Source organism: Dendropsophus ebraccatus, chromosome 11 (genome assembly GCF_027789765.1).
Source record: "Dendropsophus ebraccatus isolate aDenEbr1 chromosome 11, aDenEbr1.pat, whole genome shotgun sequence".
Classification (NCBI taxonomy): domain Eukaryota; kingdom Metazoa; phylum Chordata; class Amphibia; order Anura; family Hylidae; genus Dendropsophus; species Dendropsophus ebraccatus.
In genome coordinates, this window is record NC_091464.1 from 58460139 (window position 1) to 58532227 (window position 72089).

General features: G+C 44.4%; 2 protein-coding genes across 3 annotated transcripts in view; one reads left to right on the forward strand and one right to left on the reverse strand.

Annotated features, from left to right (window-relative positions):
- Positions 1-4574: 4574 nt before the first annotated feature.
- On the reverse strand, positions 4575-54706 carry UMODL1 (uromodulin like 1). Its single transcript, XM_069944914.1, has 20 exons — positions 54484-54706; positions 53976-54218; positions 52699-52860; positions 52448-52569; positions 44616-44802; positions 44275-44336; positions 41094-41223; positions 40559-40654; positions 32579-32833; positions 18535-18647; positions 18103-18301; positions 17670-17810; positions 16984-17025; positions 14882-15388; positions 14504-14769; positions 11816-11961; positions 8948-9184; positions 7962-8121; positions 7444-7528; positions 4575-4762 (listed from the first exon to the last, which is right to left on the reverse strand). The coding sequence occupies exons 1-20, from the start codon at positions 54704-54706 to the stop codon at positions 4575-4577; spliced, it is 3564 nt and encodes a 1187-aa protein (XP_069801015.1).
- An 11277-nt stretch (positions 54707-65983) lies between these two features.
- ZBTB21 (zinc finger and BTB domain containing 21) overlaps positions 65984-72089 on the forward strand; it is a 6841-nt gene continuing 735 nt past the window's right edge. The window contains exons 1-2 of one of the 2 annotated variants that reach the window (XM_069945713.1): positions 65984-66180; positions 68853-72089. The exon at positions 68853-72089 is cut by the window's right edge and continues 735 nt beyond it. In XM_069945713.1, the coding sequence (XP_069801814.1) occupies positions 68866-71946 (3081 nt within the window). In that variant the 5' untranslated portion in view covers positions 65984-66180; positions 68853-68865 and the 3' untranslated portion in view covers positions 71947-72089. Of the gene's footprint in view, positions 66181-66560; positions 66751-68852 lie in introns of those variants that run through there. The other variant, XM_069945714.1, reaches the window with a different exon arrangement.

A 72089-nucleotide genomic window follows, 5' to 3' on the forward strand; every position in this document is an offset into this window, starting at 1 on the left:
TGGAGCTGGCGGAAAGAGCCGAGTACAGCACCCTGTAGGGAACGAATAAAGTGATGGGTCACACCAATCTAGAGTTCCTCACTTGTTAGACTGAAAATTATTAACTAAAATATATTTATTTATTTATGTATTTATACTTTTTTTTTCAAAACAAATAAATTAGAGGCAAATGAAGACAATAGTGGGGAGTTTCTGTATCTAGTGTATTTATTCACAAAGAGTAACGGATTGTATACCATATGCAGCTTCCATAGACAGCACAGACACATTTCTTCTCCAACATGAACAGAATTACAACATTTAATAGTAAAAATAGAACATTATATTTTCCCTTTATTTATTTTTTTTATTACATATCAAGGAAATCTCCAGCCATCACCGCCAGACCACTTGATGCCTATTGCTTTATAGCTTTTCAGCAGTGGGAGGGGCTTAGCTGTCACATGACTGTGTGCACCTGACAGCTCCCACCAGGTTAGGCAACGGCCAATTCGGCCACAGATTCAGTACTGCAGGCATCATGATCAGGTACAGATGCTGACCCGAAAAAAGGCAGAATTTAAGGGATTATTCCAGGATTAAAAGGTCTCCTATTTCTACAGGATAGGCAGTAAGGATATGACCAGAAATCAGACTTCCATCCATCACAATAGGCATGCATTGCCTCTGACCAATGATCCAGTCATCCGGCCACTGAGTGATGGAGCATTATAAGAATGACAGGAGAGTCCAGCGCTCCGTCATTCTCTATGAGCGTTGGACTCATCTCTCAGCGCGCGCCGGGCTGCAGCGGCTGAGATCTTCATCACCCGACCACCTCCAGAAGTGGGACCCGGCGGGATTAGGTAAGTATATGGGGCTCTAACGGGGGGTCGGGAGCCTGTCACCCCAGCACGGGGGGTGACAGGTTCCCTTTAAAATTCTCTCCAAATTACCCAAAAGGTTTGGATTTCATTGGAAACTTTTGGGAATCACACTACCGCAGCTATCAGAAAGCCCAGGGGTTAAATTTATAGATCCTAACCCTGCTAACCCTAAGCCTGAGTTACCTTACATAGGAGTTACAGAGTTTGGGTACAGTTGGATACAGTCCTTAAAGACCTAGAACTTTTCTGGGCAGTTGGGTCACTTCCAAATCGAATCTTGTGGTCAATTCAATCAAATTCGACCCAAAACTAAATCAGTCATGACTTGTAGTACTATGCTGTAATAGTGAATACATACCAACCCTTCACTTATTGTTGTGTGGAGTTTTCCTTAAATCCCAATTTCAGAAACTGCTATACCCGAAAAACCAGTTCCCTTAGGCTTGGTTCACATTTAGTGTTAAACAAATCAATTTCATTGAAATAAAAGAGAATACAAAATACATCAAAGTGGCCTAAACACGGCCGGTAGAGATAAAGAGAATAGAACTCATCAGAGAGCAGTCTGATATGGAGAACAGGAATAGGCTTGGTTCAAATTTATGTTAGGGCGCTATTTGAGGGGGCTATATTGGAGATTCTTTTTATCAGAATTAAATGGACACCAGATGGAAGCCTGACGTCTTCGCTGGAGCCCAACTTTTTTTTTAAACTCAGGGCGGGAGGAGAACATGCTGCAGCTGCGCTCTACCTCTTGATCTATACTGGTCTAAACACCCAGACCTGGACCAATCAAAACTTTTGACGTGTTTCTATGATATCTCAAAATTTTGTTATATAACGACAGGTACACTTTAAAGTCAACAGGATCTTGGCCTCCACTTGCGGCTGATTAACCATGATGTGTGACCGTTAGCAGGCGTAAACCATGGCAGAAGCAGGTGTAGATTTCAGCGCCTGCCATACGGCAGCCACAGGTCTGTCCGGATTTGCTAAGAGTTAACTGTTAGTATAGCTGTTAGCGGGGGTTGGTACTTTATTGAAGTCCGGCATACAAGTATGCCGCTCTTCATGAATGTCCCCCCACATCTCTAATAAACAGTCTGTACAAGAGTTACACAACTGCATTGGAACCAGCCAGGTCACTAATGGTGATCATGCTAAATCTCCAAGGTTTTGTGGCTACCCTCACGGCATCCTCACTGTATCAGGAGTAAGAGGGCACTCAGGTAAATTTAAAGGGATTTTTCAGCAGCATACCTACACCCAAAATTAAGCCATTCATAAGGTTAGAGAATTTTTTTCCCCAGTCCCCATTGGATAGACAGCCATACATAACAGGTCACCGCTCTAATGAAATAAGTATCAGTCAGTGTTACTTCTCTAAAAGGCAGGAGACATCCAACCTGCGTCTCTTCATCTGCTGTGAAACTACATCTCCCATTGTGCCCGAAACACCTGATGCCATCTTAATTCCTTTTATACAAATCAAGTTATTGCACCAAGAGAAAGAAAAATAGATGCAATACTAGCTATGGCCACTAGTCCAATATTATACAACGTCATTGTTACTCAAATTTTTTTTAAATATATTTTGAAGTATACATATAGAGTGGTATGTATTATTCGTTTTGCACCATTATTCTTAATTTTTGCGTACAGCGTATATATATATTTTTTTATCATTAAGCAGTTTATACCAGCAGCACTATTTTTCAATTGTTTTGCTCGGAGGGGGCGTGGTGGGAGCGTGGTTTTATGTTATCTATCATGTGCAAGTTTTTTGTTTTGCACAAAAATAATTGTGCAGCAGTACACCAGTCCGACCCTGGCGTTTTGCACTATTTACCAAGGCCGGTGCTTCTAATGATAATTTTTGCGCATGGACCAGTGAATTTTGAGCAGCACGGAAAAAGTGTGTAAAAATAATTGTGCAAATCATAAATACCGTCCCTTAATCTTCTGACCTCCATACAACCTAACACAATTGAACAGTTAGCATTGACTACAGCAAGTTCTGCTAACAGCTGTAGTACCAGCATTGAACACTAGGCTAATCCGAGAGATTCTAGCAGCCCAGAGTATTTAAGAAGAAAAGTATGCTGATCTTGTGGAGAGCAGTGACCTGTCCACTTCTGATGATGTCAGCATGGTCATGACTGCACATGATAGGGTAGGTGGGGAAAGATAACTTTGGTAACAGCTGCAGTTCCAGCAATGACCACCAGACTGCTTGGAGGTCTTCCATACTGTATAATATTTATGTTTTGTCACATTATTAATGTATATCATATATTTATCTATCTTACAAGATCCCCCTCATAGAAGCCAAATGTTAACTAAAAGATGCTAAACCACTTAAAGCATAACTGTCATTTCAGGGCCATTTTTCTGAAAACATTAAATATCAACAGTACAAGCGATTTTAAGAAACTCTGTAATAGGTTTTATGTACTAAAAGAGTTTTCTTTCTGTACTGAAAAAGCAATCTCCCAGCCTCCCCCCTCACATCAAATGAAGCAGGATTTCTGTCTCCATTATGTGGCTATGGAGAGGGGAGGGGCTGTTAGGAGTGACTGAGCACGGAGCAGTCCTGCACAGCACAACACCCTGCAATCTTCTCTCAGTAAGTTCATAGATAAGCACTGACCTTTCTGACCCCAGAATTTAGCGTTTTAGGTGCCCAGAGAGTCTACAAACAGCTGACCTTCATGTCACCTCTTCCTGCTCCCTCATCTCCCTCAGCCCCTCCCCTCTTCATAGGCTTACAATGGAGAGAGCAGAGCCCGTCTTCACTGGCTTCTCTGTAATGAAGACGTGTTTGCCTGATAATGCACAGATAAGAAGTCAGGGGGGGGGGGAGGCTGGGAGATTGCTTCTTGAGGACAGAAGGAGGCTTTTTTGGCTGATGAAACCTATAACAGAGTTTCTTAAAATCGCTTATACTACTGATTGCTGCACTAAAAAAAAACATGACAGTTACGCTTTAAGACCACTATGCCTGCTACATGTACTGTTTATTTGGTACATACTGTGCCTTCTGTTATATAATTCAGTATGTATTTGTTTATACTCTGTCATATAGTCTATAAAAAATAAACATCTATATATATGAGCAACAGTATGAGTTTTTTTTAAACGATTGCATTACCAGCAATGACCACTAGGCTTGCCGGAGAGCTCTATATGTACAATGGAATCTGCACATATAATGCATTCTATTATATATGTTTTCTGCTAAACACATTTCTGTACATATGGGACGATAATGTGTGAAATGTTTCCAAAAATTTCAATACCTGCAATGACCACTAGGTTAGAGAGCTTCTATATGTACAATATACTATGTACATCCTATATCTTACAGTATGCTTCTGCTCAGTACTCATCACATGGTCTAAATGAAACAAATTTCTTTTTATATGGGCAACTTAGTGTAAAAGCTTCCTACAAAACTGCTATACCGGCATTGACCACTAGGCTAGATATATATCATACTGACCTTATGTCTGCACATTATACAAATCTTACTTCACTGCTCAGAACCCCTCATATGGTCTAAACTGAACAAATGATTGTAACTAAGAACTAATTATCAAATGGTAATACCAGCAATGACCACCAGGGCGGCAGTGAGATCGAATATTCAATGTTTTGAAGATATCGAAATCATGATCTCTTCTATTGCCCGTCCTGGTTGCTTTGCCGCTAGTTGGAGAATGCTCGGTAGCCGACATCTTGAGTTTTAATCTTAAAGTTGTAGTTCCCGGTTCTTCTTTCATGCCAACAAATCAAAATAGACACCACCATGGCAACCAACACCAGGACCCCGATGACGATGAGGGCGATGTATCCTGGTCCCAACTGGTTGCTGGATGATGGGTTCTTGTCATTTGCTGCAGAATCAATCAGAAATAAAGGGAAAGTGGCTATTTTATGTGACACACGAGGCTATTTGGGCACCACAGTATACAGCTTTATTATTAAGATAATACAGTATATAGCTTTATTATTAGGGCACTATAGTATATAGCTTTATTATTGGGCACTACAGTATATAGCTTTATTATTGGGACACCATGATATATTACTTTATTATTATGGCACTACAGTATATAGCTTTATTATTAAGGTAATACAGTATATAGCTTTATTATTAGGGCACTATAGTATATAGCTTTATTATTAGGGCACTATAGTATATAGCTTTATTATTGGGCACTACAGTATATAGCTTTATTATTGGGAAACCATGATATATTACTTTATTATTATGGCACTACAGTATATAGCTTTATTATTGGGCACTACAGTATATAGCTTAATTATTAGGCACTACAGTATATAGCTTTATTATAAAGGTAAATACAGTATATAGCTTTATTATTAGGGCACTATAGTATATAGCTTTATTATTAGGGAACTATAGTATATAGCTTTATTATTGGGCACTACAGTATATAGCTTTATTATTGGGAAACCATGATATATTACTTTATTATTATGGCACTACAGTATATAGCTTTATTATTGGGCACTACAGTATATAGCTTAATTAATGGGCACTACAGTATATAGCTTAATTATTAGGCACTACAGTATATAGCTTTATTATTGGGCACTACAGTATATAGCTTTATTATTGGGTACTATAGTATATAGCTTTATTATTGACTACTACAGTATATAGCTTTATTATTAGGGCACTACAGTATATAGCTGGGTTCACACTACGTATATTTCAGTCAGTATTGTGGTCCTAATATTGCAACCAAAACCAGGAGTGGATTAAAAACACAGAAAGGCTCTGTTCACACAATGTTGAAATTGAGTGGATGGCCACCATTTAATAGCAAATATTTGCTGTTATTTTAAAACAATGGCTTTTGTATTGAAATAATGGCAGTTATTTACTGTTATATGGCGGCCATCCACTCAATATTAACATTGTGTGAACAGATCCTTTCTGTGTTTTTAATCCACTCCTGGTTTTGGTTGCAATATGAGGACCACAATACTGCCTGAAATATATGTAGTGTGAACCCAGCCTTAAGCTTTATAATTAAGGTAATACAGTATATAGCTTTATTATTAGGGCACTACAGTATAAAGAGTTATTATTGGTAAACTACAGTATATAGCTTTATTATTAGGGCACCGCAGTATATAGTTTTATTATTAGGGCATTAGAGTATATAGCTTTATCATTGGGCACTACAGTATATAGCTTTATTATTGGGACACCATGATATATTACTTTATTATTATGGCACTACAGTATATAGCTTTATTATTGGGACACTACAGTATACAACTATATTATTAGGGCACTACAGTATATAGCATTATTATTGGACATCACAGTATATAGCTTTATTATTGAGACACCATCATATATTACTTTATTATTAGGGCACTACAGTATATAGCTTTATTATTGGGCACTACAGTATACAACTTTATTATTGGGCACTACAGTATACAACTTTATTATTGGGCACTATAGTATATAGCTTTATTATTAAGTACTACAGTATATAGCTTTATTATTGAGTACTACAGTATATAGCTTTATTATTAGGACACTACAGTATACAGCTTTATTATTGGGCACTACAGTATATAGTTATTATTAGGATGTTTATTATTTATTATGTGGACTTTATGGTACCGTTGATTAGAACTATATGGCAGCATTATGTGGACACTTTATGGTACTGTTGTTTTATATTATATGGCCATGAACACACAGCATCTTTTTCGGGAACTTGACAGTCTTTTTTTTGGATGGCCGTAAATTTAAATCCAAAGTGACAGCAAAAAATATCCGTCAAACGGCCACAAAAACACATTGGGGGACATTTATTAAGTCCGGCGTTTTTTACGCCGGACTTATAAATATCCCCGCATCTCCGGCGCTACGGAGATTTATGTAGAGGCAGACTGTCTCTACATAAATCCCGTGCGCGTCGGTGCGCACAGCCGAAAACCTACGCCACCTGAAAGGTGGAGTAGGTTTTCGGCGTATCTTTGTGCGGAAAAAATGATAAATCGTGCGGACTCTGAGTCCGCGCCCCTCGTAACGCCCCCTCCACACCCCCTCCCCGCCCCCCGGCGTACTCGGCGGAAAGTGCCGATATGCGAATATTTTATTCGTAAATCGGCCATTTGCGAATAAAAAAATACGCAAATTGGTACTTTCCGCTGAAAATCATCCGTACGCCGGATGATACATGTCGCCTATTGTGGGGTGATGGCCCATGGCAGTATAATGTGGACACTTTATGGTACTTTGTTAAGAACTATACTGCAATATAAAAGGGGGCAGCATACACTGATCTGGCTCTGATGATGGGGCTGAAGATCAGACTGGGGGATGAGTCCACTATGGAGGCACAATCACACTGTGGACACGGTAAAGGAGACAAATAGGAGGTGGCAGAATGAGTATCAGATTATAAAAGGACTATGACCCAACAGCAGCACAGAGGATATCATGGGTAGAGAGGATAGAGACAAGTGAGATATCACAGGCTGAGAAATAAGAGAATAGAGCAGTAAGCAGTGCAGCACTTACATGGGGCCTTTCGCAGGGGTCCCATCCGGGTGGAACCAGTATAGACATTTTCACCAGAATTTGCAGAACGTAAACCACTGCATGTCTACAACAATAAAAAAAGATGATGACATCATATCCATGTATCACAGATACGCTATAACCTAGGGAATTGTTGTCCTCATTGGATACATTACAAAATACTGGTAAAATGCCCAGACTGTTTGATATGGAAACAGTCAGCATGATGTCCTACATTGCACCAAATGAAGGGTTGTAGACAATCGTATGTGAAGGAGAAGGAACATAAACACAACTTTGGGAAACTTTGAATGGCCAGGAGCTTACTATATACTCACACTAAACTCAATAATAAAATAGTAGACAGTAAAGTCCATCTAGTGGCAGCTACCATCAGAGATGTATGACTGGGGTTACCCCTCCCCTCTCCATACAGGCCGTGCCATACATTAATGTGTGTAGGGAGGTCTGTGAAGATAACCGTGGTGGTGTCAGGATGCCTACTGTTATCTACATACCGGTTTGCAGGTTTTGTCTGGATCCTCCTCGCACACGTGAAGTTGGCAGTGCAGATAAACGACGGATTTGTCGACATAGGAAAAGATCTTGGTTTGGAAGGTGGCATTGTTGGAGATGCCATTGGTGTGGATGGTGGTGAAGGTGTTCGGCATGGCACAGCTACGATACAGAATGAAAAGGCGTTATGAAGAGAGGGGCAAAGAGAACTAGAAGAGAACTAGAAGAAGCTGGCAAGTAAAATAAAGTGTGAAAAAAGACAAGGAAAAAGAAGACAAAGAAGAATAGAAGGAAGAAGATTATGAAGAACAAGATGAAGAAAAAAACAAGACAAGGAAGAAGAAGACAAAGAAGGAGAAGAAGGTGCTAACCACTAAGCCACTATACTGCAACACAGGATCCTATATTTCCCTCACATTTTAAAAACCTGGCGACCCCTGTGATATGATGTCAACAGGAAAAGAGACCCTAAATAGACCAGCTATATTAAGCGTTGTAATTCTCATTAACTACCCTTTTACCTGGTTAAAAAAAACATCTGGCCAATAAGATCACTTTACTATTTGAAGGGAACCTGTCATGTTGAACATGCTGCCCAGTCTGTGGTTGGCATGGGACAGAACAGGAGGAGCTGTATTATTTTGTGAGAAACTAAAGGTGTCAAGTGGGAGGATTGGCAGAATAGGACCGCCCACTGGACTCATGAACCAAGAGTAATCAGGGATTTAAATTAAAAGATTGCAAGTTATGTTAAAACCTTTCCCAAACATCTATATATCAATCTGCTTAGCTCACCCTGCTCTATATAATGATGTCCTGAAATCGGATATGAGGGTAAACTGAAATATCACCTTTAAAATGTTACATTTGCATATCAATGGGATGAAGAAAAGGTTGTTCACTTTTTCTATGGCAAACCATCTGTACCCTCTTTATAAACAGATTTACAGTCTTTACCCCAGCAGGATATACAGTAGAAGGTACTCACCTGGACTTTATAAAGGGGTAAGTGACAGGGTCCCTTGCATTTTCGGTGGGTGTTGCCCAGCATTCATCAATGACCACCTTATATTGACTCTCCGCTGTTTTTATTCTGATCTGAACTGTTATTTCATCTGTGGGTGACAGTGTGATGTTCGGGGAGATTGGCTGGTCGCCGATAAAAAGCTGGAAATCCGTCTCAAATGAACCCATAACTTCAATTTTTTCTATGATGGTGTAAGGCCTGAAAAAGAGGTGTAAAATATTTTAGATGTAGATGAGAAGTAGCAGGAAAGTGTTTAAGTTGTTTCACTTCATAGCCACTTCGTAGTTCAATGTTGGTGAATGGCATCAGACTGGCCCACTGGAGGATCCTTCATTAGGCATCTCCAGGTGAGCCTTTAAGACACACATGCAACTGATAGGGTGATGGTGACAAGATGCTGGGGATTTCTGGAACAGGTAGTGTCTTAATAACACACCAAAAGTGGGAAGAGATGAGAACATGTGGCATGTTACATGTGTAGGGAGAAGAGCAACGATGGACCGGTTTGTGAGTGTTTATCTTTTCATTTTCATGGGCGCTGCACAGAAGGGGCCTTGTACAATATGGGTGCTGCACAGAAGGGCCTTGTACAATATGGGCGCTGCACAGAAGGGCCTTGTACAATATGGGCGCTGCACAGAAGGGCCTTGTACAATATGGGCGCTGCACAGAAGGGCCTTGTACAATATGGGCGCTGCACAGAAGGGGCCTTGTACAATATGGGCGCTGCACAGAAGGGCCTTGTACAATATGGGCGCTGCACAGAAGGGCCTTGTACAATATGGGCGCTGCACAGAAGGGCCTTGTACAATATGGGCGCTGCACAGAAGGGCCTTGTACAATATGGGCGCTGCACAGAAGGGGCCTTGTACAATATGGGCGCTGCACAGAAGGGCCTTGTACAATATGGGCGCTGCACAGAAGGGCCTTGTACAATATGGGCGCTGCACAGAAGGGCCTTGCACTACATGGGAGCTGAATGATATACTGTATGATATCTGCACAGAGGGCCTAGTACTGTATGAAAGCTGCACAGAGGGGTCTACTATTACATGGGGGCTGCATAGAGTGGCCTAATACTATATGGGGGTTGCATTAAGTGGCCTAATACTATATGGGGGCTGCACAGAGAAACAAAAAACTATTTGGAAGCTGCACAAAGGAGCCTAATAATAAAATGCATCAGACAACCGTTAAGGCTTGTGACCACTAGAGATGAGTGAGTATACTCGTTAAAGCTCACTATTCGCTCGAGTATCACGGTACTCCAAAGTATTTGATACTCGAACGAATACCATGTGGTGTTCAAATAATATTGATAGTCTTCTCCCAGCATGTTTGACGGCTTTATTCAGTCAATAAACATGTGGGAAAGGGATCGTGAGGTCCTGCTGCGCAGCAGCTATGTTAGCTGCTGTCATAGCATTGATTGGCCAGATGCACCAGGTGACCCGGGTCTATATACACCCAGGTCACCTGATGCTTGATTCACTTGCATTCTGTTAGCTGACAACAAGAGTTGCTGGAGCAGGGACAGGACAAGTGTAGGGTTTAAATTGGCTAGTTAGGTAGGCGATTAGCTTACATACATACCCAACAGTCGGACTAGTCTAGTAGTAATTAGTCAGTGAGACTAGAAGTCAGTTATCTACAATTTTTAACAGGGTCACAACAGGCTCTTACCCACAATTTTAGGGCTGTCACTACCAGGCTCTCTCCCCCAATTATAATGAGGGAGCATGAGGTCCTATTTTATGTGTAGTGAAGGATGTATGTGATTACCTCTTTCCTTTCAATTTTGGGCAGCCCTTGTACTCAGTGCATTGGCTTCATCAGTCTACGAGTCCATCCTTCAAAATTGAAACAGGATGGGTCTGACCATGCCACACACACACAATGACAGTTACTGGTGAGTGTCGTTTGACTTTTCCCTCGTCTACGGCATCTATGGTTGTCAGAGATGATGGGAACTAAGGTGAGAGATGGACCAGCTTTCAAGGGGGTGTTGGAGGATTTTTTTTTCTTTTCCTTTGGTTTTTCTACAGGTAACTGTACATGAAAGGGTGTCTCCTAAATTTTCCCCCAATTTAAACTGGACTTTATCTTGGGGTAGGGCATAATATTGTCAGACTGCATCCATGAATGATCCCCCTGCTGTGCCAATTCCATTTCTGTGATGCTCCCATCACTTTGTTTGGTTTTCAGGTGCACCAGACTCCCTCCCCTGTGCCCCTAAAAAATGCTTGAGTGTCCCATTGACTTTAATGGGGCTAATTACTCAAATTGAGAACTCGGGAATCGGAAAATACTCGCGTAACGAGCATTAGAGCATTTTAGTATTCACCCATTTCTAGTGACCACTACTCGTTTTAATGGTAATTGTATTGCAGTATTAGGCTGGGTTCACACTACGTATATTTCAGTCAGTATTGTGGTCCTCATATTGCAACCAAAGCAGTAAATAACTGCCATTATTTTAATACAACGGCTGTTGTTCTAAAATAACAGCAAATATTTGCCATTAAATGGCGGCCATCCACTCAATTTCATCATTGTGTGAACAGAGCCTTTCTGTGTTTTCAATCCACTCCTGGTTTTGGTTACAATATGAGGACCACAATACTGACTGAAATATACGTAGTGTGAACATAGCCCCCGATAGTATTAGATAAGTATTAGATAACTTTGCATAAGGAACTGTGTTCTAGAAATCACAAGGGGCCCTCCATGATCATACATCTATTCATTATTCTGTCTATAGGCAATAGGTGTCTATGGTCATAAAATCGCTTTTTTAAATAGATTTAAAAAAAAAAAGAGATACAGTACCCTCCTGCAGGATTATATCCACTTGACAACATAAACTGATTGTTGAACAAACATCGTATATAGCTGATGGCTTTCGGGGTCACATTTAGAAATGTTGATGAGAGGTCAACGTATAGGGTTGAGTTCACCATTATATGAGTATTGTTCTGAAATGGAAAACACAGTTAATATATTAGCTGCATTTTATAGCAAAAGATTTCTTTCCTGAATTGCATTATACTGACTTCAATGGCATACTTTACTGATCCTGAGTTACATCCTGTATTATACTCCAGAGCTGCACTCACTATTCCGCTGGTGGGGTCACTGTGTACATACATTACATTACTTATCCTGTACTGATCCTGAGTTACATCTTGTATTATATTCCAGAGCTGAACTCACTTTTCTGCTGGTGGGGTCTCTGTGTACATACATTACATTACTTATCCTGTACTGATCCTGAGTTACATCCTGTATTATACTCCAGAGCTGCAGTCACTATTCTGCTGGTGGGGTCACTGTGTACATACATTACGTTACTTATCTTGTACTGATCCTGAGTTACATCCTGTATTACAGCGTTTCCCAACCGGGGTGCCGCGGCACACTGGTGTGCCGTGAGAACCCGCCAGCTGTGCCGCGGGATCCCGGTCGGAAATTAGAAACTGTCCCTTTAATATCCCTAGAAGCTGCGGCCGCGCAGCTTCTAGGGATATGCCGATGGATTGATGTTCCGCCCGCTCACACAGTGAGCGGGCGAAACATTCAATCGCGCACAATGTCAGAGCAGGACCTGTCAGCGTCCTGCTCTGACATTGACTCCCATAGGCCGCGGCACTTCATGCCAGCAGCCTATGGGAGGCCGGGACGTGACCTCTCCGGCAGGCGTGATCATGTGACGTCATCACGCCTGCCGGAGGTTCAGTCGCCGCGGCTCACAGGACGGAGCCTGAAGAGGAGGGAGAACACACAGCGCCGATTAGGTGAGTATGATGGTTTGTTGTTTTGTTTTTTTTAAAACTATTGGTGCATATTCTCATACTGCAGGGGGCATTATATGGGGGCATACTGCAGGGGGCATTATATGGGGGCATACTGCAGGGGGCATTATATGGGGGCATACTGCAAGGGGCATTATATGGGGGCATACTGCAGGGGGCATTAATATATGGGGGCATACTGCAGGGGGCATTATATGGGGGCATACTGCAAGGGGCATTATATGGGGGCATACTGCAGGGGGCATTAATATATGGGGGCATACTGCAGGGGGCATTATATGGGGGCATACTGCAGGGGGCATTATATGGGGGCATACTGCAGGGGGCATTAATATATGGGGGCATACTGCAGGGGGCATTAATATATGGGGGCATACTGCAGGGGGCATTATATGGGGGCATACTGCAGGGGGCATTATATGGGGCATACTGCAGGGGGCATTAATATATGGGGGCATACTGCAGAGGGCATTATTAATATATGGGGGCATACTGCAGGGGGCATTATTATTATATGGGGCATACTGCAGGGGGCATTATTATTATATGGGGGCATACTGCAGGGGGCATTATTATTATATGGGGCATACTGCAGCGGGCATTATTATTATTATATGGGGGGGCATACTGCAGGGGGCATTATTATTATATGGGGGCATACTGCAGGGGGCATTATTATTATATGGGGCATACTGCAGGGGGCATTATTATTATTATATGGGGGCATACTGCAGGGGGCATTATTATTATTATATGGGGGCATACTGCAGGGGGCATTATTATTATATGGGGGCATACTGCAGGGGGCATTATTACTGTATGAGGGCAAAGCAGGGGGCACTTGTACTCTGGCCTCATGGCCATAGTACGTCTCATTGTACCCCTTTATACTGCAGTTATATGAGCCACATAATTATCAGCACCATATACTGTGGCTATACAGTGCACATCACCACAGTATATGGTGCTGATAATTATGTGCTCATATACGTGGGACTGTATGTATGAGTTTTCATGGGACTGTTATATATATATATATATATATATATATATATATATATATATATATATATGGGAATACATGGCACTGTATGTATGAGGTTACATGGGATTATATATGTGGGGGGGTTATCCTTTTTTATTTCACTTTTTTTAAAATGAATAATTTATTGAAAGGATCTCTGCCCGGCATATGTCACTCTTGAGGGCTTAAAAAGCAGCTCTTGTGGTGATAAGAAGCTGATTTAAAACCCCCAAGAGTGAACTCCGTGAACTATATGTATAATATGTACTGTTTTAGTGTCATTTTGTGCCATTTTGGTTGGTGGTGTGCCCCGGGATTTTTTAAGTATAAAAAGTGTGCCGCGGCTCAAAAAAGGTTGAAAATCACTGCTGTATTATACTCCAGAGCTGCAGTCACTATTCTGCTGGTGGAGTCACTGTGTATATACATTACATTACTTATCCTGTACTGATCCTGAGTTACATCATGTATTATACCCCAGAGCTGCACTCACTATTCTGCGGGTGGAGTCACTGTGTACATACATTACATCACTTATCCTGTACTGATCCTGAGTTACAGGTTGTATTATACTCCAGAGCTGCACTCACTATTCTGCTGGTGGGGTCACTGTTTACATAAATTAAATTACGTCACCCCTAATGGGTTCCTGTCTTATTCAGAAACCATCACTGCCCTCACATGGTCTACATAAGTATTGCAGTCTTTCCATCCAGCTTCGATATAGATGTGAGTCTCATTGCTGCAGTTTAGGGAACAATTCAGACTTCCGAGGAACAGAGAGTTAGCGTCAATGGACATCATGTTGAGGTAGGCCTTTTCTATGAAGATCCCGATCTTCCCCATAACACACATGATGGTGCTGGCTTCTTTCAGTGTAAGGGCAGGAGGCTCCTGTGTGGTGGTCCTCACACTCATGGGTGACAGATGTGGCATACTGGTGGTTCCTACAATGAAGGGGGAATGTAAATCACAAGGGTCTTGGTGGTAAAGGTCTTCTTATAGGGAAAGTATGGCCTCCAAAGATATTTGATTAGACCTAAGTAGTTAAATACCTACCAACAATCACACTCATTATAGGAAAAGAGCAAGAAACTGCCCGGCTGGTGGTCTGTCTGGCTGTAACAGGGATAACTGTGACAATTCCTTTACCACTCGTAGTTGGCGCCACCTCTTTCACCTGAAGGACTGTGCTGATCCCAGACTTGTTGACTTTTTCAGTGGTGTCTTTAACACCAGGACTGGATATGCTGGATGTAGTCTGGTGGCTTGTCGTTAGCACTGGATCCGGCGTAGTTGTGTTGACTGGTCCCAGTATAGCGTGCCCTGGCGAAACTGGTGTGGTCAGTACAGACTGGGCGGGACTGGGGCCTAGCGAAACCTCTGCAATGGGAACAGGATCCACCAGGGATGACAGTTTCTGAGATCCAGACTGTGTTTCTTTGGTGTCTGTCAGGTGTCCGGGATGTGGGGCAGTTGTTGGAGGGGAAGCGTCTACAGGACTCACAGAGGATCCGGTTGTGGGGTCAGTGCTTTTCGTAAAGGGCGAAAATGAATGCACTTGTTCTGTAGGAGACATCAAACACAGTGAGATACAGGTATGATAGAAATTTTGCCAAATTTATTCACAATTCTGCACTATATTCACAAATCTGCATTGCAATTTTTTGGAGGAAATAAAAATAAAAATAAAAGATGCAATTGTGATATTGTTGATTTTATTAAAAAAAAAAATTAAGGACAACTCTAACCCAAGAAAAGATAATTTTCAAATATACTCTCACTGCAGAGTCTAACACCACTTGAAATCCTGCCGCCTAAGGAGCCTGCCACACGTCAATCACCATCTTCACTTCTTTTCCATTTTTAATTTAAAACGCCCCCGCCCCTCCATCCATAGGGTTAGAAGGCTTACAGCTAGTACAGTGGGGCTGGCCTAACTAAATGACTGGAGTTTGGCCAGCCTTTCTCTTTGAAAGACATCATCCAGACACTGACTGAAAAACCTGTGGTTGATGGCAGAAACGTAACTAAAACACATTATCAAATTATATGTTTATGTTTTTTAAAAAGATGTTTGCAGAGTTGTCCTTTAAGAAAAAAAAAATCCCGACACCCACAGCTGTTTAGTTGCCAGTGATGCTGTTTGAGTGCTTGTTTTTTTACAGGGAAAACTTCTAGTTTTTAATGAAACAATCTTAACACGCATGTACCAGAAGAATTAGTAAATAAAGACTTCTATACAAACTGATCGGCACCACCGTCCATTCCTCATACCGCCACCCAGTTCCCAAGATCTCCTCTGTTTTGTAAATATGCAAATGTGCTAGTTCAGTGCACTGGAGGTAGGCTCTGTGCCCCCATCGATATCCGATATCCGATATCAACGAGGGGAGGAAATATCAGTGCATTGGGGGAGCTAAGCCTACCTCCAGTGCAACAAACTAGCACATTTACAAAACAGCGGCGATCTTTGTAGCTGGGTGGCGGTATGAGGAATGGAAGGCGCCATTAGAATCTTCTCAGTGGTGCAGATCAGGTTGTATAGAAATCTTTGTTTAGTAATTCATACATTACTTTGGCATAAAGGTAGAAATGTCAAAAAAGAAAACTCAGAAATTTTGTTATTGGAAATTATCATTTTTTTAAATTTAATTTACACATTAACCCCTTAAAGACCCTTGCATTTAATTTTTTTCCTATTAAGAGCCGTATAAGGGCCTGTTTTTTGTGGGATCAAATGCAATTTGTAACAATACCCTTCACTCTACCATAAATTATACTGCTAAATTTCTGGGAGGTTAAATTGGAAAAACATTTTTTTTTTTTGGGGGGGGGGGGGGGGGGGGTTGTTTGGTAACATTGACATGACATGTTGTATTCCTTGGGTTGGCATAATTACAACAATACAACAACAGTGTCCATCATGTTTTACTACTTAAAAAAAGATTTAATTGACATTTTCTGACTCCCATAAATAAAAAATTCTTTTTATAATATTACTAATTTATAAGACTTTATTAATATAAAAAAACAAACATTTTCTTTGCAAAAATTCCCCTTTAATAACAGCAGTGAGAGCACTAAAATCCCCTTATAGTCGATGTGAACATAGGCAGGCTTTAAAATTCCACTGTAAAGGAATGAAGTTTATATCTTACCAAAGCCAGTGGAATCGGGGCTTGCTGAGGTCGGGGCTCCACCTACAAAACATACCCTAATATGAATTGTGTACTTCTATGGAAATATACTGTATACTCAGTAGAGATAACTCCCTATTGCTCTAGTTGCCAATTGGACTTGCTTGGATTATCTATATACACATTAAACACGTTCATTGAATATATTGTTATTGGCGAGACTGGCAGGATCAGCCAAGGGCTTAGTAAGTACTATGGGAGAGCTAGCAGATCTATTGTATAAGTATGGGAAGCTTGTGTTAATGAGGGTCCCTTTATGGCATGATAACTGATCATTTCATATCACATAGCCCCCATTCACCTGAATGGCCTAAGCAAGTAACATATGGATGTGAACAACTCATTGATATCTTCCCATCTATAGATCAGATCCTAGTTTTGATCAGGGAAAGGATGGCATTGACTTTGGTTTATCCTACTCAGATGGGATCAGCAACTGACTAAAAAGAATGGTACTTTCTATGTTTCCAATGAGGAAAAAATAAGGATTCAAATGGAGGGATTTTAACCCATCTAATCCTGTGACTTCTGATTAGATATGTGATGAAAAGATTACCCAGCAGAATACTGTACTGAGCTCCCCACCCCCCTCAAAAAAAAAAGGGGTCAAAATTTGGACATTGTTGATTCCCATAGCTGCCTCTCACCCTCACAGTTCCTCCCCGGCCTGCCAGGGTTTCTATCCATATACGATGGGCGACATTCGCAGGTGTAGGACCCCTCCAAGTTCTTGCAGTCAGCGTACGTGTGACAGTCATTGTCCGCAGGGTTAAGGCACTCATTAAAATCTACAAACAAAAGAGACAGTCAGCTATTAGACTAATTTGTGTAGGTATGTTAGTATGTGTATGTATGGCATGTGTATATATGTGTTTCTTTATGTATGTTGTGTGTGTTATGAGTATGTTAGATGCTCATGTGCATGTTAAATGTTTATGAGTGCATGTTATATGTGTGGGTGCATACATGAGTGTTATTGTGTGTGTGTGTATATACATTATATGTGTTGTGTGTGCACATGCTGTATAGGGTGTGTGTGTGTGTGTGTGTGTATGCTGTCTATATACATATAGAAATTACCTGTGACCACAATGGATCCTGGATCAACCTGAAACTCCTTACTAAAGGGTGAGAAGGACGCTACTGTGAGATTGACCGGATAATGCTCAGAGTCATTGACAATTATTTGGAAATTGACGACGATGCTGCCTGCGCTCAGTGACTCCACCTGCACCACCACTCGCTCCGGGGGGATTTTTTTGGACAAAGAATCCTTCACCTAAAAGTCATATACAAAGTTTTACATGATCTCTAGATGTGGCGTCAGAACATGAGCCTGGACATAGACAGGAAGAAAGGGAAAGGGCATTTCTGATCTGGGGAATGAATTAAGCTTGCATGAAACCACCACCACTAGGGGGAGCTAAAAAACAAAACAAAAGCCACACTGTGACCATTCTCACTATATACAGTACTAAGTAAAAGAACAATAAGGAGTGAATATTCTTGTACCTCTTCAATAAACTTCTGAAGGAAATCTGCATATTCCGTGGAGTTGGGGTCCTGCAGAGATTCAGTGAGATTCCAATTTGTAATTCTGAGAGTTGCATTCAGAAACTGCGCCTCTATAAAAGGAGAGAAATAACCACTGGGATATAGAACATAATGTATATAGTATAGTATTATAGTTATATTCTTGTGTATAGGAGCAGTATTATAGTAGTCATATTCTTGTATATAGGGAGCAGTATTATAGTAGTTATTTGCTTCACAAGTAAGTGAAGGATGAGGCACTCACCATTCTTGTCTTCTTAAAAGAAGATCAGGTTTATTTTACATAAATGAAGGTAAGAAGGTAAATGCAGGTAAGAAGACAAGAATGGTGAGTGCCTCATCCTTCCCTTACTTGTGAAGTGAATTTTGGATGGACTTAGATGGATAATTGAGCACCACCTTTTGTTGCACAAAGTCTTTTGGACAGTGTTCAGAAGGTCCGGTTAACAAGCGGCAGTGCCGAGACACGCCTCTCTTTGTGTTGATTATTATAGTAGTTATATTCTTGTATATAGGAGCAGTATAATAGTAGTTATACACAACATGGAGAGAGAGGAGCGGCCACACATCCCACATACGGCTGACACTAGTGCCGCTAGGCCTATTTTAAAAACCGTCAGAGTGTCGGTATATAATTTGATCAAACCATAATAGCCCCGTGCACCACGTGCAGGTCCCCTGGTTCACACGGGTCCCTACGCTAACTCACCACCGTGTCGGTCAGTGACCGCCACCCCCGCAAAGCAAGCACATGCAGGGAAGGGAGGGCATGGAATGGCCCTGCAATCTCAATGTCACAGGACCAAAACCAAAGTGTCCCCCCAAAACCCGTTCGGCACCACCGGCAGGGAAGGCTGCCCCCAAACAACACAAGTATGAATGTCGTGTTTTACAGTTCTCCCTTTTCTGAACAGCTCGCACTCCTTTATAAGACCCACATGACAAAAATTAGCAGGATGTGCCTGTGCTCAAATGTCAGTACCTTAAGTCTTCCCCATTCTGTGTGAACAGCAGTGGTGAGAGTAATACCTTATCCATACTTGTGTTGTTTGGGGGCTGCCTTCCCCGCCGGTGGTGCTGGCCGGGTTCTGGTGGGGCATTTTGGGTTTGGTCCTGTGACATTGGGGTTGGCGGTCACTGACCAACACGGTGTGGAGTTAGCGCAGGGACCCGTGTGAACCAGGGGACCTGCACGTGGTACATGGGGCTATTATAGTTTGATCAAATCATATACAGACACCCTGGTGTTGATTTTCAAAATAGGCCTAGCGTCATTAGTATCAGCCATAGATGTGATGTGCTGCCGTTCCTTTCTCTCCATGTCGTGTATTATAGTAGTTATATTCTTGTACATAGGAGCAGTATTATAGTAGTTATATTCTTGTATATAGGAGCAGTATTATAGTAGTTATGTGTGAAGTGGAGAAGATGTCGACCAGCACCAGCCGATAATGGGAACACTAGGTAAGGACGTGTGGGACTGGAGATAGCAGCTGTAAGCAATGGTGTCCTAACCACTGAGTTGCGATGCAGAGGCAGAGCAGCAGAGAGCAAATAACAATGTAGAGAAATAGAGTCTCGCACTCACCAACTTCACAGATGTGGGTGGTTTATTGCAGACACATCGGAGCAAGTGAAGCGGGGAGAGGGAAGGTGGAAAGGCAGGTGCGTTCACAGGAGAGCAACAATGTTTCACGCCTGCTACGGCGCTTCGTCGGGCTAGGAACAGCGTGTACGTGAGGGGGAGGTGCATATATACGAGTGAACAATAAAGTTACAAAAGTATCAATAAAGTTACAATGGAATATAATACAGGTAAATAAAGTGGCAAAACATCATAAGAGAGTGTTTAGATAATTTCTCTCATTGAGGCCACAGGGTCCTGTAGCGTCTAGACGCATAATCCATATGGTCTCACGTTTGAGAAGGAGTTTTAGCCTGTCTGCGCCTGTGGCTGGAGGGTTAACCCTCTCTAGGCCGATAAAGCAAAGCAGTCTGGTGTCTCCCGAGCGCGGTCCGTACGTGCTCTTTTAGTCGTGGGACACCCTTGCCCGTGCGCACAGAGTACTGATGTTCCTTAAACCTTGTCCAGAGGGGACGTTTGGTTTTTCCTACATAGTACCTGTGGCACGGGCAAAGGATAGCATAGATCACGTGGGTGGTCCTGCACATAATAAAATCGCGGATGAAGCAATCTCTACCCCCTAAATTAATAAAGGCGAGACACAACATTTGGGGACAATATTGGCAAGTGCCACACCGCTTATTGCCTTCGGGCAGACAGCGGTCGAGCCAGTTCCCTGGTCTAGTGGTCTGACTTTCTGCTAGCGAATCTGCTATGGTTTTGTTTTTTCTGACTCCTGGCAGCCCATTGGACTTGTTCCACAAAGCTGTCCTACGTGATGTGAAGGCTCTTTCCTACCCATCTCCTGCACCTAACCTTACAGATCGGGAACGTCGGGCTCTGTCATGGCTCAAATCCAGACCTGATCTATTAGTACGCCGAGCCGACAAGGGCGGCGCTGCAGTGATCCTGACACAGGACTATTACCATTCGGAAGCCATGCGCCAGTTGCAAGATGCTACCACATATACTAGGTTGGACAAGGACCCAACTCCAAGGATTAAGGAGCAACTACGGTCACTATTGCACACCCACATGCGTACTGGTGTCATAGACTCCAAGACGGCAGAGCGACTCATCCCTGAGTCCCCCCGGATACCCAAATGGTATCTGCTCCCCAAAATCCACAATTTTATCATGCTTTGTGTCATACTTAAAGGACACTAACGATTTTTTGCAGGTCTTGGATAATACCCATTTGCTTCCTAGCTACTCCTTGGCTTCCGTGGACGTCTAGAGCCTCTACACCCGCATCCCACATGATGCGGGTGTGGAGGCTGTCGATCGCATCCTTGGTCGCCTGGGTAAGCCACCCGCTTTCAGACGTTTTGTTCGGGACTCTTTATTATTTGTACTTGGCAATAATTGTTTTACCTACAGGGGAGATTGGTATCGGCAGGAGACCGGCACTGCGATGGGCACGCCGGTCTCCTGCACGTAGGCTAATCTCTTTCTGGCACAATTTGATTTTTGCACCATGTAATCCTTTCATCACTGATATCGTTTCTTTTCATCGTTATGTTGACAATATTTTCGTGATATGGAAAAACACAGCAGCTAAATTTAATGAGTTTGTCACCTTCTTGAATGAGAAATACTTGTAATATGTTTTTCACTTCTTGTTTCGGTGGTGCCACTCTTGAGTTTTTAGACGTCTTGGTGGAAGCCTCATCTCAGGGCCTTCATACCTCAGTATTTCGCAAGAAAACAGCCGCTAACTCGTTCCTCCATTTCAACAGTTCCCATCCACTACAAGTGAAAAGTTCTATACCTTTTAGCCAGATGTTGCGCTTGAAACGAATCAATAACACTGAGAGTGGTTTCGAGTGTCAAGCTGCCACCCTTAAATCACGCCTTCTAGATAGGGGTTAGCCTAAGCCTTTAGTTGAAGAAGCCTTCACCAAGGCTAAGGCTCGCCATAGATCTTCCCTCACCCGTTCCAGATCTAATAGTCAAAAAACTTTTAGTACAGAAACTAAAAGATTCACCTTTGCACTCCAGAACAGCAATCTCAATGATACAGTTATGAGGATCATTAGAAATCATTGGTTCCTACTGCAACAGGACAGCGACCTAAAAGCGGTGGCAGATCGCAAACCACTTATCACTTTTAGAAAAAACAAAACCATAGCAGATTTGCTAGCAGAAAGTCAGACCACTAGACCAGGGAACTGGCTCGACCGCTGTCTGCCGGAAGGCAATAAGCGGTGTGGCACTTGCCAATATTGTCCCCAAATGTTGTGTCTCGCCTTTATTAATTTAGGGGATAGAGATTGCTTCATCTGCGATTTTATTACGTGCAGGACCACCCACGTGATCTATGCTATCCTTTGCCCGTGCCACAGGTCCTATGTAGGAAAAACCAAACGTCCCCTCTGGACAAGGTTTAAGGAACATCAGTACTCTGTGCGCACGGGCAAGGGTGTCCCACGACTAATAGAGCACGTACGGACTGCGCACTCGGGAGACACCAGACTGCTTCGCTTTATCGGCCTAGAGAGGGTTAACCCTCCAGCCACAGGCGCAGACAGGCTAAAACTCCTTCTCAAACGTGAGACCATATGGATTATGCGTCTAGACGCTACAGGACCCTGTGGCCTCAATGAGAAAAATGATCTCAACACTCTCTTATGATGTTTTGCCACTTTATTTACCTGTATTATATTCCATTGTAACTTTATTGATACTTTTGTAACTTTATTGTTCACTCGTATATATGCACCTCCCCCTCACGTACACGCTGTTCCTAGCCCGACGAAGCGCCGTAGCAGGCGTGAAACATTGTTGCTCTCCTGTGAACGCACCTGCCTTTCCACTTTCCCTCTCCCCGCTTCACTTGCTCCGATGTGTCTGCAATAAACCACCCACATCTGTGAAGTTGGTGAGTGCGAGACTCTATTTCTTTACATTGTTATTATAGTAGTTATATTCTTGTATATAGGAGCAGTAATATAGTAGTTATAACAAGGTCGGTAGAGAGCAGAGCCCGCACTACAGGTGTATAAGGCTATACAGGTGGATAGGTATGTAGACGAACAATATCAAGTGGACTGGAGCTGGGGTGCAGTAGGAGAAGGAGAGACTATGTATGGCAAAAGCAGGTAGAAATGAAAATCCAATGCACTCACCAGCGGTTGCGGTCTTCAAAGGTTTATTGGATACAAATCACCATCGGGAGGGGAAGGGTGGAACAGGTGCGGGAGCGTAGGCAACACAGGCAACACAACAGTTTCACGCCGCAGCGCTTTGTCAAGTTTGATACGTCACTGCCGGAATAGGCAGACCTTATATGCTAATCGGCAAACATCACAAAACATTAAGGTGCACACAGGTGAATAAATTCAAAACAAATGATAAGCAGTATAAAGAATAATCTTACAGGAAAACGCTCCAGTCGTTTCTTTCATTCAGTCCATTTGGGCCGGTGGCATCTAGTTCAGCGATCCATATCGCTTCCCTTCTAAGGAGTTTCTGACGCCTATCACCTCCCTTCTCATTAAGATCTACTCTCTCCAGCCCCAAAAATCCCAAGCATGTTGTGTCGCCCGCATGTACATTGACCACATGGTCTATAAGGCGGGGGACGCCTTTCCTTGTTTTTACAGAGTAGACGTGTTCTTTGTAGCGGGTCCACATGGGTCTCTTAGTCTTGCCTACGTAAAATTTGTTACATGGGAAATAAGGGTGTACACAATGAATGAAGATCTACAGGTGATTAAACTGTTAATCTGACAGTCTACGCCATTAAGTGTTATAGAGTCGGTAGGCACTAATTGGGGACAGTATTTACATGTACCACATCGTTTCTTACCCTTTATTTGGGCTCCTGTGAGCCAGTTGCTGCTGGTCTTTTTTTGTTGTTGTAGGTTAGTATTCATACTAAGCAGATCACCAAGGGTGCGGTTTTTTCGAAAGGTGATAAGGGGGCCAGTAGATGCTATGTCGCCAATATCTTCATCTTGTTCAAGTATATGCCAATATTTATGGATACTATTGGCTATAATGTTATTGAGTGGTGAATTTTGGAAGGCAAATGTGAATTTTTTAGTTGGTGTAGCGCCTTTGGGTTTTGGGGCAAGTAGGTTATTCCTAGTTAAGGTGTCTGCTTTTCTTCTGGCTTCATGTATGACTCGCATGGGATACTCTCTAGCCAATAACCTTTGTTCTAGGTCAGAGGCTTGCTTGGCGAATGTTTCTGGAGTGTTATTAACCCTTTTTAGGCGTACCATTTGGCTAAAGGGGATGGAGTTTTTTACTTGGGCTGGATGGGAGCTTGCATAATGCAATATGGAATTGCAAGCAGTCTTCTTTCTGAAGACCGATGTTTTGAATTTATCTTCTATGACGTCAACTTGGATGTCTAGAAATTCTAGAGACTTGCCCCCTATTTTATAGGTAAAGAACATATTAACCCCGTTGTTGGTGTTCAGGAAATCAACAAAATTAATGAAATCTTTTTCCTCGCCTTCCCAAACCATGAACACATCGTCCACGAACCTGAAATACGTCTTGATATTGCTTATGTATGCGTTGTGGGCATTAAACACAAGATCGTTTTCTAATTTGGCCAGAAAAAGATTAGCGTATGTGCAGGAGACCGTCGTACCCATCGCTGTGCCGACCTCCTGCACGTACCACCGATCTTCAAACAAAAATACATTGTTCTGTAAAATAAACAGTAGTCCCTCCTTGATGAAGCTTCTGAACTCCGGGGTCTGATCACATCTGGCAACAAACCAATCGATCGCCTCTTCACCCGCATGTTAGGGCCACGGCGGCGTCCCGTGCTCCGGACCGCCGCCGCACCCTCTCTCCTACGCCTGCAGCAGCCGGTGTCCATAGGCAGGGACCCGGCGCTGCTGTTGCTTCGGCCCCGGGGGGCGCCTCACCTCACCGCGCTCCTGCCCGTCGCTGTGCCGGCCGGCGCGTGCGTCCCCGCCTCATAGGGCGCGCGCGCGCCGGCTGTCTCAGGTTTAAAGGGGCAGTGCGCTCCTAATTGGTCCACATGTCTATCACTCCCCTATAAGTTCCAGCTCTGCCCCCTTCCAGGTGTTGGAGCCTCTACATGCTTCCCATAGCGTTTGGCCCAGCTCCCTGTTGTTCCTGATTCCTGTCCGCTACCTGGTCCCTAGCCCTTGTTCCTGATTCCTGTCTGCTACCTGGTCCCTAGTCCTTGTTCCTGGTTCCTGCTCCTGTGTTCAGCCTGTCACCTGCGGTTACGCCTACAGACCTCTACTATCACCATCTCCTGCCTACTGCTCCTGCCACGCCTCGCCTGCCGTCACTAGCAACCAAGCCAGGGGTAGCGACCTGGGGGTCGCCTGCCGCAGCAAGTCCATCCCGCCTTGCGGCGGGCTCTGGTGAAAACCAGCGGCCCCTTAGACTCCGCTCCCTGGTGAGGTTAGTGCCATCGCTGGTGACGGTCCAGTGGATCCACTACTCCAGGCGTTACAGTAGGCTCCAACCATGGATCCCGGCGAGGTGCCTGATATCCGTGAAGTAGCCCGAGTGGTCGCCCTACAGGCTCAACAGATCAAGCAACAGTCACAGCTGATCCAACAACTGACTACAGCCGTACAGCAGCATACCACAGCCCAGCAGTCATCACCTCCTGCAGCCTCTTCAAAACTCCGACTGGCTCTCCCAAGTAAATATGGAGGTGACCCCAAGTTGTGCAGAGGATTCCTGACCCAATGCACTATGCATATCGAACTTCTAAGCAGTCAGTTTTTCACCGAGCGCTCTAAAGTGGCTTTCATTATCAGCCTATTGAAAGGTAGAGCTCTGGCCTGGGCCACACCGCTGTGGGACCGTGATGACCCTGTTGCTGCCAATCTCCGAATCTTCCTGGCTGAGTTCCGCTCTGTCTTTGAGGAACCTGCCCGTGCGTCTTCGGCTGAGACTGCTCTCCTCAATCTATCTCAAGGAACATCCTTCGTTGGTGATTACGCCATCCAGTTCCGCACCCTGGCCGCAGAACTAGACTGGAATGAGGCTGCCCTAATTGCCAGTTTTAAAAAGGGCCTGTCCAGTCGAGTGCAAGATGTGCTCGCTGCCCGAGACCTTCCTACCTCCTTGAACGAACTCATTCTACTGGCTACCAGAGTCTACACCAGGTTTTCCTAGAGAGAGGAGGAGGTCCGGCAAGAACGGCGTCTGAGTCTGCCCCGTCGCCATCCCCGGCTGGCACCGGTGTTTCAGAATCCCGTTGCTCCTATGCCCCAGTCATCTCCAGAGGTTCCTATGCAGGTGGAACGAGCTCGCCTGACGACTGATGAGAGGGCCCGTCGACTGGAGCTGAATCTCTGCCTCTATTGCGGCGGCGCTGATCACTATCGGCAGAGATGTCCCCAACGTCCTCAGCGTCCGAGAAACGCTCGCACCTAGGTCCGGTGGGAGAGGCCTCTCTAGGTGTGAATGCCACTTCTCCAAGGTTGACAATGCCAGTCTCCATCCCGACACCCTCAGGGCAAGTTCTCCATACTACTGCCCTCATCGACTCTGGCGCTGCTGGCAGTTTCATTTCTGCCTCGTTGGTCCAAAGATGGCGGCTACCCAAGATACAGCTAGCCCAACCCCGGTCTATCTCTTCGGTCACGGGCGAGATTCTTACCGAAGCTGTGCACTGCCAGACTGCACCCCTAGTCCTCCAGGTGGGCGCCTTACATCAGGAGAGGATCTCCTTCTACGTCTTGCGCCATTCCTCTTCCAACATCCTGCTGGGTCTTCCTTGGCTGCAATTACATACCCCTAAGTTGGACTGGAGAACTGGGGAGGTTCTCAGCTGGGGCCAGGACTGTCCAAACCGGTGTCTGAGGTCTCCTCAACCCAAGTGCTCTACGAGGTCACCTGCTTACGCCAAGCCTCTATCCGGACTACCGGAGGTATACCAAGACTTTGTTGATGTCTTCTCGGCCAAGGAGGCGGACTCTCTACCACCTCATCGGCCCTATGATTGCCCTATAGACCTTCTTCCAGGGACTTCTCCTCCACGTAGTATACCCTCTCTCTGTGCCCGAGACTGAAGCCATGTCCTCCTACATCCGGGAGAACTTACAGAAGGGCTTCATCCGTAAATCCACGTCTCCCGCTGGCGCTGGATTTTTCTTTGTACAGAAGAAGGACGGTTCCCTTCGCCCATGCATAGACTACCGGGGCTTAAATAAGGTGACTGTCAAGAACCGTTATCCTCTTCCGCTAATCCCCGAACTGTTCGACCGTCTCCGAGGAGCCTATAACTTGATCCGTATTCGTGAAGGAGACGAATGGAAGACCGCTTTCAACACCAGAGATGGGCACTACGAATATCTGGTCATGCCATTCGGCCTATGCAACGCCCCAGCGGTCTTTCAGGAATTCGTGAACAATATATTCCGCGATCTCCTCTATGTCTGCGTCATTGTCTATCTTGACGACATCCTGGTCTTCTCCCACGACCAGCAGACCCACGTGTCCCATGTACGGCAGGTTCTACGAAGACTACGGGCCAACCATTTGTATGCCAAGCTGGAGAAGTGCGTTTTCCATCAGCGCAGCCTGCCGTTTCTTGGATACATTGTCTCCGACCAGGGCTTACAGATGGATCCAGCCAAAATCTCAGCTGTTCTCCAGTGGCCACGTCCTGTGGGACTTAGAGCTATCCAACGTTTCCTTGGATTTGCCAACTACTATCGGCAGTTCATCCCTCACTTCTCTACCTTGGTCGCACCCATAGTGGCTCTCACCAAGAAGAAGGCGGATCCCAGACGTTGGCCTCCAGAGGCCGAACAAGCCTTCAATAGTCTAAAGTCTGCCTTTGCCTCTGCTCCTGCTCTAGTTCGTCCGGATGTCTCCAAGCCGTTTTCTCTTGAAGTTGATGCATCTTCTGTGGGCGCAGGAGCTATCCTCTCGCAAAGGGACACATCAGGCAAGACCAGAACCTGCGGGTTCTTTTCTAAGACTTTCTCCCCTGCCGAGAGGAATTATACGATTGAAGACCGTGAACTCCTGGCCATTAAGTTGGCACTGGAGGAGTGGCGTCATCTCCTAGAGGGGGCTAGACATCCCGTTAACATCTACACGGACCACAAGAACCTCCTCTACCTCCAATCGGCTCAACGCCTCAATCCCCGGCAGGCCAGGTGGTCCCTCTTCTTCTCTCGGTTCAACTTTACCATTCATTTCCGTCCAGCCGAGAAGAATATAAAGGCCGATGCATTATCCCGAGCATCCGATGTCATGGGGCAAGAGGAATCTCCTCGTCACATAATACCTCCCGATCGCCTAGTACCAGTTGCCACTTCTACTCTGCAGAGACTGCCTCCCGGCAAGACTTATGTGCGCCCTGCACTCCGTAAACGCATCTTGAAGTGGGGTCATTCCTCTTTGGTGGCCGGGCACCCAGTAGCTCAAAAGACCGGGCAATTGATCTCCCGTCACTACTGGTGGCCCAATCTCCTTCAGGATGTCAAGGACTTTGTGGCTTCCTGCGCAGTCTGTGCCACGAATAAGTCACCCCGTCAAAGACCTGCCGGCCTACTTTTGCCCTTGCCAGTCCCGGACCGTCCCTGGCACCACATAGGGATGGATTTCATCACGGATCTACCTCCATCCGCGGGCAATACAGTCATTTGGGTTGTGACTGACTGCTTCTCTAAAATGGCTCACTTCGTGGCCCTCCCTGGACTACCCTCTGCTCCTCGTCTGGCTCAGCTGTTCTTCCGACACATCTTCCGCCTGCATGGACTTCCTCTTCACATTGTGTCCGACCGAGGCTCTCAATTTGTCTCCAAGTTTTGGCGTGCCCTCTGCTCGCAGCTCCAAGTGAAGCTGGACTTCTCATCGGCCTATCATCCCCAGACCAACGGGCAAGTGGAGAGAGTCAATCAGATCCTGGGTAACTACCTACGTCATTTTGTGTCCAGCCGCCAAGACAACTGGTCCGATCTACTTCCATGGGCAGAGTTTTCTTATAACCATCTGGACTCGAGTTCCACAGGCAAGTCTCCTTTCTATGTGGTCTACGGGCATCATCCTCGTCCTCCTCTGCCTCTCTCTCCATCATCTGAGGTTCCTGCCGTGGAGGAATTGATCTCTGACCTTCAATCGATCTGGGAACAGACTCAACAGTCCTTACTCAAAGCCTCTGAACGCATGAAGAACCAGGCTGATAAGAAGAGAAGACCTGCCAAAAATTTTCTCCCAGGTGACAAAGTCTGGCTCTCGGCCAAATATGTCCGTCTCAAGATTCCCAGCTACAAGTTGGGTCCTCGATTTCTTGGTCCTTTCTCAGTGCTAAAACGCATTAACCCAGTCACCTACAAACTCTGTCTACCCCCTACTATGTGAATCCCGAACTCCTTCCATGTCTCCCTCTTGAAGCCAGTGGTCCTCAACCGATTCTCCAGTAAAGCTTCTTCCTCCACTCCACAAGCCGTCTCTGACGACGTATACATTGTTGAAGACATCCTAGCGATGAAAACTGTCAGAGGAAGACATTTCTTCCTAGTGGACTGGAGAGGTTTTGGTCCTGAGGAGAGATCCTGGGAACCCGAATCTAATATTCTGGATCGGGATCTCATCAAGGAATTCCTGCAGACCAGAAAGAGGGGGAGGCCAAAGGGGGGGGGGGGTATTGTTAGGGCCACGGCGGCGTCCCGTGCTCCGGACCGCCGCCGCACCCTCTCTCCTACGCCTGCAGCAGCCGGTGTCCATAGGCAGGGACCCGGTGCTGCTGTTGCTTCGGCCCCGGGGGGCGCCTCACCTCACCGCGCTCCTGTCCGTCGCTGTGCCGGCCGGCGCGTGCGTCCCCGCCTCATAGGGCGCGCGCGCACCGGCTGTCTCAGGTTTAAAGGTTTTAGTTCCAGCTCTGCCCCCTTCCAGGTGTTGGAGCCTCTACATGCTTCCCATAGCGTTTGGCCCAGCTCCCTGTTGTTCCTGATTCCTGTCCGCTACCTGGTCCCTAGCCCTTGTTCCTGATTCCTGTCCGCTACCTGGTCCCTAGTCCTTGTTCCTGGTTCCTGCTCCTGTGTTCAGCCTGTCACCTGTGGTTACGCCTACAGACCTCTGCTATCACCATCTCCTGCCTACTGCTCCTGCCTCGCCTGCCATCACTAGCAACCAAGCCAGGGGTAGGGACCTGGGGGTCGCCTGCCGCAGCAAGTCCATCCCGCCTTGCGGCGGGCTCTGGTGAAAACCAGCGGCCACTTAGACTCCGCTCCCTGGTGAGGTTAGTGCCATCGCTGGTGACGGTCCAGTGAATCCACTACTCCAGGCGTTACACCGCATCATGAGGGATGCGGGTGTAGAGGCTCTCTACATCAATGGACACAAGGATAGAGTTATTAGTAAGGTGCACTGACTCCAGTGCGGCAATGAAGTCGCCAGAATCTTTGAGGTAGCCCCGGGTCTCTATTAGAAGAGGTCTGAGTGACCAGTCCAGAAATTGTGAAAGATATTCGGTGGTAGAGCCAATTGCTGACACGATGGGGCGCCCAGGTGGTCTGTCCAGATTTTTATGGACTTTTGGGACGAAATACCACCTGGGCGCCCGAGGTGCCAGTGGCAACAGTTTTTCTGCCGTACGCTTGTCAATAGCTTCTGTACTGCTATGTTTGTGAAGGAGACCGCGTAAGTGTTCCTGTATCTTAGGCAGAGGATTCTTCTTAAGTAAGGAGTCGGTAGTACGGTCTTGAAGTTGCCTATTGGCTTCTTCACTATAGTAGGAGCGTGACATAATGACGGTGGCACCTCCCTTATCCGCCCTTTTTATTGCTAGTTCGGGGTGGCTTCTGAGCCATTTCAGGGCTCTACTTTCAGAGGCTGTCAGGTTATTGACGGGCTTAGGATATAGGAGGGCTTTGACGTCCTGGGTCACAAATTTCTGGAACGTGTCAATGGGGCCACCGGGTGTGACCTGGGGACAATAAGTAGACCTATTACCGCCTTTGAAAGGTATCTGGAGATCAGATCTATCCACAGAGGATGGTAAGGGTGCATCTGCCAGAATACGGGTGCATTCTGCTTCTTGCCTGCTGAAGTTAGCAGGTACTTGGAAGCCTAGGGGTCCGACAGTGCAACGAGTCATAGAGCTAGTCTGCTGCTGATCGGTAACTTTATTAGAAAAATGCTTAGCCAGATTGATCTTACGAATACCTTTAAAGATATCAATATCAAACAAACCACAACCACTACCACAACAAAAAAAGACCAGCAGCAACTGGCTCACAGGAGCCCAAATAAAGGGTAACAAACGATGTGGTACATGTAAATACTGTCCCCAATTAGTGTCTACCGACTCTATAACACTTAATGGCGTAGACTGTCAGATTAACAGTTTAATCACCTGTAGATCTTCATTCATTGTGTACACCATTATTTGCCCATGTAACAAATTTTACGTAGGCAAGACTAAGAGACCCATGTGGACCCGCTACAAAGAACACGTCTACTCTGTAAAAACAAGGAAAGGCGTCCCCCGCCTTATAGACCATGTGGTCAATGTACATGCGGGCGACACAACATGCTTGGGATTTTTGGGGCTGGAGAGAGTAGATCTTAATGAGAAGGGAGGTGATAGGCGTCAGAAACTCCTTAGAAGGGAAGCGATATGGATCGCTGAACTAGATGCCACCGGCCCAAATGGACTGAATGAAAGAAACGACTGGAGCGTTTTCCTGTAAGATTATTCTTTACACTGCTTATCATTTGTTTTGAATTTATTCACCTGTGTGCACCTTAATGTTTTGTGATGTTTGCCGATTAGCATATAAGGTCTGCCTATTTCGGCAGTGACGTATCAAACTTGACAAAGCGCTGCGGCGTGAAACTGTTGTGTTGCCTGTGTTGCCTACGCTCCTGCACCTGTTCCACCCTTCCCCTCCCGATGGTGATTTGTATCCAATAAACCTTTGAAGACCGCAACCGCTGGTGAGTGCATTGGATTTTCATTTCTACCTGCTTTTGCCATTATAGTAGTTATATTCTTGTATATAGGGGGCAGTATTATAGTAGCTATATTCTTGTATATAGGAGCAGTATTATAGTAGTTACATTCTTGCACATAGGGGCAGTATTACAGTAGCTATATTATTGTACATAGGGAGCACTATTATAGCATTTATATTTTAGTATACTGTTAGTAGTTATTGCTAATATAAAATATTTACCTTATTTTATCAGTCCGATGCATAGATTACACTGGGTAACTGACTCTAAAAATTCAGTGTATACAAAGCTTACCTTGCCATCTAGTGGATGACATGGAACATTGCATCTTGTGTGGTGTCTAATGAACTCAATCTAGAACACCCCTATGTTCATGAATTATTAGAGTAAATACCAGAAGGTTTTCATGTGACCCCATCTATAATATTTGATAATATTGATGTAATAAATTACCTGTTTTCACTTTTCCATTCCACAGCTGTACCAGTTCATTGCAGTCCCTAAATGTCACTTGTACTGTGTAGATTTTCCCTAGCTGGAGTCCGTCTATTTCCATTGTGGTTCCCCTAATGTTGGTACTAAGATGGTATCCCTCTGATGATACTTGTACATTGTATGTGTAATTCTCAGGGCAATCTGTATTCCAGTGTACATGGAAGCCGCTGCTATTCACATTAGTGATGCTGTGATTGTGGAACATGGAGCAATCTGTAAGGACAGAAAGACATAACATTGAATATTATCCTAATAATAACCTATATAACATGTTGATCATGATGATCAACTGTAAACAGATCACACAGTGACTGAGATCCCCATTGATTGGCAATAATCTGCAGGAACTCCTAGCATTAATTGTTCAATTTCCCTGCAGTGCCCCCACAGGTAAAATTAGGCATTACATAGTTCCCATTGACATGAATAAGAATTAGAAACTGGAAAAGTCAGTGTTGACCAACATGGCCACTGTTACAGATCATCTCCTGTAATGTGTGGAGGACTAGTTTTTTATTTTTGCGTAGTGAACTATAGTTTATATTGGTAAAGTTTTGGGGTATATAGGACTTCGCTTTTTACTTTACTGTTTTGTCAAGTAACCTAAATAGGACTACTAGTAACCGATGTCCATATACATCGAGCAATATATATATCCTACAACCAGTAGCGGATTACAATAGGACCATTTCGGGCGGTAGCCCGGGGCCCTGAGCTTCTGAGGGGCCCATGGCCCCCCAAACAGACTTATGTTCATTCATATTTGCATAAAAATCTCAGATTTTTACCGCAATTTTGAACAAATTAGGGCAAAACTGCAGCCAGGAGACAATACAGTAACATTAGAGAATATATTGAAGGACCTTATCATGTGACAATGATGTCACCACAGGTCCTTTACAGGCTGCATTATGGAGAAAAAAGACTTAAGTTAGTGCCGCCATAGTTACAGTAGGTTGAGGGAGCCCAAGCTTGGTGAACAGCCTGGGGCCCATAGTAAAGTTAATCCGCCCCTGCCTACAACCAAAAAGATGCTGTCTTCCAGCTTTCAGATGTGATACAGGGGAATGGCGCAGATTATCATGGTTAATGTGCTGATATGCCGATATACTTTTAGAGGACACACCTGTGTGGGAGGGGGGTTGGACACCTGATTTAGCAGGGTAAAGATGATTGGTTTGGAGATGATTGTGGGGATGATAGTCAGCTGTACAGCGAGTGTGTGATTGGTGTGTGGATACATAAAATAGACAAGTGACCTGATTACCACTACCCTTGACAAAGCTTGTATAGCGAAACGCAGCATTGGGTGAGTGGTCTTACCAGGCAGAATACTTTCATACCCGGAGGCTCAAGTATACTCCTTTTTGTATTTCTTTGTACGCCTCTTTATTGCATTTTTTGTATACACTATTTTGCTTTACACAGATATATATACATATCTAAGCACCTTGGAGTATCTTGGTTACTAGCATTTGTGCACTTTCACACTTCCTGGGATTGAGTGACATACCATCAACTTGCTTGAGTGTAATGAGCATGTTCTGTATCATTTTATGCTTCCCTTTCTTTAGCATGGTTTTAAAATATATTTTTTCTCTGTATGTAACAATAAAGTATTGATTTGATTTAATAATTTGAGAATATTGTCCAGCATCTTTTTGGTTGTAGGACATATATTTACTGTTTTGTCAGTTGCAAGGTGACCAAAAAACAGTAATTCTGTCTTTATTTATTTAATTTATTTTTCACAATTGTGACATTCCCAAACAAAAATGAAAAAAAACAAAACAAAAAAAAACATACTTTCAGGGCTAATTCACACATCCGTTGTTCTGTCCGCAATTGCGGGCACGCAATTGAGGACAGAACATGAAACCAATGTTATCCTATGGCCCCGTTCACACGTCTGTATGTGTATACGGGGCCGCGATCCGTGGCGCAAAAAAACCAGACATGTTGTAATGCGGACCATTTTAATGCGGCACGGATCGCTGGGGTAATGATGTGTGAACGTAGTGCTCTGTGAAGCACGGAGCACTACGGATACACATACGGTAGTGCGGTCCACGGACGCAGACTGCACTACGGGTGTGTGAATGTGGCCTCACACAGACGTTTTAAAAGCTAAAATGTTTTTGATAATCACAACCATAAATAATGATTGTGATCATATTTACGTCTCAAAAAAGTCACATGTACATAGCTTTTTATGTGTAATCAATTTTTATTAACTTTTTCAATAAGAGAAATAAAGGGATTACAAATAAACAAAAGGTAAACATAGATCATACATAGAAAATAGTACAACCAAACAACACATTGAAAGGACATAATATACTGCGATACTATTGTATTGTAGTCTACTTTCGCCTTCACGTTCTCCTATTACGCTGTGTCTACGGTTGCCATGACAATAAATCAGTAAATCAGTATCCCTTGGTTACATTATATACTGCAATACTATTGTATTGTAGTCTACTTTCGCCTTCACTTTCTCTTATTACGCTGTGTCTACGGTTGTCATGACAATAAATCAGTGTCCCTTGGTTACATCGCAGGACATATGGGATGAGCACCTCACATCTAAATGCTTAGATTCTCCGACCTCCACTGAGGGGGTTAAATGGCCGGCACCGGACTTATCATTGAGGTCACTGATGGTGAAAGTCAGCTGCTGACGGACATTACTTCTGACTTCTAAGTCTGACACCGTGCATACAGCTTATTTACAGACTGTCTAAGGCTGGGTTCCTACTACGTTTTTGCAATACGTTTTTTTATCCGTTTAAAAAAATAACAAAAAAAAGGATGAAAAAAACAGATGCCTTTGTGTGCATTTGTTTTGATCTGTTTTTCCATTGACTTCCATTATAAAAAAAAAAACGGATTAAAACGGATCCATTTTTTTAACGTACACAAAAACGTAGTCAACCTCATTTTTGTGTCACTTTTGATACTTTTTTTTATAATGGAAGTCAATGGAAAAACAGATCAAAACGGATGCACACAAAGAAATCCGTTTTTTTTGCAAATGGAAAAAACGGGAACCCAGTCTTACTTTCAAAATGTCTGCAGCCAATCATGGTGCACCGTTAAACCCCTTCCCTCCGCAGGACGTACCGGCACGTCCTGCGGGGGGGTGGGGAGGTTCAGAGAGGGGCCGCGCTGTGGCTGCTTACTGCAGCAAGGGACCACGGCTATTAGCGTGTGCCGGAAATCGCCGCACCCGCTAGGTAGGACAGTTAGATGCAGCTGTCAAACATGACAGCTGCCTCTAACTGCCTTGTGTGCCCCTCTCCCTGGTGTCTAGTGGCCGGATCTCCCCCCCCCCCCGCAATGCGATTGCGGAGGGGGAGATCCAGTGTACTGAACCGGCCGGGGCTCAGCATCGGAATGACGCTGATCCTGGCTCGGCAATCCATTTAGATGGTCTGCAGCAGACCATTATAATAGAGCACCAATCTGATGGATCGGTGCTCTGTTATAAACACAGCATTGATCTCAATTGGAAATCAGTGCTGTGTATATAGAAGTCCCCCAGGGGGCTTCTAATTACTGTGAGTGAAAATAACAAAAAAGTGTTTTAATAATAAAACATCCCTTCCCCTAATAAAAGTTTAAATCAATTCCCTTTTCCCATTTTATAAATAAAAATAAATAAACAAACTTATTTGACATCGCCGCGTGTGTAATGGCCCGAAATATTAAATTACCACATTTCTGATCTCGCACGGTAAATGGCGTAAGCGCAAAAAATTCCCAAAGTGCAAAATTGCAAATTTTTGGTCGTATCAAATTCAGAAAAATCGTGATTAAAATCGATCAAAAAGTCGCATATACGCAAGTAAGGTACAGATAAAAAGTACACATCATGGCGCAAAAAATGACACCTCACTCAGCCCCATAGACCAAAGGACAAAAGCGCTATAAGCCTGGGAATACAGCGATTTTAAGGAACATTTAGTATTTTTGAAAGGTTTTGATTTTTTATAAGCTATCAAATAATATAAAAGTTATATCAGTTACATATCGTTGTAATCGTATCAACCTGAGAAACATGCATAACAAGTCAGTTTTACCATATGGTGCATGGCGTACCCACAAAACCACCCCAAATAAAAAATATTGCGTTTTATTTTCAATTTCACTGTGCATATAATTTTTTTCTGGTTTCGAAATATATTTTATGCAAAAATTAAGTCTGCCATTTCAAAGTACAATTAGTTGCACAAAAAATAAGGGCTCATGTGGGTCTGTAGGTGAAAAAATGCAAGTGCTATGGCCTTTTAAACCCGAGGAGGAAAAAACGAAAACGCAAAAACGAAAATATGCCCAGGAGAGAAGGGGTTAAGGAATAAAAACTGAGCTTTGATTGGTTGCTATGGGCAACAAAGACCTTCTACACTTGCCCTGAGTGTCTCCCTGGCAACAGACTACAAACAAACCTTAGAAAAAAAGTGGCCACACTATGCGTCTGTTAGAAACATAGAATATTGTCGGCAGAAGAAGACCACTGGGTCCATCTAGTCCGCCCTTTTAGTATTTCCTTTCTTATTATCTTAGGATAGATAAATGTTCATCCCAGGAATGTTTAAATTCTGTTATTGAAGATTTATCTACCACATCTGCTGGAAGTTTGCTCCAAGCATCTACTACTCTTTCAGTAAAATAATATTTTCACACGTTGCTTCTGATGTTCCTCTACTATTTGCTATTGTATTGCTGCGTTTACACGGAACGATAATTGACCCGATCGTACGATTAACGATGTCGGAGTAACGATTTTTTTTCATAACGATCAGCGTTTAGACAGTACGATATATAGTACGGAAAAATCGTTTTACGATCGCGCGCCCGCAGCCCGGCCCGCCCTCAGCCCGGCCCCCTGCTCATCCGCAGCCCGGCCACACGGTCAACCGCAGCCCCCTGCGCTGCCCGAAGCCATTAAATTCAGATGCGGGTGCATCCGCATGGGCCCGCATCCAAATACGCCGCTGCACACAATGGAGCGTGTGGCCCGGCCCTGCACGCTCCATTGCGTGCACTGACAGGTTCTCTGCAGCCACTATTCATTGAATAGAGGCAGCAGAAAACTGACATGTCTGCTTTTTGCGGCGCCGCGAGGGATCCCAGCCGGAGCATATACCATGTGTATACAGTCCTTTCGGGATTGCCTTATCCTACAGCACTAGGCGGCAGAGGGGTTCATGACAAAAACTCATATTTCCGAAAGCCGAGCGCAATGAAATAATGAAATCTGTCAAAACGTTCAGAATCGGCTAAAGTTACATGAAGGCGTAAGAGGTGGTTTATGGAAATTTATGTGGAGTAATAGAGCGAAATCGGAAAAGCTCCACCAATTAATTGTAGAAATACAATGTTTCTGAGCTCTTTATGCATTTTTTATGTTTCTCCCGATTCCGCTGACTGAGGCTAGGTTCACACTATGTATCTGTGCGGCTGTATTGCGGGCGGTAAATCATCGGCCGGATTTTTCCGGTTCATGCGTACGCTGGAAAGTATAAGATATACGGCTGCACAGTGCACACTATGTATGAATCTACGGCCCTATCGTAAACGGACCCGTAAAAAATGAACAAGACCATTGTTTGCGGCTGGAAATGCGGCCGTGGATTGACAGGCGGTCCGTACGGAGTACTTCAAAAATAGCCGGCAATGATGCTGAATGCCGATGCCTCTAATAGTTAATATATTAAATTAATAAAACACATTTTCTTTGTAATAAAGTCCCTTTTGTTGTTCAATAATTTAATTCTAACAAATCCATCATTGTGCAATTAAATATACTGTTAAAATAAACATATATATAAATAAATGTATATTTATATATATATTTATTTTTTGACAGTATATTTAATTGCACAATGATGGATTCGTTTAAATTAAATTATTGAACAACGAAACTGATTTTATTACAACGAAAATGTGTTTTATTAATTAAATATAAATTAGTACAGGAAGCTCCATTAAGCCGTTAATTCATATTGCCGGCAATAGAGCATTCTGTACTAATCATCACTTTACTTTAATTAAAACATCAAATGTTTCTTCTAATTATGTTATCACAATAGCATTATTAGAAGAAACATTTAGAATTATATGTGCGTTCAGCTGATTGGCTGATCGGCTCAGCGCACATATAAAGAGCCGGTCCGCAGCACAGTGACTTCATTGTGCTGCGGAACAGCGAAGAGGACACATCGGGGTGAGTATAGAGCTCTCCCCACCCCCTCCTCTGCACTGCACCCCTCCCAGCAAGGAAGGGGGGTCACTTAACCCCTACCTTGCTGGGATAGGTGCAGTCTGACATCAGTCTGGCCCCCAAGGGGTTAAGGGGGATGCAATACATCCTCCCTTAACCCCTTGGTGGCCAGACTGTAAGCAACGATCTGTAAAGATGCTGCATACTGTAAGGAGCACAACACCGCTCACAATGATGGGTGTTGTGCTCCTGTTTGTGTGTTTTTTGTGTGTTTCTCCCTTTTTGTTTTTCAGATATCGGTATCCTGTGGATTACGTCGGATTCCATGGACTACGTCGATGACCAGCGGTTGTTTGGTGTTTTTTTTTTTATAAAATGGTCAATGAGGGGTGTGGGGGTGTTTTTATTTGAATAAAAAAAAATTTTCACTTGTGTGTTGTCTTTATTTCTTTACTTTGTAGACTTAGTAGTGGAAGCCATCTAATAGACGGAATCCATTACGAAGTTGGGGCCTAGTGTTAGCCGGTATAAAATGGCTAACACTAACCCCCCCATTATTACCCCAGTACCCAATGCCACCAGGGGTACTGGGAAGAGCCGGGTGCCAGTGGTCCCAGACCGTCAAAATTGGCGCTCATGGACCGAGCGGCAGCAGGCTGGTAAGATTTAGGCTGGGGAGGGCCTAAAACAATGGCTCTTCCCACCCTGGTGTTACCAGGCTGCTGTCGTTTGGTTTTTAACCCGGCTGGTTATAAAAATAGGGGGGACCCTATACGGTTTTTTTAAATTATTTATTTATTTAAAAAAAAAACCCGCATAGGGTCCCCCCTATTTTTATAAAACACCAAACAACCGCTGGTCATCGACGTAGTCCACAGAATCCGACGTAATCCACAGGATACCGATATCTGAAAAACAAAAAGGGAGAAACACACAAAAAACACACAAACAGGAGCACAACACCCATCATTGTGAGCGGTGTTGTGCTCCTTACAGTATGCAGCATCTTGTTTAGCTTGTTCAGCCCAGGAGAGGCCATTGCTAGTGTGAGAATGCTAGAGTAGGGACCATGCCTCTGAGGACACCTTAAGGTGGTGACATGGTACACTCTGTTTGATCAAATAGTTTGCTAAGATCCTCATTTTTAATATCTATAGAGCAGGTATTTATCGTGTGTACACCGGGGGAGTATATACAGTAAGTGCTTGCACCTGTAGGTTGCTGTTGCACTTTTTTTTTGTCTACAAACAAACCTTGTGAACTCTGATCCTGAAGTAATTCTCCCTTCTCTCCCTGTAACCTGCTTCTTGCTAATCTACCAGTCATACAATAGCAAATAGTAGAGGACAGACTGAAGGGAGGCAGGATAGACCACCATGTTGGGGAAAACATCATTGGTAGTGATGAGCAAATACTGTTCGATCGAATAGATATTCGATCGAATAGTAAGGTATTCGATCTATCAAATATTATCGAATAGTTCGCCAAATATTCGGGAAATATTCGATAAGCGTTCAAATTCCCCAGCTTCCGTTTTTTACCTCCAAGTGGTCGAATAGATGTTTTTCAATAATCGAATACTTGTTCCCATAGACTTTAATGGGATTGAATATTCGTACGAATATCGAATAATCGAATATTTCACTATTCGCTCATCACTAATCATTGGTCATGTACAGTTCTATCTTCTATATATGGAGAGATATACTTACTGCAAGGAGGGGGGGTAGATGTTTCATAGGTCACACCATGTGTAATAGGAGTCCTCACGGGCGGTGGATCAGATGGAGCGGGGTGGGGAATGTGTCCTGTAGATGAGAAGAATCATATAGATGTTAGGCTGGGTTCATACTACGTTTTTGCAATCCCTTTTTTTTGCAGTAGGCAGTCGGGTGCAGCTTCGCCCAGTTGTTCATACCTTAAACTTGTACTACAAACCTGACACTCACTGGACTTGTTTAGTACAAGGTGGTCTTTCTCTTACCTACTTATTCTCAACCGTAAGTATGAGCGTCTTCTGCTACACAAAGTTACTATAAAGCATCCCGGAAGAGTATAGCACCACCTAGGCATGGTCCCCAAGACAGTCCCCTAGCCTACTCAATTCAGCTGCACTTCCTTAACCTACTCAACTCAGCTATTCTTCCCAAACTACTATCTACACCTTTTGGCTTCAAATCTTTGGCAAATAATCTGTCAGATAATCTTTCTGTGTAAATGGACCCTTACTCTCCGCCGCACCTGTACCTGCACCCACACATTGTGCTACCCTTACACAGCCCATTGCCAGTGTGTCCGGGGTGTGAGTATCACCACTCCTGGACATTGTGCCAAGAGCCCATCCAAAAACACCACCTAGTGGTTTCATGGGTCCATCCTGACCACAGATCAATGTAAATAAGCAAAAGATTCCAACAGCACTTCCCAATATCTTCAAACGTGTAAATTTATTCTATCACTTCAAAAAAAAACACCACTTCGAAAAGCTTGAAAATGCCTGTGTGAGACAGTAGAAACGTCGCTTGATTTATGCCATACTGCACTATGTTTGGTTTTTTGAAGTGATGGAATAAATTTACACGTTTGAAAATATTGGGAAGTGTTGTTGGAAACTTTTGCTTATCTATCTTTTGCTTATCTATCTATCTCCTATCCATCCATCCATCTATCTATCTATCTCCTATCTATCTATCTATCTATCTATCCAGTGGCGTAGCTACCAGGGTCGCAGCGGTCGCCGCTTAAATTACTCTTGTGACCGCAAGCATTGTTTTGCTTGCGGTCACAAGAGCGGTCTCGTCCGGGCCCCCGGCTGATGGGCGGCTGCCGGGGGTGTCCCCTCCTATCCCCGGCAGCGACACGCATCAGTGAGCTCCTTGTGCCGCCTGGGGCGGAGGTCATAGCCCCGGCGTACAGGGAGTTCACTGATGCGCGGCGCTGCCGGGGATAGGACGGGACACCCCCGGCAGCGGCGCATCAGCCGGGGGCCCAGACGAGCCTGAAGAAGAAGAGGATCGCCGGGGGAGCGAGTTGTTAGATGAGTTTATGTGTTTGTTTGTTTCTTAATTCTGCTTAGCATAGGGGGGGGCATCTATAAGGGGGGGAGAAAAGGGGGCCATCTATTATAAGGGGGCATCTATAAGGGGGGAGAAAAGGGGGCCATCTATAATGAGGGGGGCATCTATAAGGGGGGAGAAAAGGGGGCCATCTATAATGAGTGGGGCATCTATAAGGGGGGAGAAGAGGGGGCCATCTATAATGAGGGGGTCATCTATAAGGGGGGAGAAGAGGGTGGCATCTATAATGAGGGGGGCATCTATAAAAGGGGAGAAGAGGGGGGCATCTATAATGGAGGGAGGGGGCATCTATAATGGGGGGAGAAGAGGGGGCCATCTATAATGAGGGGGGCAATCTATAATGGGGGAGGGGGGCCATCTATAATGGGGGGAGAGGGGGGCATGTATAAGGGGGGAGAAGAGGGTGCCATCTTCAAGGGGGGGAGAGAGGGGGCATTTATAATGGAGGGGAGAGGGGGGCATCTATGAGGGGAGGGGGGAGTGGGGGCCATCTATAAGGGGAGGGGGCATCTATAGGGGGGAGGGGGCATTTATAAGGGGGGGAGGGGGCATCTATAAGGGGGGGAGGGGGTCATCTATAAATGGAGAGGGGGTCATCAATAAGGGGGGAGAAGAGGGGGCCATCTATAAGGCGGGGGGGCAACATGCAGTGGGGGCCATCTATATATAGGGTCACATAGTGTCAGGGCTACCCACTAAATGAGGGTGTAAAGGGGCCAATACAGATGTGCAGTGTGTATAGAGATGAGGATGGTGCCAGTGTGAGGAGCCTAATATGTCTGTCTGGCAGATTCTGTGGATTAGTGGCTCGGAGAAGTTCTCATAACGGCCCAGGACAGATGGAGAAGATGATAAAAAGGAAAGAACTCCGATCAGAGAAGACGTCTCCTGTGAGTCATCTGATATAACTGCACTGTGATGTATATGGTGTATACAACCTGTGTGGAGCTGCGTCCACCTCTATATGATTGGATGAGGTGATAGTGATCTGTGTACAGTGGATCTTATTCAGTAGCAGTGGTGGTGTTAGTCAGTATGTGGCGGTGTTAGTCGGTAAGTGGCGGTGTTAGTCAGTATGTGGTGGTAATATTTGTTACTTGTTATCTGGTACTGTGTTTTATTGGTCTTAATATACTGGATTTGGTCAGTAATAATATGGTGGTGGTTGTGGTGGTAATATTTGCCCCTTGTATACTCGTATTATTGCCAATATTGGTCTCAGTATACAGGATTTGGACAGTAACAGTATGGCGGCAATATGTATGGTGATAATATTTTCTCTTCCTATATGCTGGTGTTATTGGTAATATCTGTCTTGCGGTACATATATATATATATATATATATATATATATATATATATATACATACCAGTAGCATCACTTGGTCATGAAAGGGGGAGGGGCCTAAGTTGACCTCTCGCACCAGGGCCCAGGAGACATTAGCTACTCCCCTGTATCTATCTATTTATCTATCTATCTATCTCCTATCTATGTATCTATCTATCTAAATCCAAAAAAGCAGCAGCACTCCGGTATAGTGTTCAAAAAGTAAACAGCGTGCTTTATTCACATCTATCTACCTATCTGTCCTATCTATCTATCTATCTATATATGCAGAGAATCCACAGCACTCCAGCGTAGTGAAAAAGCTCAATAAGTTGTGTTTATTCAGTCAGTTCATAGTGCAACACTCCAAACGCAACGTTTCAGTGACTCTCTGTCACCATTTTCAATCTCATATCTATCTATTTATCTCCTATCTATCTATCTATCTATCTATCTATCTATCTATCTATCTATCTATCTATCTATCCATCCATCCTTTTTTCTATGTCATATGTGATCTGACACCAATGTCCTTGTCACTTCCTCACTGCTTGGTGTTACCTTGATATGCTTCAGTATGCAGGATGGGGTCTGCATTACTCTTGTTAGCGGCGGGCGGCGGGCTTACTGTAATGTACTGATTGCTTACATTTATGGAATACTTTGGGGAGCAAGGACAGTTGCTCCCCAAAGTATTTCATAAATGTATTCAATCAAAAACACTGTATATTACATTACATACACATCCATTGTAATTCCAATGGAGTGTCCAGCAGGGGCGCACTATATATAGAAGTCAATGGTACTCATTGACTTCTATATATAGTGCGCCCCCTGCTGGACACTCCATAGGAATTACACCTTTCGTCGTGACGTCACTGCTTCTGAGAGAATTCTAACACTTCCTGGTACACTAAATTAAGGGAAATAGCAGTATAGGAGCATTTCCCATAATTAATGTACATTAGAAAATTGTATAACTTTCCATCAGTAATAACATATAAAAAAATAATTTTCGCCGGACTTCTCCTTTAATACAGTCCTGGTACAGTAAGCAGCTGTCTGGGTACAGGCATTCATTCAAGTCTGGTAAAACAAGAACAGGATATATATTATATAAATTAGCACAGTGATCATGGATCCAATGTATTTATATATATATATATATATATATACATTGGATCCATGATCACTGTGCTAATTTTTGCCCATATCTCAAAAGGACAGTGATGAAGAAACTTGTGGAAGGGTGCTCAGGAGCTTCTAGCATACAATTTATTCTTAGGCAGATAGAATTATATAATTTATCTCTATGTCCCCTGTAAGTTTGTAAGGAACTGTATAAAATGACTGCATATTAATTACCTTGTATCTCGATGCTGATCACTTCAGGTATACGAACAACAATGTTGTTAAGCATATTTGCAATGTGCATCAGTGGAAGAGAATCCTCGAAACCAATCAGAACAGAGGACACAACGGAGAAGGTCCCGACGCGGTGGGTGGAGAGGTGATAGACCTCTACCTCTAATGCTAAAAATTCTCCTGTTACCTAAAACCACAAAGATATTATTATTGTTACTTGTTATGTATTACCCATAATACATCATTATATTATATAATGGTCTGAGTAACCTAGCTGTGCACAGGAATCAATGATGTTTAGATAACCAGAGAGAAAAAGTTATAGTCTTGTACATAGGAGGCAGTATTATAGTAGTTATATTCTTGTATATAGGAGCAGTATTATAGTAGTTATATTCTTGTATATAGGAGCAGTATTATAGTAGCTATATTCTTGTTTATAGGAGCAGTATTATAGTAGTTATATTCCTGTATATAGAGCAGTATTATAGTAGTTATATTCTTGTACATAGGAGCAGTATTATAGTAGTTTTCCTCTACGTCTGCGGCAGCACATATGGGTCCTCAGATCCCCTCGATCCCCTACCAGGACCGCCCACCTAGATCTACTTTACATAAAGAAAAAAAAAAAGAGATTTAGAGAGCACCAATAGGAGGCCAGGATAGGCCTTAAACATCGACACCTGGCATTCCATACTTGTGTTTTTTTCAGTCCTCCTTTCCCTTCAGGTGCTATGCACCACCAGGTAGCCCACCTCCAGTTTGTTCAGGTATGTGTTCTTATTTTTTTCTTGTTGTTTTTAGATATAGCCGGCGACAGTGAAGCTATGTTTTTAGAGGGGAACTTTGAGTACTGATTTTTATTCATTATATGAGCTCAGTGCGCTAATCGCTACATTAGCCAGTGCGGGGTCCTGGCATAAGTGTAAAAATTATGATTTTACCGGTGCGGGGTCCCGGTCTATACTATTGCCTGTCCGGTGCGGGGTCCCGGTGGCAATCAAATTATGCGCACTTGCGGACGCATGAGTTGGTGCGGGGTCCCAGCTATGATGTGTGTGCCGTTTTACATTCCGGTGCGAAGTCCCGGTGTTGTCTATATGATAAGTACTCCCTATCCCTGTCTGATATTGCTGGTCGCGGTTCTTCCGGTGGCTTCACTCTCTCCCTCCATGCCGGGGGGGCGAGCTTCCGGTGATGACGCGCGTCCTCTACGTATGACGCACTTCCAGTTTGGGCTGCGGCCTCAAGCGTGTGACGCTTTTGCCGGAAGTGACGTAACTTCCGGCCCGGAACCGCGTCCGAAGCCATGGACGCGCCAAAAACTGGGTAAGCACTACATATAAATATGTTCTATACTAAACCACAAGTGTGTATGTTGCTGGTGGTTTCTTCTGGAAGTTGCGCAGCCGAAATTATCTGCAGTAAGGTAGGATTGAGATGATGTTTTCTGTGCAATAACAGTGCTTGCTCAGTATAGTTTTTGATTATGGCATCTGTATTGTCTACAGATGTCCAGCCATTCCCGCAGCAGCAGCAGGAAAAGGAGAGAGAAGTCAAGACACAGAATGTGTTCTATTTGCCAGCAGCCTCTACCAGATGATCATTCCGGAAATGTGTGTGATCCTTGTGTTGCTCGTTATAAACAACCTGCTCCTCCTGCTGCACCAACTCAGAAGATGTGTATTCTGTGCCTGCAACCTCTACCTCCACTTCACTTAAGTAATGTGTGTGACTCATGCACTCCCCCAGAGGAATCTGCTGGTTCTGCAGCTGGGCTTGTATCAGAGGCAAGGAAGTTTTTTGACTGGTTTAAATCACATATGGAATCTGCTGTCACTGGTACATCATCTGCTGCAAAAAAGCCTAGGCTAGAACCTGCTTACTCCAGTCCTGCCGCATCCTTCTCCCTGTCTGATGTCTCTGACGCTGATGGTATGTCTGATGATGATAATGATGAGGATGAAGATGTTTCTGAGGGTTATTATCTTTTCAAGAAAGAATCAGCTGATAAATTAATAACTAAAGTGAAAGGCTGCATGGAGTCTAAAAAGTCTGACAGTCAGGACCAAGACAAGGAAAGTTTGTTTTATTTTCCAAAGAAGAAATCTGCTGTTCTCCCCAGTCATCAGGTTCTAAAGACTGTCATGCAAAAAGAATGGGGCAGACCTGACAAAAGATTGGACTTAGGGTCTAGGATCAAGGATGTATACAAATTAGACCCAGCAGAGTCTGAGGCCTGGGAGGGCCCTAGTAAAGTGGACCCTGCTATTGCAAAAATTGCCAAGAAGTCTCTTTTTCCAGGTGAGGATGCAGCGACTTTAAAAGATGCCATGGATAGAAAGGCCGAGACCTTTCTAAAAAGATCCCATGTGAATCTCACTTCTCTGAATAAAGCCGGTCTCGCCTCTGTACCGGTGGCTAGAGCCTTGAGAATATGGCTTAGTCACCTCTCAGCTGATATAGAGGATGGGGTACATCGGCAAGATTTGATGGAACAAATGTCTACACTAAAATTGGCAGCAAATTTTTTGTGTGATTTTTCTCTGGACACTGTAAAGATTGCAGCAAAAAATATGGCATTAGCAAACTCCGCAAGAAGAGCCATCTGGCTTAGAACCTGGGCGGGAGATGTGTCTTCAAAGAATAATTTCTGTGCTCTGCCCTTTGAACCAGGGAGACTTTTTGGTTCAGAATTAGACAAGATGTTGGAAGAAAATAAGAAAGATAAAGCTCTGAACCTCCCTACTACTTCCAGATACAGAGGTACTCGTAATTTTCGTTACCAAAGAGGAAGAGGATCTTTTCGCAGACGCCAACCCCAGGATAGACCAGACAGAAGGTTCCGTGGAAGATATCAGGACAAAAATAAGAAAAAGCAATCCGACACGGGATTTACAAAAACAGAATTCTGACGCCATGCCTACTGCCAGTGTGGGCGCCAGGCTCCTAAATTTTTTGGAAGCCTGGCAAGATGTTACCAGAGACTCCTGGGTGCTAAATATTGTGAGCCAGGGTTATCGTCTGGAATTTCTACGACCACCAAGAGAAAGATTTATGCCAAATCCAGCAGAAAATCGGGTATTATCCCTTCTCTTGGAATTCTTGAAAAAAGGAGCACTAGAACCAGTGCCACCAGAAGAATTTACGGGAGTATACTCTGGGGTGTTTCCTGTCCCCAAGCCCGACAACAAGTGGCGTCTTATAATAGATCTGCGCTTTTTAAATCAACATCTGCAAAAGACAAAATTCAGAATGGAAACCATAAGGTCAGTGATTGGCTTAGTTCAGCAAGGAGAGTATATGGCCTCACTCGATCTGAAGGACGCCTATTTGCACATGCCAATTCACCCAGAATCCAGAAGATACCTCAGAGTAGCTCTACAAACAAAAGCAGGTTTTCTTCATTTCCAGTTCAGAGCCCTTCCCTTTGGCCTGTCTCCAGCCCCAAGAATCTTTACCAAGATAACTATAGTACTGGTGGCGGCCCTCAGACTGCAAGGCATAAAAATTGTACCATATCTCGACGACTGGCTTTTAATTGCTCCATCTCCAACCATCCTGCAAGAACACCTTCAGACGGCCATGAATCTTCTTCAGACAGTGGGATTCATCATAAATCTCCAAAAATCAGAGCTACATCCAACAACCAAGATACGTTTTTTAGGCCTGATCATAGATCTGTCAGTGATGAAGATCTTTCTGCCAGAAGACAAAGTAATTCGTATAAAATCTGCAATTACTCATCTAGTCCACAGTCCGCAGATTCCTATCCGGACAGCAATGAGCATTCTGGGTCTCCTCACAGCCTCGATAGAGGCAGTTCCCTGGGCCAAGGCACATCTGAGGTGTCTGCAGACAGAAATCCTTCGGGCCTGGAACAAGGACATCGCCTTCCTCGATTCCAAAATATCAATCTCGATTTCCACTCGCAGGAGTCTGAGGTGGTGGACCTTGGAAGAGAAGTTATCGGTCGGCAGAAATATTCTGCTGCAGGATCAGGTGGTGGTGACGACAGACGCATCTCAGAAAGGTTGGGGCGCTCATTTTCAACACCTCTGGACGCAGGGGGTGTGGCCAATATCCATTGCAAAGATGTCATCGAATTTCAGAGAGATGAAAGCCATCCAGCTGGCACTCCGGCACTTCGAACCACACCTCAGAGGGAAAGCAGTTCTAATCCAAACCGACAATGCCACAGCAACTTATTACATCAACAAGCAGGGAGGCACTCGCAGCCCATGTTTACAGAATCTGTGTGCCCAGATCATGGAATGGGCCGAACCACTAGTGACCAACCTAGCAGCAGTTCACATAAAAGGGACCCTGAACCTCCAAGCAGATCTGTTGAGTCGCCAGAGCCTTCACCCAGGAGAATGGGAAGTAAACCCCAAATATTTCCATCTACTAACGGACAAGTGGGGGTGTCCAGAATGGGATGTCATGTCCACCAAGGACAACAGGAAAGTCAGCAAGTTCTGCTCTCTAAGGAGACAAGACTGTCCAGATGTGTTGGACGCGTTCACAATGTCCTGGAAAGACAAGTTTATATATGCATATCCTCCACTTCCCATCCTGCCCAGGGTTCTAGCGAAGATACTGGTGGAGAAACCAGAAGCCATCATAATTACTCCCTTCTGGCCCCGCAGAGCCTGGTTTTCCACACTGTATCATCTATCGGAGGGGCTGGTGTGGAAGCTCCCGCAGTATCCGGATCTTCTGCTCCAGAGAGGTTTTCTACACCCCCAGCTAGACAGACTACATCTCTCAGCCTGGTACCTGAAGAAGAGAAACTGAAGCAGCTAGGTCTCTCAGACACTGTAATCTCTACACTGTTATCATCAAGGAAGAAGTCGACAAATTTTGTGTATACAAGTATGTGGAAAAAATTTTCTTTGTGGCTAACAGACAACAACCTCCAGATTTCAGTGTCTTCTATCCTACAGTTCCTGCAAGAAGGTTTTGAAAAGGGTCTGAAATCAAATACACTAAGAGTTCACATGACCGCTATCAATGCGCTCACAGATGGAGTCTATGCTAACAACCCTTTGATTACAAGATTCTTCAAAGGACTCAGGAATTTAAGACCTACAGTACGGCCTGCGGTCGCCTCTTGGGACTTAGGTCTGGTGCTCAACAGACTTACAGATGCTCCATTCGAGCCAATGGAGTCAATAGACTTAAAGTGGTTATCTTTCAAAGTACTGTTCCTTATTGCCGTAACATCTGCAAAACGTCTCGGAGAACTACAGGCATTGTCATGTCATGAGCCCTTCACAAAGTTCTTGCCTGATGGTGTGCGTCTCAGGACAGTCCCATCCTTTGTGCCTAAGGTACCGTCTACAGCAAACATAAACCGTGAACTGTTTCTTCCCGATTTCCATCCTAATCCTACATCTGAGGAAGAGGCACGACTGCACTTACTTGATGTGAAAAGGTCCTTAAAACATTATCTTGCTCGTGTTCAAGATTTCCGGAAGGATGAGAATCTGTTTGTGCTGTTCGCTGGGCCAAGGAGGGGTTGTAAAGCTTCCAAAGACTCTTTAGCTAGGTGGATTAGATGTACTATAACTGAAGCATATGTTGCAGAGGGGAAAGAACCACCTCATCCTCTAAGGGCCCATTCCACCCGTGCCACAGCCACCTCATGGGCGGAAAGGCAGCAAGTACCTCTGATTGACATATGTAATGCTGCCTCCTGGACTTCATCTTCCACATTCTCCAGGCATTATAGATTGGACATTCAAGGCAGCCCAGCCTTCAGTACAGGTGTCTTGTCAGTAGCTGAAAGTTCTATGTGAATCCCTCCCTTGGTTATCTATGGCATGTCCCATATGTGCTGCCGCAGACGTAGAGGAAAGCATTTATTTAGTTTACGTACCGTAATTATGCTTTCCTCGAGTCGTAGGCAGCACACTTACCCTCCCAATAAAATTTTACTTGCATTCATCTCTTTGTTGGACTCTATTTATTACACAAGTATGGAATGCCAGGTGTCGATGTTTAAGGCCTATCCTGGCCTCCTATTGGTGCTCTCTAAATCTCTTTTTTTTTTTCTTTATGTAAAGTAGATCTAGGTGGGCGGTCCTGGTAGGGGATCGAGGGGATCTGAGGACCCATATGTGCTGCCTACGACTCGAGGAAAGCATAATTACGGTACGTAAACTAAATAAATGCTATATTCCTGTATATAGAGCAGTATTATAGTAGTTATATTCTTGTATATAGGAGCAGTATTATAGTAGTTATACAGTATTCTTGTATATAGGGAGCAGTATTATAGTAGTTATAGTCTTGTACATAGGAGGCAGTATTATAGTAGTTATATTCCTGTATATAGAGCAGTATTATAGTAGTTATATTCATGTATATAGGAGCAGTATTATAGTAGTTATACAGTATTCTTGTATATAGGGAGCAGTATTATAGTAGTTATATTCTTGTACATAGGAGCAGTAATATAGCAGTTGTATTCATGTATAAAGGAGCAGTATTATAGTAGTTATATTCTTGTTTATAGGAGCAGTATTATAGTAGTTATATTCTTGAAAAAAGGTTTTTTTTGTACTTAAAAAGCGCTGCCTATATTATATTGTTTGCACAACCCAATATAGATGTTAATTTAGGTTGTTGGAGCTGCGTGTCAGATTACTGCTACCTGTAATCAGTAAATTGTAGATAATCTGTGTGATAATCTGCTAGATGGATACCCTGTCTAGCCGGATGAAACAAACAGTTGTATTAGTATACACTAATGTCTCTCTATGTTTGCTGGCCCTCTTCCTATGTTATGTAATAGTATATATGCAAGTGGACTGTCAAGCAGTCCAAAAACATTCCTCTGCCCTGTTTGTATCCACGCAGTGATGGTCAGTGTTTAAAAATAATATGATATATGGGTATCACTCACCCAGCAGTGTGGTTTGTCTTAATGTTCTCCACATTGGGTGAAATCAGCTCCCGGATATCCGAGTAGTATTCGGCTGTCTGAGTCCTCGAAAATATAGTATAAGGGGGGGGGGGGGGGTCGCGTTCCGGCCGGTAACGCTCCTCTCTCCCACTGCAGAACTTTGAATAGAGTCCTTCAGATTCCAACGTGACGTCACGTCTCCTAAGGAAGCCCCCCCTTATACTATATTTTCGAGGACTCAGACAGCCGAATACTACTCGGATATCCGGGAGCTGATTTCACCCAATGTGGAGAACATTAAGACACACCACACTGCTGGGTGAGTGATACCCATATATCATATTATTTTTAAACACCGACCATCACTGCGTGGATACAAACAGGGCAGAGGAACGTTTTTGGACTGCTTGACAGTCCACTTGCATATATACCATCACATAACATAGTTATATTCTTGTATATAGGGAGCAGTATTATAGTAGCTATATTCTTGTATATAGGAGCAGTATTATAGTAGCTATATTCTTGTATAAAGGAACAGTATTATAGTAGTTATATTCTTGTATTTAGAAGCAGCATTATAGTAGTTATATTCTTGTATAAAAGAGCAGTATTATAATAGTTAAATTATTGTATTTAGGAGGCAGTATTATAGTAGTTATATTCTTGTATATAGGGGGCAGTACTATAGTAGTTATATTCTTGTATATAGGAGCAGCATTATAGTAGTTATATTCTTGTATATAGGAGCAGTATTATAGTAGTTACATTCTTGTATATAGGAGCAGTATTATAGTAGTTATATTCTTATTTATAGGAGCAGTATTATAGTAGTTATATTCTTGTATATAGGAGCAGTATTACAGTAGTTACATGCTTGTATATAGGAGCCATATTATAGTAGTTATCGCCTTGTACAAACCATTGAGTGTAATAGTCTGGTGTGATTGACAAATCCTTTATCCCACTTGATCAGTTCTTCATAACCCATCTTTATGATGATTGTACCATTGTACCAATATTTTATTGTGTTCCTGTCAAGAGCTAAATAAAAAAAATATATACATCAGGTTAGTGATTGAACAAACACCAAAGAAGAAAACCCCTGTGTGTGTATCAGGCCCAGCACTAGCTATAACACAGTGTGTCAGCATTGCATAGTGTTACACAGACCTGGAGGTGCAGGAGATGCACAGAAAGATCCATTGGAGGATATACAACATTTCTGAAGTCCTGGACAATCATAATCATATGTACATTTGGGTCCCCGCTCCTTGTCTGTTGTATTAGGACATATTCCTGGCCTTGAGGCGTAGGCACCAGATCTTTCTAATGCTGTAGGATACACAGGACAAGGTCAAAATATTCCATCAAAACAGTATTCTGTATTAATATATATATAAACAGTATCAATATGAAGTGTTTTAAAGGGGTTCTTCAGAATTAGAAAAATGCTGCTTTTTTTTTTTTCAAACAACAGCGCCCCCTAGTCCTCAAGTTGTGTTTGGCATTACAGCTCCGCTTTATTGACTTCAGTGGGGCTGAGCTGCTATACCACATACAAACTGTGGACAGGAGTGGCGCTGCTTCTGGAAGAAAGAGGACATGTTTTTATAAGGCTAGGTTCACATGACAATTTTGCTATCCATTTAATGTATCCGTTCTATGAAAAAAAAAACAGGTAGTAAAAACGGATGCTGTTGTATGCCATATGTTTTAATACGTTTTCCATTGACTTACATTATAAAAAACTGATCAAAACAGATCCGTTTTTTTTTTTTTTACATTTTGTAACATACACAAAAACGTGGTTGACCACGTTTTTCTTTACATTTTCCAAAACGGATACAGTGGGAAGGATTGCAAAATCGTGATGTGAACTTAGCCTAAACCTGAATAACCCCTTATTCATCGTAACATCTCTATTTTATTTCAAGTTAGGTTATGTTCACACAGTAAAACAGATGGAATTCCCGCCTGTCTCAGTGTGCGATAGCCCGTCTATGGGAGAGCGCGCACTCCTCCACAGCCGCCGCTCTCTCCTCAAAGAAGCGACATGTCACTTCTAAGAGTGGAGAGCGGCGGCAGTGGAGGAGCGCACGCTCTTTTATTCACTCACAGCGGGACACTAAGCACGGCGGGATTCCACCGTATTTGTTCAGTGTGAACATACCCTAACTCTTAATAATCAAGTGATCTGTGCAGTACCAAGGCCAGAAGTTCCATTAGAGTTAAACAATTATCACTGAATTCTATAGTGTATGTTGGGTCCTCCAGAGACAGAGGCACGACATAGGGTGACCTCCGCTCTCACTAATAGATGAGAATAGATGGGTCAACTCAAAAACACTGGAGCCTCCCTCCCCATACCCTGGAATAGCTGTAACAATGGGGAGTAGATTGTATACAGCTGACCAGATAGAAGAAAGAGAATCCATCATGTAACTTACACAGTGCGCAGTAATGTCCCACAAGCTCGTAGCCTTCACAGCATCGCATTACCGCAGAGGTCTCTGGCACATACACTGTCCGGTATTGGGTTTGGTAAGAGGTTTTGGTGCACAGCTTCCATGGGATCCAGGACACGCACCAGGTCTGCTCTTCTCGAGGCTGTTGAAATGCCACCACCTTGGAGACATTCAGCGTGGCCGTGTAGTTACAGATGTGGTAGCTCCACGGAGAAATCATCGGACCTATAGGAAATAACGACAAAATGTAATGTATGTTATTCAAAGACTATAACAGCAGCTATGGGTGATAGGTAGCTGATCCAACCTTTGGGGCATAACTAGAAGGTGCTGGGCCCAAACTCCTCCTCTGCTGAGCAACCTCCTGCCCCCGCTGAACCGACACCAACATAGACAAATGTGAGATTATGTTGTATACTGAATCAATATGGCTGCTCTGACTCCATAAACCCCACAGACCCCCAAATCCAGCCCTGTGCTTTTCTCTCACCAGGATTTGCTAGTTGACAACTAGAAGGAAAGAGGAAGGTTCTGGGTTCTATCATGGTCCAGTAGCTGCTGCAGTTGTAGAGTAACATGGTGGTTGCTTGGGTACCGCTTCCTCTCCACCACCCGCACACCTTGTAGGCCACAGACATTAGTGCCACCAGAAGCTGTGCAAAGGGTTCACACATAGTTTGAGCGCCACTAGCGTTTTGCTGCATCTCCGACATTACCAGGGTCCCTACAATGTCAGGACTGAATTTCTGCTATGAAGCACTGACTGTGACAGGCCGCAGTCACTTTCTGGCATTAAATGGGTAAAATAATGCTCCAGTTTAAATACAGTGATGGGACTCTGGACTCCAGGGTACGACCCCTAGTCCTGGGTTGCAAACTTGACTACGCAGGCAGAATTCAGGTGGCCAGCTGTCAAGGATAGCCATGCACCCAGGAGACTGTCATTATCTCTAATGGTCCCAGTGATCAGATGATCACCAGGGAGGCGCCAGATCTTACTGACCACAGAGCTCACTCATGAACAGAACAGTGCTCTCCGTCCCCACTTAGCATGGAGCTATATAATGACTGCTCTCAGCTAAGGAAGCTGAACGGAATGTGTTCATAGCATTCAGCAAGACATATAAATGGAGAAAGGGGTGATAAAGGAACCTCAAAAATGTTATCACCAGGAGTGCAGGGAAGTACACAGCAAGCATCACATTTATTATGCATCACATAGGGCGGCACAATTAGAATCTGCGGCTTGTATGGAGGCCTCAGGTAGACGTCAGCTGATAATGTACACCGACACCCGTCATCTAGATCACAGTCCATTAGGCCTTACACACCTGTCTTATCTACAGTCCTGGACATGTTTATGTGATCTTGTGTGAAGCGGCAGCGTTATCTCTCCACGGAGAAGAGCCGGAGTTGGCAGCTTTGGTGCTTTAGGGAGAGAACATGTTTTTGACAATCGGCCAATTTGAACAAATACCCATTGGAAGCTGAAAAAACATTAGTACAGCAGCATGGTGTGATCACCTCTTCAATGGAATCACTATCTATGGACAAGGAGAGAGCAGCCATGTTTCTCTAATTCTGTGCAATCTCTGTACACTGTAATATGCTAGAAGATCACACATGAATACCACTATACAACGCACGGCCAGCAAATAATACCACCATACAGTGATTACAGAAAAACATACTACTATACAGAGCTCACAGTCATTAAATAATACCACCATACAGTGCTTGCAGTCCGTAAATACCACAATACACGGCACAGTCAGTTAAAATACTACTATACAGTACTTACTGTTAGTTAATAATACCACCATGCAGTGTGCATAGTCAGTAATGTAAGTAATACTACCATAAGGTGCTCAAGGTCAGTAAACAATGCTTAGAGTCACTCAATAATACCACCATACAGTGCACAGCCAGTAAATAATACCACCATACAGTGCTCAAAGTAAGTAATGAATAACCCCATGTTGTGTTCACAGCCAGTAAATAATACCACCATACAGTGCACAGCCAGTAAATAATACCACCATACAGTGCACAGCCAGTAAATAATACCACCATACAGTGCACAGCCAGTAAATAATACCACCATACAGTGCACAGCCAGTAAATAATACCACCATACAGTACACAGCCAGTAAATAATACCACCATACAGTGCCTAAACAGTACCATCACACTGAAATACCCTTGGTCAACTCTATCAACACTGCTATAGCACTAGAGACTTTCTACTATGGTGACTGGTTAGGGCCCTACTGTCTCCTAACCTGTGGCTCTCCAGCGAGCAAAACTACAACTCCCAGCATGCTCTGCTGACACTTTCAGGCTTTATTGGGAGTCTTCATTTTGCAATAAACCACAAAAAAGGACTGAAATCCATCCAGCTCAGGAAGCTGAGATAGGTGCCCCTGTGAGTACGCCTAATGACTCTCCCCAATGACCGGTCCACATAGATACAATGTAACAAGTGCTCACCCATCATCTGCCCCTGGCCCAGTGATGCGGCCATCCATAGAAGGGTCAGGTGAAGCAAAATCTTCTTCTCCATCCTCCCTGGCTCGTGAAATAACTACAGGAAAAAAATGAATTCTTCTCCTCCAGATTATAATGCAGCTCCGAGAAATGAAAGCTTTGTTTTTCTTGACTTGCAGTTTCGGAAGACTGGATCCCACTGGGGACTGGTATTAAGTTCATGTGCTGGGCCCAGCCCCCTCCATACACCTGTGGCTTCTCCACAAGGTGCCATAATGGTAGAGAAAAACTCATACAGTGCTGGCAGAGGTGTAACGTGAATCTCTGGGGCCCCAAGGGCCCCCGCCTACCATGTGCTATTTATAATACTGGTGTATTCTTATGTGGCCGAGGGGTCTATGGATCCCCTCCAGTACCAAGATCAACCTAGACACATAGAAAAGAAGGATTCTGTGAGGAGGGGGCAACAACTTCTTCTACATCCACAATGATGCAGTAATACTAGATAGAGCTATCTCACTATGCAAATCCATATATAGTGGGATGTGAGGAGGTGGCGGTGAAAAAAACTGTGAGGCCTAGACTCTACAATACTCCACTATATCCTTTTACCTTAATGTCTTTATAGGACACTATGGAGCTGTAATGAGCAGTGTAAGCAAGTATAACATCTCCCCAGTATGGTGAGATATTATACCTGAATGCAGCTATACACTGATCTCTTAGTAAGCTGATCCATCATGTCAACAGTTTTTCCAGCAAGTTTAGGAGGAATGGGAGGAGAGGTATCTGTATCTGTTTTGAAATTTATTTGATATTTGATCGCCATCAGAAAATGACCTATTGTTTGAATCAAGTTTTTGTTTTCAAAGCTTTTTTTTTTTAGAATTTTTTTCCCCAAATATTTCATTTTACTTTCTATATTATTAAATAATCCGGAAATCTTGCAGTTTTCAGTCTGGTTACAAGGTCGAATAATGAGCTGAGACTTCCTGTTCTGTCTCTGATGATAAAGAGGAGGCTGCTGGAAAGTAATCTGTACAGAATTACAGCATTACTGCATCAGGTGACACCAGGAGACACACTCAGGCTCCCTCCATGTGGAATAAGACCACAGAGCATGCACACAAATGTATGCCATACAAAGTAGAGGCTCTGGAGTTATTCATTGTGTCTATATCCATGAGGCTTGCTGTAAAGCATGTCAGTAGATACAGCTCAGGCAAGATGGCAGGCCCCTCCCCCCCATATTAATGTACTAAAATGATTCAATACAATTAGAAAATAGAAGCTAAATATAAATAAATCAGTATCTAGATCTAATAATAAAAAAATAAAAACTAGATGGCACTTTCCCTTTAAGTACCCATTGAAATTAAAGCTGGCTGTACATTTTACATAGTTGTCTCTCCCCCCCACCCCACATATAAGAACACTTGGTAGAGCCTACAAGTATTTTAAATGGGGAGAAAGCTGCTGCCAGACACCTAAGTGGGAGAAAGCTGGTGCCAGACACCAAAATAAAGAGAAAGACGCTTCCAGACACCTAAAGGGGCGCCAGATTCTGCCTGACTCCCAAACAGAAAGAAAGCCGCGGCCAGGCACCTAAATGGGGAGAACGCAACTGTCAGACACTTAGATGGAGAGATAAAGTTGATGCCAGACACTCAAATGGAGAGAAACTCACTGCCAGACAAACCTCCCCTAAAATAAAGAGACTAAGAATCAGGAGGCCCCCATACTCATCATTGTTCAGTTTCTGTATCAGTCTCATGTGTTCGGCCACTATGTTTAGTAATGAATATTTATAAACATGGACCCTATAAAGATGTCCTTACAGGGGCCTCATACACTGCTGCGTTCAGTAACATGTACCCCTGGATGTATAGGAAGAAGCGTATGTTTTACATGTTGCACTCATCAGACTGGAGACCGACGCCCGGTGAGGAGCCGTGTTGTTGGTAACCTACATCTTATGACTCTCTGGAGACGTCCTAATGAAATCCTCTATCTTCTTCTTCTCTTCCCATTGGATTTACAGCTTTATAATAAGCAGCTTGGGCGTTGTTCACACATCGCCGTCCATCCACAATACACGCAGTACTTGTGCTCCAGGTCCTCTCAAGGTGACAAGACAAGCGTCAATTTCATAAGACAAGCGTGAAGACCACAGAGTATTTCAGATAAACAATGGAAAGTGAAAAAATGGAGATCAGCTCACCTTGTTGTTGTATAGTTCGGATATCAATGCATTGAGGGAGGGTGCACGGTTCCAGGCGGTGGCTAGCCGTCAATGGGTAAATGGAATGGAAAGAAGGTGCGGATCCAGCACTCCAAGGTAAGTTAAAAATCTTATATTTTATTCAATCATGTTAAAATACAGCAGAGCTATGTGTGCTGTGTGGCCCAGTAGATTGACTCGTTTCGCGCATGCGCGCTTAGTCATAACTAAGCGCGCATGCGCGAAACGCGTCAATCTACTGGGCCACACAGCACACATAGCTCTGCTGTATTTTAACATGATTGAATAAAATATAAGATTTTTAACTTACCTTGGAGTGCTGGATCCGCACCTTCTTTCCAGAGTATTTCAGAGCCTGTGCTGGACTGAGAGCGAAGGAACAGGATCCACAGCAGCACAGAGTATTTCATCTTGTGAGAGATCCCAGACTTATACTGTAGAATGGGCATGTTCCACAGCAGCACAGTATATTTCAGGAAATGACTGTACTCATCTTGTGAGAGATACCAGACTTATAATGAAGAATAAGCATGGTGCCCAGCAGCACAGAGTATTTGAGGAGAGGGAGTGCTTTGTGGCGGGTAGGCACTGACCTGATCTGTCTACTCATCTGATTGGGTTAACAGCATCATGAGATTAGGCAGCAAGTACACAGCAGCATAAAGTATTTAAGCAGAGGAGTGTGAGAGATCACAGAGCTATATTGTAGTTTGAACTGCAGCACAGAGTCTTTCAGGATATGACTATACTGATATTGAGGGAGGTCACAGAGTTAGGGGACTATTAGACGGGCCGATCGGGGCCTGATAATAAATGTAAACAATCGCCGATCTGCTAGATCGGCGCTCGTTTACTTGGCTTATTACACAGCCTGATAATCGTTTAACAAGGGCTGCAGGGACATCGTTACCGATGTCCTTGCAGCCCTTGTTTAAACATTATACATTACCTGTCCAGGTGGCAGGGCTCCTCTTCCTCTGCGCTTCTCCCCGGGTCCGCGCGCTCCAGCTTCAGAGTGGCCTGTCAGCTGACAGGCCACTCAGCCAATCACTGGCCACGGCGGTCCCGGCCTGTGATTGGCTGAGCGGTCTGTCAGCTGACAGGCCACTCTGAAGCTGGAGCGCGCGGACTCAGGGAGAAGCACAGAGGAAGAGGAGCCCTGCCACCTGGACAGGTAATGTATATCGTCAGTCCGTCAGGCCGACAATTATAGGTCTGAACCCATATCAACGTTCAGCCGATGACAACGATCATCGGCTGATCATTGTCTTTATTACACAGAACGATAATCGCCCGAATAGGGGGTCACAGACTGAGAGTTACAGTGTAGAACAAGCAGGGTGCCCAGCAGCACAGAGTATTTCAGAAGTGATGTAGACTGATCTAAAGAGAAGATGCTGATCTTGTGAAAAGTTACTGGGAAGGAACAGGGTTCCTGGCAGCACAGAGCATTTCAGGAGAGATGTGTGCATTTCTTCTGGTGAGAAGAGGGGTATATAGATGTGCTGCAGGACACAGCTGTACATGTAGCAGATGTCATGTATGCAGCTATAGCGGAAGCAGCGCTCCTGCCAGTGACAAGCCTTCACACGCAGCTCCCTGGGCTCCCTATTAACTTGTTTTTCCTCCAGTACAGAGAGCGTAATGACCAGAGCTGCTGTTACCTGGGGAAACCTGTACCTGCCATCAGTACAAGTATCAGCAGCCGTGCAGCTGTACAAGAATTCTGTAACATAAGAGCATCTGCTTGGTAATACAGCGCCCCTCCTGTCTACAGGTTGTGTCTGGTACTGCAGGTTATGCCAAGATCAAATCTTATCATCCTACAGGGTGCATGTGATCAGTGGGGATTCCATAGATGTGGTACTAACCAAGGGACTTGTTTCACTGAGGTTAGATTAATAAAATGGAGAGTACAGTGTTAATAAGTTTTATCTGGAATAGCAAGGTTAATCCTGGGGACCTCACCAGAAATAAGATATTTATAAAAATCATCAGGAATTAGGCTTTCATCCAAAACAGCAGCACCCCTCTCCTCAGGTTGTGTGTGGTATTACAACTTGTCACACTGATCAGAAAGCAAGACAATACACAGCAGCCGATCATCACCATAGAGCAGTGCTTCCCAACCTTTTCCACCTGGGGGCACCCCTACTAAATAATGTTCTACAAAATAAGAAAACCGTCATACAGTGACTCACCGGTGACGTCTTCTTTGATCTGAGGAGTCACTTTCCCTTTTCCTCTCCATCCGGCCCAGACCTCCATGATGATTTCTTCCAAATACATTTCATCCCCTCAGAACCTGCGAGACAAACAATTTAGGCTCCGCACATTTCTAGCAACTTCCTTTCCTTTCTCCCTCCTGTAGGCTCCCATAGTAACTGCGCTGTGTGGGATGCTCCCTGTATGTAGGATCCCCTGCTGTGCCCCCATGGGCTAATAATGCCCCCATGCGCTAATAATGCCCCCAGAGGTACCCCCATGAGATAATAATGCCCCCAGAGGTACCCCCATGAGATAATAATGCCCCCAGTGGTGCTCCCATGAACTAATAATGCCCCCAGAGGTGCCCCTATGAACTAATAATGCCCCCAGAGGTGCCCCCATATACTAATAATGCCCCCAGAGGTTCCCAAATGAACTAATAATGCCCCCAGAGGTGCCCCCCATGAACTAATAATGCCCCCAGAGGTACCCCATATACTAATAATGCCCCCAGAGGTGCCCCCATGAACTAATAATGCCCCCAGAGGTGCCCCCATGAACTAATAATGCCCCCAGAGGTGCCCCATGAGCTAATAATGCCCCCAGAGGTACCCCATATACTAATAATGCCCCCAGAGGTGCCCCCATGAACTAATAATGCCCCCAGAGGTGCCCCCATGAACTAATAATGCCCCCAGAGGTGCCCCCATATACTAATAATGCCCCCAGAGGTGCCCCCATATACTAATAATACCCCCAGAGGTGCCCCCATGAGCTAATAATGCCCCCAGAGGTACCCCATATACTAATAATGCCCCCAGAGGTGCCCCCATGAACTAATAATGCCCCCAGAGGTGCCCCCATGAACTAATAATGCCCCCAGAGGTGCCCCCATATACTAATAATGCCCCCAGAGGTGCCCCCATGAAATAATAATGCCCCCAGAGGTGCCCCCATATACTAATAATGCCCCCAGAGGTGCCCCCATGAAATAATAATGCCCCCAGAGGTGCACATCACATCACATCATCACGCCTGCCGGAGAGGTCACGTCCCGGCCTCCCATAGGCTGCTGGTATGAAGTGCCGGCAGCCTATGGGAGTGAATATAGGAGCAGGACGCTGACACTTCCTGCTCCTACATTATGCTCACTTTAATGTTTAACTGTGAGCGGGCGGAACATCAAAGTGATCTGTGCATCCTGAGAAGCTGCACGGCCGCAGCTTCTCAGGATGCTTAAAGTGACAGCGCACATTTCCCACCAGGTTCCTGCGGCACCCCTGGCGGGTTCTCCCGGCACGCCAGTGTGCCGCGGCACCCCAGTTGGGAAATGCTGCCATAGAGAGTGACGCCGTCTGTTTACAGAGCTGCTGGAATTGCATTGAACATGTGAAACTAAAGGATCATGGGTAAAAAGAAAATGCCTTTAAATCCCTGAGGTATAGTCAGGCAGCAGTGATTTTCAGAGCATAGGAGATGTGACAGATGAGCTGCAGATACATGGAGAAAGGATGGAAACTTCCTCCAACATTTCAGCATTGAGATTAATTGTGTCCTCCGGAGTGTCTGCCAGATGATCCCTAGCCAGAGTGCTAACCATAGATCCAGCCAGAGTGCCAACCATAGATCCAGCCAGAGTGCCAACCATAGATCCAACCAGAGTGCCAACCATAGATCCAACCAGAGCGCCAACCATAGATCCAACCAGAGCGCTAACCATAGATCCAACCAGTGCAAACCATAGATCCAATCAGAGCACTAACCATAGATCCAGCCAGAGCGCCAACCATAGATCCAACCAGAGCACAAACTATAGATCCAGCCAGAGCGCCAACCATAGATCCAACCAGAGCACAAACCATAGATCCAGCCAGAGCGCCAACCATAAATCCAGCCAGAGCGCCAACCATAGATCCAACCAGAGCACAAACCATAGATCCATCCAGAGCACCAACCATAGATCCAACCAGAGCACCAACCATAGATCCAGCCAGAGCACCAACCATAGGTCCAACCAGAGCACAAACCATAGATCCAGCCAGAGCGCCAACCCAAGATCCAACCAGAGCACAAACCATAGATCCAGCCAAAGTGCCAACCATAGATCCAACCAGAGCACAAACCATAGATCCAGCCAGAGCGCCAACCATAGATCCAACCAGAGCAAAAACCATAGATTGAGTGCTAACTATTGATCCAACCAGAGCACAAACCATAGATCCAACCAGAGCAAAAACCATAGATCCAGCCAGAGCGCCAACCATAGATCCAACCAGAGCAAAAACCATAGATCCAGCCAGAGCGCCAACCATAGATCCAACCAGAGCAAAAAACCATAGATCCAGCTAGAGTGCCAACCATAGATCCAACCAGAGTGCTAACCATTGATCCAACCAGAGTGCCAACCATAGGTCCAACCAGAGCACAAACCATAGATCCAACCAGAGATCCAACCAGAGCACCAACCATAGATCCAACCAGTGTGCCAACCATGGGTCCAACCACAGCACAAACCATAGAACCAGCCAGAATGTCAACCTTGGGTCCAACCAGAGTGCTAACCATAGATCCAACCAGAGCGCCAACCATGGATCCAACCAGAGCGCCAATCATAGGTCCAGAGTGCCAACCACAAATCCCACCAGAATGAAAACCATATATCCTATTAAGAGTGTCAACCATATATGCCACCAGAATGCTAACCACAGACCCCACCAAAGTGCCAACCATAGATCTTACCAGAGTGCAAACTACGCATCACATAGCATGCAAGCCACAGATGCCTCCTAAACACCTATATGCTATAAATGACAGGTTCTATATAGCTTGTTATCATTTAAAACCATGACATCATCGGCCATTAGGTAGAGGGCCCATGTACCGCTACTAGCACCATGTTTTTGGACTTACTCATAGATTTGACCTCCACTGACTAAAAGAATTGGTGCAGTTTTACTAGACACAAGAAAACAAGAATATTTCTTTGTCATCAGGGACTATGTGAAGCCCTGTACACGTCCACCATTTATTATCTGTCTATCTATCTATATATATAGAGAGATCTATTTAGCAGCACGGTGGCCAGGTATCTGCAGTGCAGCGCCGAATAGTGTATACCTCCACAAAGTACACACATATTGCATTATCTGTATATATATATATATATATATATATATATATATGGACTGTCACCTGTATATGACCTATGTATACGGCCGCCATTCATTGTGTATATATGTGGACTGTCACCTGTATGTAACCCATGAACAAGGCTGCCTCATTGTATTCACCATCAACTAAAGAAAAACCCTGCATATCTACTTTATTGAATATTGCACTTTAATATTCGAACGATAATGCAGTAAAAATTTGATTTGCCCTCCCACCCCCCTGGCACGTTTTTCCAGCTAATAAACATGCAGGGGGCACTAGGCGCTAGGAATAGGCAGGACTTAAAAAAAAACTCTAACTCTGATTGGCTGGCTACGTCACTACGTCCTGAATATACAAATAGGTGATTTCAGATTCGTGTCACTTGCTGGTTGGAGCTAGAGAGGGCCAGGCTGTCCTCCAGGGAGAGAGAGCTTTTAGGTGAAGTTAGGTAGGAAAGGACCCCCAAAAGCCCTTGTTAGGGCTAAAAGTATAAAAACCAGAGATTTAGTTGTTGTGAGTCAGGCTGTGTGTTCAGACATCTACTGATAGTGTATGCGGCTGTATACTGTGAGTGTGGGATAATAGTTATCTTGCTACTACTGATTTGCGCAGTCTGCGTCCTGTAAAGGCGTTGAAGAGCCCTTTAATTTTATTGTTGTAAAAAAATATATATATCCGGTATACGGCTGTATACTGTGAGTGCGGGATACCTGTTATCTTGCTACTACTGATTTGTAGTTATTGTTAAATTTCGTTATTACATATTTCACACTGCACCTGACCTGATATGTACGCAAGAGCGTACCGCTAGACCGAGACGTACGCTTCTACTTTACGTTCATAATTTGTTTGTGAATCTTCGGTGTACACTTGGGAAAATTGGGATGTTCACATATCACTAGTGTAAGATGTACCCAGGCATGCTGCCCCTGCTGTCCCACATGCATCCAGAGGTGTTGGCATCATTTCCTGAGGTGTCATTGAGCACTTGGTGACCTCCTAGTGGTCCAATATTGATTTCCAGGTCCCAAGGATTTTTCTCCCATAGAATATAATGGGATTCCATATTCGTTTCAATATACGAATATCGAGAGGTATTCGAATCTAATTTCAAATGATAAAATATTTCACTATTGGCCCATCTCTAATCATAACTGTATCTACTGCTACCTACAATAATTGTGATGTCATAGTCATACTGGTGCAAGGAATAGCTGTGATGTCATAGTCATACAGATACCAGGAATAAAACCAGAAATAACTATGATGTCATAGTCACAGTGATACCAGACATAGCTGTAATGTCACAGAGGAATAAGTGATGTCATAGTCATACTGGTGCAAGGAATAGCTGTGATGTCATAGTCATACAGATTCCAGGAATAAGTGATGTCATAGTTATACAGATACACACCGATGCAAGGAATAGCTGTGATGTCATAATAATAATACCAAGATGGTAACTCGTGAGCTTTATTAATAGCAGGATGGATGTGTGTAGTATTATATGTCGGTCAGACTGGAGCCATGCTGAGCCCCGGCCTCCGTACCCCACCAGCACTGGGCGACATTCTGTGTACTTTGTGCGCCACTTCCTCGCTCTCAGGCTCTCTGCTGCTGTCAGTGAATGGCTACACGGATGGGGGGGGGGGGGGCTGTCCCGCTCATGTCTGACCCTGCAGCCGAGTGACAGTCACTGACAGCAGCAGCGGAGACCCTGACAGCTGGAGGACGCGGCTACGGAGGTGGTAATGTCCCGGTTGTACACCGCAGTTCCCGCTCCCGTCCCCCGCCTCCTCTCGCACTGTCATGGCCGCTGATGGGACAATAACACTCATCACTGTCCCCAGAGCGGCTCCGGGCCCCGCCTGCTTTCATCCTAACCACGCCTCATCCTCCCCCGCCCCCGGAGGATTCGGCCAATCAGAAAGCCGCACACGTGACGAGCGCTCCGTGCGATGACCTCATCTCTGGTGTGGGATGACGTCAAATTCAAGATGGATGGAATCACGGCGGCAGGAGAGCGCCGATGACATTTTGCGAATTGGAGAGAGGAACCGCGTAACGGTCAGCCATTCCCGGAGCCGCGGAGTAGAGGTGAGTGTCTCTGAGCCCCCCAAAGACGCTTTCGGGCTACTGTCATGAGGCCGCCGTCTTCTTGACGTAACTCTGAGGTGGTTTCTCCATCTCTCCGCACCCTCTCTCCTTTCTCCGTGCTGCATGTACTCCCCCCGCCCTCCTCTAGCAGCCGTCTGCTCGCCTGCCTCCTTTTCTCCCACCACACACCCTTCTGTTGCTACTACGACGACTGCGCATGCGCCGCTTAGTCTCTGCCGCCAAAATGGCGGACGTGTGCGCCTGCGCGCTGTATGTGTCGGGACTAAGGATCTTTGAAACCTTTCGTTGGGCGGTAACTGCGCAAGCGCACGCTTATTGGTACGATTCGTTTTTCGTCACGTGATGCTAATCGTATCCTTTTGATTGGCTGAGATACTTTTCCGCTATATTAGTCTTCAGCTGCCCGGCCATTTTGGCGACGTCTTCTGTTTGCGTTCTTATTACGTTGGTCTTCTTTATAATGGTGGCAGATGGTTAATTAGGTGACTGAGTTCTTTGACGCCCTGATGTTATTTCTGCGCCCAGACAGGTTGTTGTAGGGGTGGAGAGGTGAGCAGCTTCTGGACAGTTCTGTAACTGCCATCACTGTGTATAATGAATAAACTGTAGTGTAACCCCACTTAAAGGGACAGTGGTACCTAAATATAAATATGTGACGTCACAACTCAGTTTTTCTACTAAGGCTCATGTAAATACTTTGGCTGAGGTATGAAAAGAGTTACTCCAATGTACGCCTTGCTGCCTAGCACCTACAAGCTTAGGGTCCATTTACATTGAAAGATTATCTGACAGATATCTGCCATAGATTTGAAGCCAAAGCCAGAAACAGACTATAAACAGAGATCAGGTCATAAAGGAAAGACTGATATTTCTCCTCTTTTCAAATCCATTTCTGGCTTTGGCTTCAAATATTTGGCAGATAATCTGTCATAATCTTTCAGTGTAAATGGACCCTTAGGGCCACATGTATCATCCGGCGAACGGATGATTTTCGGCGGAAAGTGCCGATTTGCGTATTTTTTTTATAATAAAATATTTGCAAATCTGCACTTTCCACCGAGTACGCCAGGGGGGCGGAAAGGGGGCATGTAGCGGGCGGAACGGAGGGCACGGACTCAGAGTCCGCGCGATTTACCATCCGTTCCGCCCAAATGTACGCCGAAAACCTACTCCAGTCCTCAGCTGGCGTAGGTTTTCGGCGGTGCGCACCGGCGCGCACGGGATTTATGTAGAGGCAGTCCGCCTCTACATAAATCTCCGTAGCGCCGGAGCTGCGGGGGCATTTTTAAGTCCGGCGTAAAAAACGCCGGACTTAATAAATGCCCCCCATAGTCTTTACTTTAAAAAGGAAACTATCATCAGGTTAGACTAATATAACCTGCTGATATGTCCCTATTGCACATGGGGCGCTGAGGTTGAAAAATGTTTTTTATCTTCATCCTCAGGACCATTTCCATGCAGTCTGTAGCATCTAGTAAGGCCTTTCGGAGGACTGGGTAGCGGGGCTACATTGAGGAGCCTGGATTTGTGTCATTATGCCTTTAAGACCCAGCCCGGCAAGTAGAACGGAGGATGATCCCACCACTAGACCAATGTGCTTTTAACAGCAGTTAAATAGCTAATTAGCCAGTGCAATGATAGAAGCTAGAAGTGATGGGTACACTGCGGGGTCAAAGTGTGACCCCACCAAGTAGCGCCATGATGTACAGTTACGTCTTGCACTGTAAAAGGCTTAAAGAGGTATTTCAGGAAAAATCAACTTTCTTTTAGAGTCGTGAGTACGGCACGTGACCCACGGCTCTATTTGTTCCTATAGAGCAGACGGAAAGAGTCTGCGCTCCTCTGGCTTACTTAGGTCTTTCTATCACTCCATAGGAATGAGCAGAGCCATGGGTCACGTGCTGTACCCGCAGGTCTTTTCATAATGCAGAAGCTGGTGCCCAATATGGACATTGGTGGGGGGTATGGAGGTCGGACCCCCGTGATCTCTTACTTTTCTCCTATCCACAGGATAGGGAAAAAGTAGATTTTTCCTGGAATACACCTTTAGGCTGGGTTCACACTTACGTATATTTCAGGCAGTATTTGGTCCTCATGTCAGGTCCTCATAGCAACCAAAACCAGGAGTGGATTGAAAACACAGAAAGGATCTGTTGACACAATGTTGAAATTGAGTGGATGGCCGCCATATAACGGTAAATAACTGCCATTATTTCAATATAACAGCCGTTGTTCTAAAATAACAGCAAATATTTGCCATTAAATGACGGCCATCCACTCAATTACAACATTGTGTGAACAGATCCTTTCTGTGTTTTCAATCCACTCCTGGTTTTGGTTGCTATGAGGACCTGACATGAGGACCAAATACTGCCTGAAATATACATAGTGTGAACATAGCCTCAAAGTAACTTTGCACAGAATGCACAATTTATGGCCTTTATATACAGATGTATCAAGGTTTACCATGAGTTGTAGCCAGGGTTAATGTGGATGTGTGTCCCATAGTTTGTTCCTCTGTTGCACTTATTCCCATAGAAAGGAATAGAGAGAGCCCAAGGCTATTAGTGGTGTTTGTTTACTACTACATTATCAGTGGATGGCCATACATCAGTCTTATTGTTTGTTTTCTTTTTCTCTTTTTCCTTAAGGTTAATCTTGACAATGGAAGGACTTCTACATTACATAAATCCCGCTCACTCAATCTCTTTACTGAGTGCATTAAATGAAGAGCGTCTTAAAGGTCAACTCTGCGATGTTCTTCTCATTGTCGGGGACCAGAAGTTTCAAGCGCATAAAAATGTCCTGGCCGCCAGCAGCGAATATTTCCACAGCCTCTTTATGGAGAAGAACAACGAGTCTCAGAACGTCTTTCAGCTGGACTTCTGTGAGGCAGATGCATTTGACAATGTCTTAAACTACATTTACTCTGCATCATTGTTTGCCGAGAAGGGAAGCCTCGCAGCCATACAAGAACTAGGCTACAGCCTGGGGATCAGCTTTTTGACAAACATCCTTTCCAAAACTCCTCAAGCACCATTTTCTTCATGCAAGAAGCCAGGATATCAAGAAGACGATGACGGCGGATCACAGCAAAGAAGCGTCATCGTTTGTCAAAACAAAGAGACACAGAGCAGAGACGGCGGTCATTTACACCATGAGAAAAGCCCAGCATCCAGGCCACCTTTTACAGGAAGGGCAAGTTCTTCTAGACATCACATGCGAACATCTGATTCACTTTCTAGCTTCTTGGCTTCTGAACGAAAGTGGCACGGAGTTTCTAACTCAGGTGAGCAAAGTGGTTGGTCAAAAAGAAAAAGCTTTCCACATCAACATACAACATGTGAAAATGATGATGATGACGACGATGAAGAACCTCCCCCCGCCCCCAGCATATCAAGGGGGAGTGTGTCAGAGATGTTCAGGAAAAAAACAGCAGCAGTGTCTCTCGAGTCATCTCTTACAATACCAAAAACAGATGGGGAGAGTCCCCAGATTAAAGAGGAAGAAGAAGACATTACCTATTATCATGACATCTCGACTCCTCCTGCTAACACATCAAGCCAACAAATCGATCGTAGCGGCCCACTTGTTAAAAGCCTTTTGAGAAGATCGCTCTCAATGGATAGCCCAGTTCCCGCTTACTCACAAGCCACTGATTTTCATTCCCCTCAAGAGACTAACTCTCTTAAAGGTAGCTCGAAAGAAGAGGTGCCCAGTGGCATGTCTCGTAGGCACATATTAAAGGGAATCATAAACAAAGACAAAGCTGCAGACCACGGAAGATCCTTTGCTACTTACTTAACGGGTGCTAATACCCATAGCGACAAGGACGTTCGCGTAAAGACTGAGCCCAATAGCCCTGCTTCAGAACCGTCAGAGATACTTCAGGTAACGGTGGGCGATCAAGCACAAAGTAGAACCGTCAATCCAGAGGATGAGACCCCCGTAACCAGGTTTAATAAAAGAAAGTTTCCTGCTGAGAGGAGAGCCATGCCTAAAAAAATAAAAATGAAAGAGAGCAGTTCTCCAGAGCTGGATGGTAACATGGGAGAAGGTTCCTTAGCCGCTGATCACTTTTCAGATTCTGATGACAGCCACGAAATGAGCATCGCATTGCCGGAACTGAACCTAGACAAAAAGTTCAAATGCAAACATTGCCTTAAAATCTTTAGATCTACTGCTGGTCTGAACCGTCACATGAACATGTACCACAATCCAGAGAAACCTTACTCTTGTGACATTTGCTTTAAGAGGTTCCATACAAACTTTAAAGTCTGGACGCACTGTCAGACACAACATGGAATAGTTAAAAACCCGTCGCCCGCATCGAGCACACAAGCCGTTCTAGATGAAAAATTCCAAAGGAAGTTAATAGACATTGTGAGAGAAAGGGAAATCAAAAAGGCACTTATATATAAATTGAGAAGAGGCAAGACAGGCTTTGCTGGATCGTCGAGTAGTCAAGCACAAGCTCTTAAACGAAGCCTTCGATCCAGGAACAAATCAGCCTATACCTGCAACTACTGCGGCAAATCTTATCGATTCTTATCTCAGTTTAAGCAGCACTGCAAAATGCATCCAGGGGAGAAGGCTGCATACGGCAGCAAACACCTAAGGCCCAAAGCACCATCACCTCCAAAGAGTCCTGAAGATAGTAAGGAGGTATTTCACTGCAGACACTGCAATCTGAAGCTTTCTTCATATATTGAACAGGGAAACCACGAGAGGATGTGTCGAAATGCAACTCTGTGTCCATATTGTAGTCTTCGATTTGCTACACCAGAGCTGAAGAATGAACATGACCCAAAATGTGAATATAAGAAGCTAACATGTCTGGAGTGTATGAGAACATTTAAGTCGTCTTTCAGTATTTGGCGTCATCAAGTTGAAGTTCACAATCAAAACACAATGGCCCCAACAGAAAATTTTTCGTTACCTATGCTCGACCACAACGGGGACATCAACAGTACGCCAAGGCTGCCGACTTTAGCCGAACCCAGCAAGGGAAATAGTTTTCTGACCTCGAAGGATGACAGTGTATACAGTGACTCTTCAGAACATATGAACTACGATTCAGAGGACTCAAACTGTCTCCCCGAAGATCTTAGCGTTTCCAAGCAATTTGATGTTAAGATCAAGGAGGAACCTATGGATGAAATGGAAGATAGCTCCGAAGCTCTATACGGCCACAAAGAAGATGCGCCCACCCCCGAACGTGGTGTGTGGTCCTGTGAAAAATGTGGCAAAATATTCTCAGTTCACAAGCAACTCGAGCGCCATCAAGAACTCTTGTGCTCAGTCAAACCTTTCATTTGCCATGTGTGCAACAAAGCCTTCCGGACAAATTTCCGATTGTGGAGTCACTTTCAGTCTCATATGGCGCAGGGAGAAGAAGCGGTTTTCAAAGAACCAGAAGGGGGTGCTCCCGTGAGCTCCCCATCTCCACCCCCTCCTCCACCACCACCCCCACCTCCTCCACCACCCCCACCACAACCCCCAACAACACTACCACCTCCTCCTCCTCTTAAAATGCAACCCGTAGAACCGGAGAGGCGCAGAAATGCTCCGGAGAAACAGAGTTCTACAGACAAAATATTTGCTCCCCAAGAATCGGATACACTTTTCTATCATGCGCCACCTCTGTCGGCTATTACGTTTAAGAGACAGTTCATGTGCAAACTGTGTCACAGGACCTTTAAGACCGCCTTCAGTTTATGGAGTCACGAGCAGACACACAACTAAATCTATGGTGCTAGAATAAAGTTTTTTTTTTTTTTGTTTTTGTTTTTTTTTGGGGTGGGGAAGGACCTAACCATTCCTAGCCAAAATAAGATTGACACTATTATTAGTGTTCGTAAAGAACCATCACCTCTGTAACGTGGCCT

What these genes read in the sequence shown, in the direction of transcription:
- UMODL1 (XM_069944914.1), bottom strand. Translation starts at nt 54,706, where the DNA reads ATGTCGGAGATGCAGCAAAACGCTAGTGGCGCTCAAACTATGTGTGAA. An exon ending in AGCACAATGTGTGGGTGCAG is followed by an intron (nt 40,655 to 41,093) that starts GTACAGGTGCGG and finishes TCTCATCTACAG; the next exon opens with GACACATTCCCCACCCCGCT. An exon ending in ACCCCTGCGAAAGGCCCCAT is followed by an intron (nt 4,763 to 7,443) that starts GTAAGTGCTGCA and finishes TTGATTCTGCAG; the next exon opens with CAAATGACAAGAACCCATCA.